The sequence below is a fragment of the Pan troglodytes genome, chromosome X (assembly GCF_028858775.2).
Source record: "Pan troglodytes isolate AG18354 chromosome X, NHGRI_mPanTro3-v2.0_pri, whole genome shotgun sequence".
In the NCBI taxonomy this organism is placed as follows: Eukaryota; Metazoa; Chordata; class Mammalia; order Primates; family Hominidae; genus Pan; species Pan troglodytes.
The window spans coordinates 153,641,903-153,699,584 of NC_072421.2; the positions used below are offsets into that span (position 1 = coordinate 153,641,903).

Consider the following 57,682-nt stretch of genomic DNA (forward strand, 5'->3'; position numbering starts at 1 on the left):
CCCCGTGATGCTGCAGGGACCCCAGCTGTGGGAAAAGCCACGCTACTGTGCCCCAGAGCAGAGGACCAAGTGCTCAGCTGCACAGCCCGGCCGGGGGTGCTCGGCCGCCGTGTCTGCAAAGGCCTGGAGCAGATGTACCCAGGCCCCGGGGAGGAGCCGGAGGTGCCCAGGCCCCGGGGAGGAGCCGGAGGTGCCCAGGCCCCGGGGAGGAGCCGGAGGTGCCCAGGCCCCGGGGAGGAGCCGGAGGTGCCCAGGCCCCGGGGAGGAGCCGGAGGTGCCCAGGCCGCGGGGAGGAGCCGGAGGTGCCCAGGCCGCGGGGAGGAGCCGGAGGTGCCCAGGCCCCGGGGAGGAGCCGGAGGTGCCCAGGCCCCGGGGGGAGGAGCCGGAGGTGCCCAGGCCCCGGGGGGAGGAGCCGGATGTGCCCAGGCCCCGGGGAGGAGCCGGAGGTGCCCAGGCCCCGGGGAGGAGCCGGAGGTGCCCAGGCCGCGGGGAGGAGCCGGAGGTGCCCAGGCCGCGGGGAGGAGCCGGAGGTGCCCAGGCCGCGGGGAGGAGCCGGAGGTGCCCAGGCCCCGGGGAGGAGCCGGAGGTGCCCAGGCCCCGGGGGGAGGAGCCGGATGTGCCCAGGCCCCGGGGGGAGGAGCCGGATGTGCCCAGGCCCCGGGGAGGAGCCGGAGGTGCCCAGGCCGCGGGGAGGAGCCGGAGGTGCCCAGGCCGCGGGGAGGAGCCGGAGGTGCCCAGGCCCCGGGGAGGAGCCGGAGGTGCCCAGGCCGCGGGGAGGAGCCGGATGTGCCCAGGCCCCGGGGAGGAGCCGGAGGTGCCCAGGCCGCGGGGAGGAGCCGGAGGTGCCCAGGCCGCGGGGAGGAGCCGGAGGTGCCCAGGCCGCGGGGAGGAGCCGGAGGTGCCCAGGCCGCGGGGAGGAGCTGGAGGTGCCCAGGCCGCGGGGAGGAGCCGGAGGTGCCCAGGCCGTGGCTGTCCTGAGGTCTCCGCTGGCCCGTCGCTGTCCTCTCTCTCCTGTGCCGGGGTGGCTGCCCTGCAGGCTCCAGTGAATATAATTTTCTCTTGGCTTAGCTGCATCCTGCAGTTTTGATGTGTCTTTTCTTCATCACCATTTATTCAACACATATCCAAATTCTGCTATGATTTCTTTTGGCCACTGGATTATTTAGAAGCATATTCTTTAATTTCCAGGAAGTTTAGCATTTTTTAGTATTTTTTTTCACTTCTAAGTTTACTGAGGTCAGAAAATATGCTCTGAATTTTAAATTTAGATCCTTTGAAATTATTTGAGGCTTTTCCTATGTCCCAACATATGGACATTTTGGTGAATGTTATGTGTACACTTAAGAAGAAGAGGAAGCAAGCCATTTTGGATACAAGGTCTGAGGCAGAACAATTGGGCCGCTCTAGTTGATTATGTTGCTCAGGTCTTCCTTATCCTGCCTAATTTTATGTTATCCCAGTTACCGAGAAAGGCACGTGACAATTCCCCTATGCTTGTGGATTTTTCTCTTTGTATTTGGCTCTCATTACTCTTAGTAGGGTGCTCCAAGGTGGGATTTACATGTACCCCCCTTGGGATTTGCTGATCTTCATGAATCTGTGGATTAACGTCTTCCAACAGTTTTCAAAGATTCCCACCCATTATCGTTTCAAATATTTCGTCTGTCCCATTAACTCTGATCTCTCTCTGGGATTATGTATATCTCAGACCTATTGACTATGTCTCATCTGTTATTTTTTTCCTTTCTGGATTTTCTATTTATTTTTTCCCATTCCTTTCATTTGAGTATTTTCTATTACTTCTGTTGAGGTAGTTTCTAATGACTTGCATTTATGTTTACAAATTCTATCTTCTGCTGTGTTCAATTTTTATTAAACCCACCAATTTCATTCTTAATTTCAGATATCATACTTTTCAATTCAAGAACGTCCGTGTTATTATTTTAACGTTTCCATTTCTTTGTCGGAATCCCTCATTTTCCCATCTCTTGTGACTGAGCTCATTCATCACAGCTGTCTTTAAGGTCCTTCTCTGGCAACACCATTTTGGATCATCCGTGGGTCCCTTTCTGCTCTTTCTTTCCCTCTTTGTTATCAGTCACATGGTCTTTATTCTTGACACACTCTGGTCATGTGTACCGAATGCTGAAGCTGGTGAATTATCATAACAGCAGTGCCCTGGTGGTTCCAAGCCATATTGTCTTTAAGCATAAAGTGCTCACCGTTTCCTCTTCTGAGGAATGGATTGAGGCCTGATCATTCTTGGTGGAGGATGGAGCCTGGTGAGAGTGAACTGCACTTTCTGTTGCACTGAGGCTCACCCAATCTTGTCTTGCCCCTCAGGGTGGCTTCCCAGGGCTCCCAATCCAGAGCCTGGTGGCCCCCTGTCTCCCCAGTACTGGAACAAGCAGGACAGAGAGGCAGGCCCTCAAGGGAGGGAGACATGGGCATTCAAGGGGGAGAGACATGGGGGTGTGGAGGAGAGAGGTGTGAGTGTGAGATGTGGTCATCCACAGGAGGAGGCTGCCCTGCTGCAGGACAGGCATCCACCTCCTCTTGATCCTCCCCTTTCCAGGGAAGAATGGGATCGACGTGTCCCCTTTCCAGGGATAGGAGGGGGTGGAAATCTTTTTGACGCTGCAGGAAGCTTAGAGTGGCCATCCCTTTGTCCGCCTGGGGTGAGGGTTTTTGCGGAAAGGAGACATCAAGTGTCTTGGTGTCCGATTGATTGGACACGCTATTTGCCTGTTATTTACAGTACTTCTTTACATCCACCCCTTAGGATCATTTTTCTCCTCCCCATGGGTACGTGTCCTCAACCTTGGAAAAATAAACTTTCTAAAGTAACTGAGACAGGTCTCACAGCCTCAGGAGGCCCTGATGACATGCTGAAGGCAGTCGGAGCACGGTTTGGTTTTATACATCGTAGACACGAGACATCAGTCAGCATATGTAAGATGAACATTGGTTTGGTCTGGAAAGACGGGAAGACTGGAAGCAGGGAGGGGGCTTCCAGGTCATAGGTAGATAAGAGACAAATGGTTGCATTATTTGGAGTTTCTGATGAGCCTCTCCAAAGGAGGCAGTCAGATATGCATTTATCTCAGTGAGCAGATGGGAGACTTTGAAGAGAATGGCAGGCAGGTTGGCCCTAAGCAGTTCCCAGCTAGACTTTTCCCTTTAGCTTAGGGATTTGGGGGCCCAAGGTTTGTTTTCCTTTCACACCTGTTAGGCATTTGGGCTGTTTCTACCTTTCGTCGGCTGTGAATAATGCTGCCATGAACATATGTGTACCTTCTGCCATGAACATATGTGTACCTGCTGCCATGAACATACGTGTATCTGCTGCCATGAACATATGTGTATCTGCTGCCATGAACATATGTGTACCTGCTGCCATGAACATACGTGTACCTTCTGCTGTGAACATACATGTATCTGCCACCATGAACATATGTGTACCTGCTGCCATGAACATACGTGTATCTGCTGCCATGAACATGTGTACCTGCTGCCATGAACATGTGTACACACTTTGAGGCATGAGGACGAGCAATGAGCAAACTGCTGAACCGTCTGCCTTCAGGGGCCACACATGACAAGCCTGACCCTAGACACCACCAACAGTGCACACGTGAGGATGATGGGCAGACATGGCAGGGTCAGGGCGAGAGTGGCACTGGAGGGCAGGGAGAGTGGCAGGGAGGCCTGTGAGGGGCAGATGTGGAGAAGGAAGGCAGGGGTCTGCAGCTCTTGGGGGGTGCCTAGGGGCACTCGATGTGAGGGGCAGCTAGGACGGGAGGTGGAGAGTGTCGAGGGAGCTGGCCCAGGCAGTGGATGTCATCAAAGACCCCCAGGAGCACAGGTAGGGCTCACCCAGGGCTGGCTGGGCAAGGGCCTGGCCACATTGTTTGTGTTGGACAGTGACTTGAAGGCAGCTGGGCTGGGGAGCTTCACAGTGGAACAGATAGCCCTGGCGCACCCTGGTGGAGGCTGTGGCTGGGGGGAGCGGGGGTGGCCTACGGGCTTGGTAATGGAGCACGTGTGGCTTTCCCAGCTTGGTCTTGAGTTGAAATGCGATGAGGAGTCCAACTCAGGAAGCCACAGTCATTGACCAAGTCCTGGCTGTCTGGGATACGGTAATGTGGCCCACAGCTTAGCGTCACTGCACTCCAGCCTGGGCGACAGGGTGAGATCCTGCATGTGAGTCTGTTCTTGCATTGCTATAAAGAAATACTGAGGCTGGGTAATTCATAAAGGAAAGAGATTTAATTGGCTCATGGTTCTACAGGCTGTACAGGAAGCATAGTGCCAGCCTTTGCTTCTGGGGAGGCCTCAGGGAACTTCCAGTCATGGTGGAAGGCAGTGGGGAGGCAGGATTACGTGGTGAGAGCAGGAGGGTGGGTGGGGGCAGACTCTTAAACAACCAAAGCAGTGAGGAGGCAGGATTACATGGTGAGAGCCAGATGGTGGGTGGGGGCAGACTCTTAAACAACCGAAGCAGTGGGGAGGCAGGATTACATGGTGAGAGCCGGATGGTGGGTGGGGGCAGACTCTTAAACAACCGAAGCAGTGGGGAGGCAGGATTACATGGTGAGAGCCGGAAGGTGGAGGGAGCAGACTCTTAAACAACCAGCTCTCCCGAGAACCAACCGAGCAGGAACTCACTCATCACCCAGGGCATGGTGCTAAGCCATTCACGAGGGATCTGCCCCCATGATCCCACACTTCCCACCAGGCCTCACCTCCAGCACTGGGGAGCAGATTTCAACGTGAGATGTGGAGGGCACACATCTAAACCGTATCACTCCGTCTAAAAAACAACAGGAGTTTATTCTCGCTTTTGGAGACCAGAAATCTGAGACCAAAGTGTTGGTGGCCTCACTCCCTTCCCAGGCTTGAGGAGGGAAGCCTTCCTGCCTTTCTTAACTCCTGGTGTCCCAAGGTGTCCCTGGGCCTGTGTTTTTGTGCCTGCATTGCTCCCATCTCTGCCTCTGTTCATGTGGCCTCTCCACTTTCCTCTCTCTTCTCCTGTTCTGTCTGTGCCAATCTCCCTCTTCCTTTCTCTTATAAGGACACCACTCAGTAGATTTAGGGTCCACCAGGGCAACCCAGTGTGATCTCATCTCAACATCCTTCACTTAATTACATCTGCAATGACCTGATTTCCAAATAAGGTCACATTCACAAGTACTGAGGTGTATTAGCGCGTTCTCATGGTGCTATGAAGAAATACCCAAAACTGGGTAATTTATAAGGAAAAGAGGTTTAATTGACTCACAGTTCTGCATGGCTGGAGAGGCCTCAGGAAACTTACAATCATGGCAGAAGAGGAAGCAAGCATGTCCTTCTTCATATGGCGGCAGGAAGGAGAAGTGCCCAGCAAAAGGAGGAAAAGCCCCTTATAAAATCATCAGATCCATTAGGCATGGTGGCTCAGGCCTGTAATCCCAGCACTTTGTGAGGCTGAGGTGGGCAGATCACAAGGTCAGGAGTTTGAGACCAGCCTGGCCAACAAGGTGACACCCTGTCTCTGCTAAGAGTACAAAAATTAGCCAGGCATGGTGGCATGCACCTGTAATCCCAGCTACTTGGGAGGCTGAGGCAGAAGAGTCACTTGAACCCAGGAGGTGGAGGTTGCAGTGAGCCGAGATTGTGCCACTGCACTCCAGCCTGGGTGACAGAGCGAGACTCCGTCTCAAAAAAACAAAAACAAAACAAAAAAGACCCATCAGATCTCATGAGAACTCACTCACTATCATGAGAACAGCATGGGGGGAACCACCCCATGATTCAATCACTTCTCATGACAGATGAGGATTATGGGAACTACAGTTCAAGATGAGATTTGGGTGGGGACCTAGCCAAGCCATATAGGGTTAGGACTTAGACATATTTTTGGAAGACATAATTCAACTCACTACTCCAGTCTTCCCTAACTCGGCTATATATCAGACCCTCTTGGGGATCTTATAAAAGTTACATGTTATTATAATTTCTGTTCCAGAATCCCAGTAGGTTGCTCAGTGCCTGGTTCTGACGCTATCCCTCAGAGCCTGTGGAAGTTGCTGATGCCAGGATGCAGTTGCTCTCCTAAAGCAGAGTGGGAGATCCTGAGGAAGGGAGCCTCCTGCTTGTGCGTCTGCGGTAAGAGCGGCTGCACCGACGCACGGGAGATATGAGGAAGGGAGCCTCGTGCTTGTGTGTCTGTGGTAAGAACGGCTACGCAGACGCTCTGAAAGTCCTTATGCCTCTGTGCTGTCATAAGAACTGTTATGAAGACTCAGCACAAAAAATCCAGACAAGTGGCTTCTAGGCTGATGCCTCCCCAGCAGCAATCAGCATTTTCAATGAGTCATCAGCAGGTCCTGCAATCAGCCTCTGCAATCTATAAACTTTGTTTCAAAAAAGCTCACAGGAACTTTTCCCTTTTGCCTTTAAAAGCCTCCCCAGCGATGCCTGGGGTCTGCCATGGCTCACATGTGCAGGATTACAATCTGTTGCCACTTCCAAATAAACTCACTTATCCTGAGAGCCGCTCCCTTTGCTGCTCAGGATGGCACAATCTGGTGCCAGAAATAGGACCAGAAGCAAGATGGCCTTCAGAAGGAAGTGACAATTCTTGGAACTGCTGTGTAGTGCCCGCCTGAGGCCTCTGAGCTCTTCCTTTCCGCGGCCCACCTCTTCTGCCACGTGCGTCTTCTCCCAGGCTGAGAGCCCTCCTTCCGGCAGAAGCTTGACTTCGCTCGGGATCTGCCTTGGACCAGGCCACCTTAATATAGGACCTTGCATCCGTCCTGGGACCCTGTGAGGCCGGGTTGTCCTTTCTGGTCCTGGGGAGTGCTCTGGTTTGTTTGTTTCTGTGCGTCCATAAGTGATTAAGTGATTTGGCTTTTTTTACTTCTGCTCTCCCTGCTTGTTTCAAAACATCTTTAAAGAGCAAATATCACATACAGCGGTTATATGAATTTCTTTTTGCTCTCAAAAGTGCAGTAGGAGACAGAATGGGATTCTCAAAGTGTAAGGCACACCCGGCTTTCAGGGGCTCAGCTGGTCGTACGTTCAAACATTGTGGCCCTTTGTGCACATTTTAAGCTCATGGACAGATGACACCAAGGGTGATTTGGAATTCCAGTGGCCATTTGAGAATCATTCCAACTCCCCAGACTGGTTTCCTAGAACTATATTAGAAAATTGCAGCTATTGGGTTAAACAGTCTGAATGAGGCACGTATTTTTAATTGCCATCTTGAGGCTTCAAAGTGCATTCAGGACTTTAAAAAGGCCTCGCTGCAAAATACTGTCTCCACACCAGCCAAGGCGCCTCCTTCCCAGAGCCCTTCCTTCCCCTTCCCACGCACATCCTCCTCCTCCTTCTCTGGCTGACCTCCCCACCCCCTTTATTCAGAGCTCCCCAGCTTTTCTCCACAAACACCAATTCATCTTTTAACACATGGAACCTCTAGGGAAGTTCTAGATGAAGGAGATAAAGTAGTTAAATATGCTCTTCTGGCATATTGACAATTTAGTTAGAATCACTTGAAAAACAGCAGGCTTGCTTCTTTTTCAAAGCTACCCATGCTGATTGCAGACATAAAAAAATGTTTTCTCCCCACTATTCCTTAATGGGCTCTACCCTGAAGTTAGCAATCTAATCAAGAAACAAGCAAAGTTGAAAAGACTGTCTATCAAACTAAACACTTTCTGGCATTTAGCTGGCTATTTTGAAACTGTTTTGTAAAAACTCACGTCTATAAAGGAAAACAGCTTTTGGCTTCCAGAGGCAAAAACTATGAGAATAAATGAGTGAAGTAAGATGTAATTAGGATTCCCCTGCTGCCATCTCTGTGCTGGTAAGAGTTGTGTCCAGTTAAGAAAATTAATATCCTTCTTCAGATGGAAGGAAAAATAGAGCCCTTCCTCTGCTACTTCTTCATTGCTTTTAGCAGAAAAGAATATTTGTGTTAAAGAAGCATCATCTGGAATGGTCCTTCCTAACTCCTTCAATGGCCAATTTTGATTAAGAAGGAATTAAAGCATAATTGTAGGTGAATGTAAATGACTTTAAAGTTCATCAACTTTTCAATGATAGTTGTTTTATAAACTGTGTCTACTTAAAATGAAGTCCAAACATATTTTGGGGGAAACTTGAAGCCTTAAAATGAACTTAAATAATAGATATTCATAAAATGAGTCATTTTCAAATAAGATAAAACCCAGTGCTACAACTATAATTAAAACAAAACCAAAAAACACACTGATTTCAAAGCTGCCTGGAGGTTTTTTATTCTCACCAGCCCTAGCTGAAATGTAAACATCCAAGAAATTAACTTCTACACCCATTGGAGACCATAAATAGGGGTGAAGGAAGCAAGGAAGGACGGAAGGAAGGAAGAAAAGGCAGCCTTCTTATCTTCAAGGATGAGAAGCTGAAGCAGACAGAACATTGTACAGACCTTGTTAGATAACTCGTATGTTTTAAGCCCCCTGGAATAATTTAGTGAATTGATAACGGCCTCTCTGGGGTCTTCATTTCCATACGGGGGCTCCCATGCTACGTAAAACCTGTATGATGCTTCTCTCCTGCTAGTCTATCTAGCGTCCAACTGGGACGCTAAAGGCTGGGACATCCCACTTTGTCCTCTCCCCGGAACCTGCAGGTGGAATTCCAGGACACCTGACACAGGGCAGAGGCAGGAATTCTTCCCAAAGTCAGCTCTCTCACGCCACTACCTGGAATGCCTGGTTGAGAAGGTAAAAGGTTTTCTTGTCCCTTTTTAAATTTGGATCGAAAGGAGAACTTTGTAAGAAGTGGTTCTTTAAATGGTGACTCTTGTGAATTTGGTGCTGGGTGCCCGTTGCTTTTTGGCCACAGCTTCCCAGAAATAGCCGCTGTTTTCTTTGTCTCTGCCTTTTGTGGGGTTTGTCCTAAGGCCTGTTTTCTGTCTTGAGAACTTGGTCATAACCAGTGAGGATGCTGTCTCTGGTCTCTGCCCACTGAGAGATCCGTGTTGCCAGGCATGCTTCTGATGGCGGTCACCGGCCAGGACCGAAACATGAAGTGTCTCTGTTCGACCACATCAGCTCTCAGGAACTTACCTTAACTGCCTTGCCATGGTTACCTTGTTACCAGTGAGCATCTTTACTTCCTTAGCCTATCTTCAGGAGAAATTTTGGATCCTGAAGGGGGCTACATCCTTTGCATCCTTTCTGGGGACCTCTTGCATCCATGGTTAAGCCATACAGGGCTTACTAGTTTTGAATCACAGCGGAAGTAGGTTTACCTTTGGTTTGCAAGTTGGTTAATATTTGGAGCATTATAGGAACTCTTGGTTTGTTTGATCTTCTGTCCTAAGCTAAAATGGAACTAGAAGGGAGGAAAGAAAGACTTCAATACCACTGGGAATGTTTACTGTTGTCCTGGTTAAAAGCTGATAATAACATATTTGAAAAGGGACTTTCTTTAGAGCTCCCTGATGAGAAGTCAGGCTAACTGGAAGCTGATGCTCAGGCTATAACTCTTGGTGGCTCTGTGTTTTCTCTGCCAGACTCTGCTTCTCCCCCTGGGAACTTCTCAGCCAGCCGAGCCATCCTTTCCCAGCACTGCTGACTGTGTGCTGTGCACATTTTTTGATTGGCGTGATTCTTGACTGTTTACAAATGGAGCAAATAAAATATCTTTAAGGTCTTTCCTACTTAGTAAGAGGCATTGTTTAAATTGACTTAGAAATAAATGAGCATACCTACAACTGTAAAAAAAAAATAGGAACTAACCCAAATGTTTTTAAAGTTCACTTGACCTGGGGTAAACTTTGGTGAATAAAGGTGAGTTTAGATTTGCCGGTTTGATAAAAGCAGGTGTCTTCAGAGTCCTCAGCGTTAAAGATGATGCAGACACACAACTTTCATCTCTGCTAAATGTTTAATTGTAAAGCATGAGTCTGACCTAAAAACAAGTGTGCCCGCAGAAGTGAGGCGGCCTGCCCGTTACTCCTCACGTGGGAAGCGCAGCAATGAAACAAAACGCCATGCGTTTAACGCTTCGGTCTCTTGATTTTGAGATGACCGCCTGACAGTCACATGCTGTAAAAATGGTTAATAGGAAAACACCTCAAGATGATGGATGCTTAATATCTCAGGAAGTTTCTCAGGAGTAACACAGACAAGTTAAAATACTAAAACATTAATCGCTGAACATAAGTGTAAGCTTATTCCTGGCTTCGAAAGTTCTGTGGAAAGATAAAATTTGTTTGGGTCTATTAGAAAACATTGTGTCTTGTTCTACATTGAGAAATTGTTCTATGAGGAAGCACGTTTCTGAAAAATTATAAAATATGTATTCATAAAATGTTATCATATAACAGTTCAAAATTGCTTACTTCCTAGGTTCCACTAAAAATTAAGGGCACCAAGATTTAAAAATTCTAATTAATGTGTGTAACTCTATACACAAAGTATGAAAAATAATGATACAATTTTTGGTATTTTTGGTAAAAAAATTACAAAAGACATGAGGGTTTTTTTTAGAAGAAGAATAATTTTGTCTAATTTGGAGGTTATTTAAAGGTTGCTTGAAAATGCAAATTTTGAAAGGAAATAGAAACAAGGCAGAAAGGAACCAGTAAATGGGACAAAAAATAAGCAAAGAAAGTTATATCTTTGGTAGGGAAAGTTGAAAAGAAAAAGAGAATAAAAAATTTTTTTATATGAGAAAATCTTGTGTGTCCAAAATTATAAGGGAAAAAAGAGTAAATTTTTATCCTAAGTTAGAATGATTGGTTGTTCCAGTATAAAAAAGAGGAAGTATAGAACGAAACTGAAGGTTTGAACAAATTCTAGAAGGTTTGAGAAAATTGCAAAAGGTTTATGGAAGATGAATTTTATGAAATACATTTTGTATGTGATCAAGTTGACTAAAAATAGAAGGAAATAATTTATAAGTCTTTCTAAAATAGAACATTAAGATCTAGGCTGGGCGTGGTGGCTCATGCCTGTAATCCCAGCACTTTGGGAGGCTGAAGAGGGCAGATCACTTGAGGTCAGGAGTTCAAGACCAGCCTGGCCAACATGGTGAAACTCCTTCTCTACTAAACATACAAAAATTAGCTGGGTGTGGTGGTGCATGCCTGTAGTCCCAGCTACTAGGGAGGGTGAGGCAGGAGAATCGCTTGAACCTGGGAGGCGGAAGTTGCAGTGAGCTGAGATTGCGCCACTGCACTCAAGCCTGGGCAACAGAGTGAGACTCTGTCTCAAAAAAAAAAAAAAAAAAGAAGAAGAAGAAGAAAAAAGATCTAAAGTTTGCCAACATGAAACTAGAATTTGGTCCTCTCTGTTAATACGACAAGATTTTCTTGTAATATTGATCTACCCCTGATTAAAAAATAATCAGGGTGTTCCTTGCCTTTTTGGTAACTGTTGCAGGTGAGTGGTGACCCTCTGGGGCTGGTGGTGTGGTGAGAAGAAGAATTTACCAAGACAGTTGCAGATAAAGAAAAGCAGATTTATTAAAGAAAGTATGAAAATACATTGTGAGAGTGCAATGGGCAAGTTAGCAGAGAGGAGCTGACTGCAAGGAGGCACAGGCTTGGTGGGGGTTTTATAAGACAGTCTTTGTGCTGTGAGCTGAAGAGGCTTTGACAGTGCTGAGAACGCCAAGGCTGCCGTGAGCTAACTTGTAATTTTTCTATCAGTCAAGGGTCTGGTGATAGCTGGAAGACTGAGTTATTTGTGCAGGAGGGTTATGTGTTCTGGACCATGAGAAAGGCAGACTTAAGGCTTATGTGCCTTCTCTTTTTGCTTCCTTCAGTCCCGCCAGCCCCACTCCCCCTCCGTAATGAGGCCTCCACTGTAACTGGCCTAGAAAAATTTATCAAGATAATGTTGTGTACTTTGCGCTGTCTTTATTAGGTTTTTGATTGCTTGGAAAAATTCTTCCTTTAAAGAGTTAGGGTTTTTTTTTTTTTTGTCTGTGTAACTTTATTTGCTTTTAAAGTATTTTAATTATCACTATAGTTAAATGGATGACTATTATTTCACAGTGACCTATTATCCTGTTTTAATTAAGTGTTTTAAACCTTTGACATTTTTGACAAGCTTTCCCAAGATCAAATTCTAAATTAAATCTTTTTATTCTTACCTTGTAAAAGAGATATATTAATTAAGTTTATTTGACATGCTAAATTATTAAATATGTGGGAAGCATTGTAAACAAGAAATGATGTTTAACCTTTTTTTTTTTTTTTTTTTCTGAGACGGAGTCTGGCTCTGTCACCCAGGCTGGAGTGCAGTGGCGCGATCTTGGCTCAGGGCAAGCTCCACCTCCTGGGTTCACGCCATTCTCCTGCCTCAGCCTCTCAAGTAGCTGGGACTACAGGCGCCCACCACCACACCCAGCTAATTTTTTTGTATTTTTAGTAGAGACGGGGTTTCACCTTGTTAGCCAGGATGGTCTCGATCTCCTGACCTCGTGATCGGCTTGCCTCGGCCTCCCAAAGTGCTGGGATTACAGGAGTGAGCCACCGCGCCCGGCCTTAACCTTTCTTTAAGTTATATTTGTATGGATACAGTATTAGTGTATTCCAAAAGTTATATAAAATTCTTAAATATCTGATATATCTTGGTATAATGTTATCAGTGGTAGTTCTAATTATTGTGTTAAAATGTTCTATGCTATGGAAATAACCAAAGTTCCTTGTCAATTTCTCATTATAATGAACTCTCATCAGACTTTTAACCATGACCCGTCTATGTTTTTGTCATCCATGTAAAGATTCAAATCCAAATTATTGTTTTGATGTTTCTCTAAAAGCTTTTGCAATCAACTACAGTCCAAATTGCTTCTAATGAAATGACTTTGGCAGTCCTCTTGAACTCTGATTGCTGATACCTTTAAGATCATACCGTTGGACAGAGTCGATATTTTTGGGACTCTGTTGAAGAAACTGATGGGTTCATAAATCTGCTAACCTAGATCAAGCAGAATGAGAATTAATTACATGGGACTGAATGAATTGACGAAAAGGAATTATGGGTTTTTACAGTTTTAATTTAAAATATTTTTGGTTCTCTATTTTAATGTTTTGTTTTCCAGGTTTAAGGAAAATAGTTTTCTTAAGCTATCTATAATTTACACCAATTTGGTAAAGTATAACTTTGTGAACAAAAATTGAAACATAGGCTTCTTTCCCTACCTTATCTCTCCAAAATTTGTGAACTATTTGTGAGTATGATTATGTTTTTGGCAATACAGTCATTTGTGTAAGTTCAATAAGAGCCCGTTCTCTTCACAGCAGCATACAATGGAAAATATTGGTTATATTACCAGGTTTTGACTGGAATGCCAGGCTTAACGTTGCTCAGAAGTTGCTTCTATGAGGACGTCTCCCAGCAGCTGTCAGTGTTTCCAATGAGTCATCGCCGGCCCCTGCAATGAGCCTCTCAGGCTGGTAAGTTTTGTTTCAGAACCGCTTCCTCAAGCTTCTTTTGCCTTTAAAAGCTTCCTCTTGCCCCAGCCTCCCAGGGAATGCCTGTGGTCTGTCATGGCTCACACATCCTGGTTGATAATCCACTGCTGTTCTCCACGGAATGCCTTCATTTTGAGAGCTGCTCGCTGCCTGTTGTGGTTTCAGTTGACAGCCCACCGCTGTGTGCAGAGTTCACCAGCCGCTGTGGTGTGCAGTGCAGCAGCTGACCTGCCTGCCTTGTGGTTTTCTAATCCCATGGAGGGGACGTCTTAGGTGTTCTCACCAAGAATGCACAGCAACAGTGCTGGGTGGGCCACATCCTCCCTCATGTTTGGTGCCACCAGTTTTATAGATTTTGGCTACTGTGGGTGTGTGTGGTGGTTTTTGTTGGTGTTTACGATGCAGCTTCCTGGTGCTCGAGTCTGTCGAGCACTTTTTCTTGTGTTTATTTGCCATCATTTGGCAAAGTGTTCAAATCCTTTGACCGTTGTTTCACCAAGTTGTTTTATTATGAAATTTTAGGGGTTACTTATTCTGGATGTCAGCACTTGGATCAATATTTGAGAATATTTTTTGCGGTAAGTGACATCGTTTTATGTGGATGAACAGAAGATTTTAATTTTGATAAAGTCTAATGGATATATGTGATGTTAGTGTATTTTGAATGCATACATATGTATATTTAATGCATTCTTTTATGATGATTGTGCACTTCATATGAAATGCGGCAACCTTGCCTTGCCATCCCGGAGGCCTCTGCTTCTCTGATCTGTGGGTGTCACAGGCACTTCGCTTACTCACACCTTACGGCACGGTTTCTTTTGCTCTAAGCCTGCACGTGTGTTTTAAAGGTAATTTCTTCCGTTAGAGAAGTCGCGTATGCTCACCCTGCTATTTGCCATTTCTGGAGCTCTTTATCTCCTTCTTCATATCTGCATTTCCCTCTGGAATCCTTTCCATTCAGCCTGAAGAACTCTTCTGCCTGGGACTCCACCTTCTTTTCTAGCAGCTGGTCTCATTGGGAGCTCTGTCCTCTGGTGGGTCTGGCCAGGGGACGCTGGGTTTTCTCTTAGGGTTTCAGTTGGCCCGTGTGGTGCCAATGTCAACGTGTCTGTAGGCCGGAGCCAGCAATGAGCACCCCCTTGGTCTGGCCCTGAGCTCCAAGGCCCCACTCCCACGGGATCTTGCTGCCAGGACCCCACTCTCTGCATCTTGTCCAGAGTGTCGAGGAGGGCAGGGTCCAGCAGGATCTCTCGGCCCTCCCAGGGCTGAGTCTGTGCTCTGACCTTTCCTGGGAGGCGCTCAGGGCCAACAGAGCAACAAGGGGCCTTTCCCTGTGGCTCCCTCCCCTCTGGAGAAAATGGGTCAGACCTGGGTTTCTCCATAGTCACTGTCCCTAAAATGAAGCTGGGCTGCCAGAGGCGGTTGCATCTCCCGGCACCAAGACCCCAGAGTCCCTGTGAGAAAGAGGACCAATGACGATGGAAGCCTTTCTCTAATGTGCACACAGCCAGGCCGCTCCTCTCAAGGCGCTGAGCCGCCTCTAATCACAGCGCCACACTGGCCGCAGGTCGCTGGGTATAGGATGAACCCAGCTGTGAAGAGGCTGCATTTCCTGGGAGGTTTCTGTGAAGTTACTGAACTGCCAAAAGGTAAGCAGTTTTAATTGATTTGTGAGTCTTCAATTAAGCACAGCAGAATGCTAATTAAATATTCTCTGTTCTTTAAATAGAGAATGCTTTAAATACTTCAGCACAATCTTTGCATAAATCACACCTTTCAGCTGAGGTGCCTGTCAGCAGCCAAGTGATTGAGAGCACAAACTGTCCCAAAGACACAGCCCCCTTCCCTCTGGGGACGCGCACAGCCTGCAGAAGAAATGTCACCTGATGCAGTGTTGTGGTTTAAAAACTCATTATGGGAAGCATGAGGCTGGACCCAGGGGACCCTGGAGGCGATGCAGGGGCTTTGGCAGCCTGGAAGCTGTTGGAGGAGGGGCCCTTGGTGGAAGTGGGGCCAGTTTGAGCCTCCGGCCTCCAATTCCCTCCCGCTGGCTTCTGGGCCGCACCTCCAGGAATCCAGCTAGACCCGCAGGGCTCTGACTCCAGACTTTATTAAATGTTTCCTCTAACGGTTCTGGCCATTCTGCTGGGCCATTAAAGGCTACCCCAGGGCCTCAGATATGAGCGTGGTGTCTGTATGTGGTCCTTTCATGGAGGGCAGGAAGCATCATAATTACTTTTTTTTTAACGGTTTTCAATTTGTGTTGACAAAGAGCCTTAGTGAATCTGTTGGAAGAAGAGTGACTTGAAAATGAACCTGACTCCCTGTATCTTAGGAGTCCATATTCTCTGATACAGTTAACGTTTTCCTTCCAACCTCTTCACTGTTCAAGCAAAGTGGTATTTTAGCTATTCACTGTTTGACACTTTAATAGGAGTTTTGATGAGCAATTTCAGGATGTGGAATTGCTACACTGCACCAGGTTCCTGCAGGAGCAGCAGCCTCAGCCTGTGGATGGGACGTGAGATCTTGGTGTTTCTCCTGGAGGAAACGCTGTGCTGCTGTGTTGATGACGGGGCGTGTGTGGGGTTGATGATGGGTGATGGAGTGTGGGGTTGACGACGGGTGATGGAGTGTGGGGATGATGATGGGTGATGGAGCGTGGGGATGATGATGGAGTATGGGGTTGATGACAGGGTGTGGAGTTGATGATGGGGTGTGGGGTTGATGACGGGGCCTGGGGTTGATGAAGGGGTATGGGGTTGATGATGGGGTGTGGGGTTGATGACGGGGTGTGGGGTTGATGACGGGGTGTGGGGTTGATGATGGGGTGTGGGGTTGATGACGGGGCATGGGGTTTATGACAGCTTGTGTCAGATGAAGCCACATCAACTCATTCTGAGCACCCCGTTCCTCAAAACATAAGGATGAGCATGATCAAAATCTCAAGACATTTTTCCTAAGTCCTTAAGATGGATGAACTTCTACAGGTAAGTAGGTAGATTAATAAACAGAGGTAAGGAATGTTGGCATGAAGAAGCTCCCTAGGCCGCTGTGTGGCTGAAGCTCTGACTGGTCATGCTGGTTAAGGATGCGTCTAAGCAAGATCGGTCGCTGACAGGTAGGTGTGTAGAAAATAACCTATATGTGGTGGTCCATTTTCAATTCTAAGTGCCTTCATATAGGTTTAAGCAGGCTATGTGGAAATAGAGAAATAAAGAAGCAGAAATGTACTGAGTCCCCACCCTGCCCTCCTTCCTGCTTTCCCTTTCACGCAGCGGCCACGTGCCTATCAGTAGGAGCCCCCTCAACTACCCTCTCCTCACCCCACCAAAGAATTTAGTTTAGGCTAGCTTGCAACATAAATAATTATACCCTTTCTTATCAGCTACGTGCAGCCACCAGGGCCATAGTCAAATGTTTGAAGACTCCTGAGACAGTTGCAATGCATGGTGGGCTGCAATAAAATGCAGCAGAAAGATCCTAAAGAACATACTTGAAATCTTAATCCAACGACCAATAGGTGATGTCCAGGAAGACTGTAACCCCATTTACTCAGTCAATGAGGAACTGGGGGAGGGACCTGCGCACTAGGGGATAAATTGCTTGTTGAAACTCTGCTGGGGGTGGCTGCATGCCAGCCAGACACCCAATCTTGCAAGACTGTCATTGAAAATCTCCGTTTTGCTGTTCTCCGGGTCTCTGCGTCCAGTCTTTGGGTTTGGACGGGTGAGTTTGTCTCTCACAGGTGCGACTCTGTCTCTATTTGCATCAGGTTCAGTTTCTTCCTGGTTGACCTTGTGGGTGTGAATGTTGTCACAGACCTGCCTGGCCATCTTTCTGCAAGAAGATAAAGGAAGACCAGGAGTGCCTGCCGAACTCCTATGGAGGAAGTCTAGGAGAGGAAGGGGTAGGACCAAGGGCACTGCTGTGGGCTGAAGGTTTGCGTCCCCCCAAATCCTTACATTGAAATCCTAAACCCCAGTGGGATGGTGTTTGGAGATGGGACCTTTGGGATGTGATTAGATCATGGGGTGGAGCCCCATGAGGGGATTAGTGCCCTTGTAAGAAGAAACACCAGAACCAGCCTCTTCTCTCTCTACTCACCACCCTTCCTCTCTGCTAAGGACAGGGAGGAAGATGGTGTCTGCAAACCAGGAAGCAGCCTTGCCAGACACAGGATTGGCCACAACCTTGACCCCAGACTTCCAGCCTCCAGAACTGTGAGAAATAAATGTCCATATTGACTAGGGGCACAGGGCATGGGGGAACTGGTTCCAGACCTGCCTCCTGGGAAGTTGGGAGGGGGCATTTCAACCTGTTAATTTCTCAAATTATGTAGTCATTCAAAAAGAAATAGAAACACTTCATTAACTTTGTGATTGCCAAATTATTGATCAATTCTCATAGAAAGTTATAACATTTCCCCTTTTGGTACATTTCTGTTAAAAAGAAGGTTGTCTTTCCAGCCTTATGTTTTGTAGTTTAATTTGCTCACATTCATTATAATCCATTATTTAATACATTTTTCTTCCATTTGATCATATTACTTGCTGATAGGAAGGACTGAGTTCATTTTCAGCGTGTCTGGCTTTTCCATTTCTGTGGCCTGGGAAGGTGGGTGGCTACATCATCATCCATGGTCTCTGAAATATCCTGTGTTACCAAGGCCTGCTTGTTCCACCAAACTGCTCCATAGGCAGTTGTGACACCCAGAAAGATGCTGATATGGTTTGGCTGTGTCCCCACCCAAATCTCATCTTGAATTGTAGTTCCCATAATCCCCAGGTGTCTGGGAGGGACCCAGTGGGAGGTAATTGAGACATGGGGGTGGGTTTTCCCATGCTGTTCTTGTGATAGTGAATAAGTCCCAAGAGATTCTGATGGTTTTATAAACAGGAATTTCCCTGCACAGGCTCTCTTGCCTGCCACCATGTAAGACCTGCCTCTGCTCCTCCTTCACCTTCCGCCATGATTGTGAGGCCACCCCAGCCATGTGGAACTGTGAGTCTATTAAACCTCTTTTTCTTTATACATTACTCAGTCTCAGGTATTTCTTCACAGCATTATGAAAATGGACTAATACAGATGCAGCTAGCATGAGGGAACTGTCCTTGCCAACTTGGAGTTGTTCTCAGAAACTGCAGTAACTCAATATTGGGAACAGAAATGCACTACCCTAAGGTCAGGGATTTTAGGATACAGTCCCGAAGCTTCTGTTGCCTTCAATGCCTTCACTGACGTGGGATTTAGGGATTCAGAGTCCTGAAGCTTCTGTTGCCCGGGTAAGCCCTCAGTGCCTTCACTGACATGCACAGAGCTGCTCTTTCTGTGAATGGATGCTATCCCAACCAGGAGGCCTGGAAACTGCAGCTTTGCGATTTTGAATTTACGGAAGGAGTCCTTGGTGACCCTCACAATCTGGAGGCCGAGAGTCCAAGGTCAAGCAGCTGGTTCCTCTGGAGGCTCCATGGAAGAAGCCCTTCCATGCTGGTTTTCTTCCTCTGGTGTTCCTGGCAACCCTTGGTGTTCCTTGCCAGGTGAATGAATCACCCACCTTTGCCTCCGTCTGTCCATGGTGTTATCCCTGTGTCTCTGCCCAAATCTCTCTCTCCTTATGAGGACACCGAATGGATGAGCTCATTTCAACTTGATCACATGTGCAAAGACCCTATTTCCAAATGAGGTCACATTTTCAGGTGTGAGGGTTAGAACTTCAACTATCTTTTTGGGGGACACAGCACCATCCACAGCCGTGAGGACATTGGACAAAGCCCAACTTGGACCTGACTCGGGTCGGGGGGGGAGGGGCACAGGGAGATTTGCCTTTTTCCTGTTTTGCCATTTTCCACGTAACTCGTATTTGCTACTTTAGAGGAACCATTTATGGAAAACTACAGGATAAAGGAAAAACAAATGGTGGAGGAAAGGAAATCTGTCAGCAATCAGAGAGATTGTTAATTTCCTTGATGAGGAGCCAATTGGTTGAAGGGTGCCTGTAATTTACAACTTCAGTCTTGGGGAAAATGTGCACAGTTATTTTTTGGTCTCCATGAAGGAAACGTTTAGACGGGCACTCATGGGGCTGATTACCGATTCAGAGGAACATGCAGGGGGCATCCACCCTCCAGGCGTGGGAAGAGAGAAGCACATGCTTCCGGGAGGCCGAGGCTGAGCCGGGCTTAGGAGTGTCCTCTCCAGGTACTAAGTTAATTTTATGGGAGCTGAAGCCTCACTGCTTCTCGGAGCCTGGGGAGTTGGGAGCACTGGCCCCGGGCTCTGTGTGGCCTGGAACTGCCACTGCAGCTTGGAATTCTCGGGCTCAGCTATGGCAGCCTGTGCCCTTCTCCAGGCATGGTTTGGGCCGTGTCCCTGGAACAGCAGCTGAGGTCCTAGTGCCAGCCCCATCACAGACGGCAGGGGACCTGAGACAGACATGGCCCCCTCTGCCCAGGCCCCCTTGCTGGAAAGGCAGAGGCACATCTGACCTCTGGGGACCTCACTCTCACCTCGGAGGATGTTTTAGGCCATGCTGTGTGTTGCCATCTTTGGGAAAAACTAGTTTAATGAAGGAGTCATGAATTTGGCGAGGGGCCGCCTCTGCTGATGGTGTTTCCTGAGTCCCTGCCCTTCACTGGGGCACGAGGGCTGATCCCCCTCCTGCCGTCATTTATGGACTGAATAACCACAGAGAGTGTGAGGCCGGCGGAAACTTGGCAGTGCCTGTTTGTCATTGTCAGTTTCAAATACTTTTTAATTTTGAATAGTTGTAGATTTTCAGAAGGGTTATGAAGATCGTGCAGGCAGTTTCTGCAAGCTGCTGCTAATTTCCCTCGGCTTCCACGTCTTTGCTGCCATGGTCCACCTGCAGCAGCCAAGAGAGCCGCGTTGCATCGCCACGAGCTAAACTCCAGCCTTCGGATTTCAGAGCTTCCATCCGTGTCCTCTCTCTGCTGTGACCCCACCTGGGGTGCCACGTCGTGTCTGATCCTCCTGTGTCCTTGGCTTCTCTGGTCTGTGACATTTCCGTCTCTCCTTTGCCACGACCCTGGCAGTGTGGAGGAGCCTGTTGGGCACCCTGTGGATGCCCCTCAGTCTGGGTTCATCTGTCCTTTTCCTCATGGTTAGCCTGAGGTGGTGGGCTTCCGCAAATAATACCAAGGAGGTGAAATGTTCTTCTCCTCACGGCCTCTCAGGGGCATAGAACATCCTCTTGACTTCACAGGTGGCGTTAACCCAATCGCTTGTGTGAAAATAACGCATTGGGAGGCACTAGGCTGAGGGCTTCAGTACCTCAGAAGCAAACCCGGTTCCTGCACACAGAAACCCCATTCAGGGTAAGGGGTCCTGTCCTAGGAAAGAAAATTCAAGTTTAAACAGAAACTGCCAGCTAACCTCAAAACAGAGGCTTTACGACTGCTGTTTCACTTTAATCAATCCTTTTTTTGTTCTTCCTTCCAAGAACACTTGAGAAAGGTTTTTTCCCTCGTGCTCCTTGGTAGAGCCCAAACTGCTGTAGTTCGGTGCTGCCCAGCTCATGGATTCCTGTCTCCTCAAATAACTCTTTACACTTTCACGTGCCTACGTTTATCTTTCAACACTTGGATCAGGTGGCGTCCACCAGGTGTCTTCGCTGTAAAGTCACTGTCTTCCCTTCCACCGCTCCACTCTTTGGGATGAGTCACGAAGCCTGTGCTACCTTCAGGGGAGGGCTGGGGAAGAGTTAAACTCCATCTCCTGGAGGGGCTGCTACATATGATCATATGATGTTATTTGGAGTAAGAAAGATTTGCCTCTTCTCCACATTTACTTGTTTATTCAATTATTTATACCAGTATGGGCTCATGAATATTTACTTTATATTTTTTATTATAATTCAATCATCCAATATATTATTTCTTTTGTTGTTCAAATTTTTCCATCTTTGGCCATTGGCAGCCCTTTCACGTTGGCATCTGTGTCCGTTGGACAATCCCCCATCCTTTTGTTTTTTTGAAAATTTCCTTACTTTTTGATATCATGAGATACTCCAGGCTCATCTTGTCTTCTCTCTGATCCACCCTAGAATCAGCCGTGGTTCCCCTCATTGGAGAATGATATTTAGAAACAAAAACCTGGGTGCTGGGTGTGCTCAGTGGGACGAGGGTGTCACTGCCTCCAGCCCTGTCAGTGAAGAGAGCTGCGTAATGTGCATGCAGATAATACCCTATGTGTGAACACATACTTCAGATTATCTCTGGATCTGTCCATCCTTATATCGATGCAAAGCTAAACATGAGTTCACACTGATGTCTCTGATTCTGATCTAGTACCACAGGGTTCAGTCTAAACTTCCTCTTATTTACAAATAACCTTCCCCTCCGACACAAGAAGCCTGCCTCCCATGGTTTGCCATCCGTTGACTTATCTGTTCAATCCCAGTGTATGTGAATTGTTAACTTGTACCCCTGTGGGAAATTTACCAACAAAGGAATGATATTAATGTCCTTTTGTCTTTAGCTTTACAATTTCCACTCAAAACATCATATTCTGAAGTTACTCAGGTCAGCTTCCTGTTTCTTTAAGTTCGCCCTCATTACTGTCCGCGCTTTGTGATGTGCAGTCATGTGTTACCACCCCAGTGCCAGAAAGAAGAGCTCCTCGTGTGTCCGCCGATGACCAAGCACTCCTCTCCCCAGCCCCTGGCAACTGCTAGTCCAAGCATGTGCAACCCACAGCCCGTGGGCTGCATGCGGCCCAGGATGGCTTTGAATGTGGCCCAACACAAATTCGTAAACTTTCTTAACACCTTATGAGATTTTATGCATGGACTTTTTTTGCTCAAGAGCTATTGTTAGTGTTAGTATATTTTATGTGTGGCCCAAGGCACAATTCTTCTTCCAGTGTGGCCCAGGGAAGCCAAAAGATTGGACACCCCGGCCCTAGTCTGTTCATTCCTATAGTTTTAATTTTTCCAAAGTATCATATGAATGGAATCATGTGATATGTAGCCCATGAATCATGTATATGGGTTTTTCACTTAGTAGAGCACATTTAAGATTCATCATTGTTGCTATGTGAATCAATAGCTGGTTCCTTTTATCTCTCCACAGCTCCCACTGCACTGAGAAGCACGTGTTCTCCATTTCCCTGGGGGAGACCATTGTATTGGGCAGTTTGGAACAAAACACCATGGACTGGGAGGCTTACACAACAGAAATTTATTTCTTGCTGTTCTAGAGGCTGGGAAGCTCAAGGTGCTGGCTGCATATTCATTCTGAGGCCTCTTCTGATGTGCAGACAGCTGCCTTCTGACTTGTGCTCACATTGGAGAGAGGGAGTCAGCTTTGGTGTCTCTTCTTGTAAGGACACTAACCCCATTCACAAGGGCCCCACCCTCATGACCTAATCACCCCCAAAGGTCCTGTCTCCAGACATATCACATGGGGCAGAGCTTCAACGTACCAATTCTGGGGCGTCACAAACCCTCCGTCCATAGCAGACATCTTGGTTGCTCCCAGTTTTTAGAGATTAAGAATAAAACAACTGTAAATATTTACATGCAGGTTTTTGTGTGAACAAGTTTTCATGCCAGCTGGGTAAATAGCTAGGGCTGTGATGGCCAGATCCTGTGGTAAGATTCTGTTCCACATTCTAAGAAACTGCCCAACTGTCTTCCACAGTGGCTGTGCCATTTTGCAGTTCTGACAGCAATTCTGTAGCTCCACAACCTCATCAGCACTGGGTGGTGGTGCTTGAATTTTGCATTTTAGCCATTCTAATTGGTGTGGGTAGTAGTTCTCATTTGGGGTTCAATTTGCTTTTTCCTTTTTTTTTTTTTTTTGGCAGGCTGGACATCTCCTAGAGGGCAATAGATTCTGGTTTTGTTTTTTTTTTTTAGACAGAGTCTCATGCTGTCACCCAGGCTGGAGTACAATGGCATGATCTCTGCTCACTGCAACTTCTGCCTCCCAGGCTCAAGCAATTCTCCTGCCTCAGCCTCCCAAATAGCTGGGGTTACAGATGCTCACCACCATGCCTGGCTAATTTTTGTATTTTTAGTAGGGATGGAGTTTCACCATGCCAGCCAGGCTGGTTTTGAGCTCCTGAACTCAAATGATCCACCCGCCTTAGCCTCCCAAAGTGCTGGGATTACAGGCGTGAGCCACCGCACCTGGCTGAGGGCAATCGATTCTGAATAAATAGGTTGTGAATTGGAGATTTGCATTAACCCTGCCCAGGGCCGGGCTGTGTTTGCTGTAGCTGTGTGTGTGTATAACTTCAGATTCCTCTGTGACCTCCTTTTGTCTCCCTTTGTGGTTTTGGGCTTTCCCTTGCTGTTCCTCGGACAGCCTGTGTCTCTCAGGTCTCTTAGCTATAATCCAGTTATCCCAGAGCTTGTCAGTTAGAGGGGAGGGAAGGGTTGGGGAGGGGCAGTTCCCTGGTCTCTGTCTTTGGACTTCATGGGGCCTGTGCCCCCATCCTGCCATGGCCTTCACAAGGGTTTCTGTCCTCGCTCCAGAGTGAGGCGCCACCCATCCCCCATACCCCACCCATCCCCTCCCCACCCCATCCCATCCCCTCCCCATCCCCCACCCATCCCCTCCCCATCCCCCACCCATCCCCTCCCTATCCCCCACCCATCCCCTCCCCATCCCCCACCCACCCCCATCCCCCACCCCTTCCCTCCCCACCCCATCCCCCATCCCCCATCCCTTCCTCATCCCCTCCCCATCCCCTCCCCATCCCCCATCCCCCCATCCCCCACCCATCCCCTCCCCATCCCCCACTCCCAGCCTCGGCAGGGATGCCTCTGTTCCTTGTCTGTGTCCTGGAGTCCAGCATGAAGACCTTTGCTTGTGAATACCCTTCCCTGGGACCAGGACCCTTGGGGAAATGCCTGATCCCACATCTGGAGTAGGAGAAGCACAGGTTGACCTTGGGAGCTGTTGCCCTGTATTGCAGCTGCTGTGTGCAGGGGGCATGTAGGCCATGCATGGGTGTGGTGCTTCCATCCAGCTCAAAGTGCGTTCTCTGCTCTTAAGTGTTCTTGGCAACACGTGATCCCCAGTTCAAGGCTGGTGTGTATTAAGTTCTCATTTCTTTGGAGAGACAAAAAAGATGGAAAGTGGCATTGCTTGCTGAGCCCAGGGAATACAAAGGAAAGGCAGGCCGAGGGGGAAACCAGTGTCAACAGTGGAGGTGGCTCTCTGATAACCTCGTGGAGCTGGAGTTTGGAGTGCAAGTACTCAGACGTCCAGAAACCCTCTTTCTATGTAACTCAGCTATCCATGGACGAAACCAAAGGAATGGCCTACATTTGCAACCCACTCCTGATTTCTCCCTTTTGCAATGCCAGGGAGCTGTGTCGGTCTGCTCAGCGAAATACCGCAGCCTGGGTGGCTTGAACAACAGAAGTGTATTTTCTCAGCACTCTGAAGGGAAGAAGACTGAGATCCGGGTCTCGGCAGGGCTGGGCTCTGTGGAGGCCACTCTCCGTGGCTTGCAGATGGAGCTTCTTTGCTGTGTCCTCACAGCATCGTCCCTCTGTGGGTGTCTGTGTCCGCATCTCCTCTTATATAGGACACCAGGCAGGTTGGATTAGAGCCCACACTGGTCACCTCATTTTAACTTTATCACCCTTTTTAAAAGGTCCTATGTCCCAAAACAGTCACATTCTTTGGGGCTTGGGGTTAGAGCTTCAACACATGAATTCGGGAGGAGCACAACTCTGCCTGTAACACCAGCAATGGATTTGGGCCTGTGGACTTCAGCAGCGCTGCCCTTTGTGTGGAAGTGACGGAGTCAGCCTGCCCCATAGGTTCCTGGGTGTGAGCTTCGGCCGCACGCGAATGGTCTATTTGGCGACTCTGGCCACGCTCTTAGGACAAAGCACATGGATTGACAAGTGGCGGGCACGGACAGAGGTGCAGATGATGTCCACGGAAATGACAAGTCCATGAGGCCTGCGAGGGCCCCGGCCACCCTGGTCTCACGTTCCCTGAGTCTCTCCTGTAAGCCCAGCTTCCCACCCTTCAGGGTGTAGATGCCCATGTTAAAATCCAGATTCCAGCCCGGGAGGCCTGAGGTGGGCCTGAGACTCTGCATTTCCAGCAAACACCCAAGTGACGTGCCAGCATCCCTGTTCTCACGCCATCTCTGTGTGCGAAACTCTAACTCACTCATGGCCGGTGCTCCTACCTCCTTGTCACTCTGCAGAGAATGCAGTGATGTCAAGTTCAGTTGAAGGCTCGTGGCCAACATGCTCACGTGGACACCCACAAAGGGACCACCCAGACTGTGGTATTTTATTGAGCGACTAATATAGCTCCCTGGCATTGCAAATGGGAGAAATCAAGAGTGAGTTGCAAATACAGGCCATTCTTTTGGTTTTGTCCACAGATAGCTGAGTTACAGAGTAACTGTGTAGTCTGTGTGGTGCAGGAGGTGGCAGAGGGGAAGGGGCAGGTGAGGCTTGGCATGAGGGGCTTCTCATTGCAGGCGTCCGAGGGAGTTCAGTGGAGGAGTAAGACCCAGGGAGAGGCCAGCTGGGCTGAGGCTTGTTTTCTGCACATGGGTTGCTCCACCGTTAATAGTTAATGAACTAAGTGTCATTTTCACTAAATCTTTCCTTTGCACCAAACTCACTACCATTCTTCATGGAGTCTTTCTGGGGCTTCTGTTTGCAATGACTCATCTGGGGAGAGGACGGAAGGACAGTCAGTGTCCAGCTTGGTTGGTAGATGGGTAGGTCAGATGGAGATGAGAAAGACCTTTTCCCCTCGTCACTCTCACGCAGTTAATCCAGAGCCCCTTAGAGAGGTTTACAACTGGAGCTGCTATTTAAAGGCCTAAATGAGAATGTAATAGTAATAATGATCCTCATTTTTATTCTCAGCTGACAGAGCAAGGGAATGTGTGTGAATGCTAATCCATGCACATACATGTCTATAAATATTCTGCATGGAACCGTCTGTGTCTATGTCAAGCTAAACTGGGGTTCATACCAGGGTCTCCAACCATAGCCCATCCCCACTGGGGTCCTTCCAGCTCACTCGGCTTCTGGATGTACGACTCCCACAGGTGGAGGAAGGCCCCCAGAGAAGTCTGCTGAAAATTGTTATTCATGAATGGAGGTTGGACTTCTTCAGATACGCTTCCTGAGTCTGTTAACATGGTGATGTGACGTTTGCCCTTCATGTTACTCATAGGGACTATTCTGTTAGCTACCAATTCTGCTGCTTTAAATAAAAACACCATTAAAAAACAAAAAGAAACAAATTATAATAAAATATTTGCATACATATAAAATCTGAAAGACATATATCAAAATATAAAGGTCCTTCCTTTACAAATCAATAAATATACCTTTTTAAAAAAACAGACAAGACAGACATTAGACAAAAGGTGATACAAGAATGACCAATAAGCAAATTGAAAGCACTCAGTGTCCTCGGCCATCAGGAAATGCACATTCATCATAATGGGATGCTGCGTGACGCACGTTGAAATAACTGGATGTGAAGATCCTGGCCCCGCCCTGTGCCGGGAGGGTCTGGAACATCTGGAATATTCACGTCACCGGCGGGGAGGAGGTGCACAGGCACAGGCACTTTGACCATAGCGTGGCAGGTCCCCCACAACCATATGTACACCTGCCCTGTGCCCAGCAAAATGTAAATGTCTTCCACAAATAGTCCTGGACAGGGTCTCTCAAAGGGGCTTTAACTGTAACAGCCCACACCTGGAATTGTCCATCGTCCTGGGCGGGGTCACTCACAGTAACAGCCCACACCTGGAATTGTCCATCGTCCTGGGCGGGGTCACTCACAGTAACAGGCCACACCTGGAATTGTCCACAGTCCTGGGCGGGATCACTCACAGTAACAGCCCACACCTGGAATTGTCCACAGTCCTGGGCGGGGTCGCTCACAGTAACAGCCCACACCTGGAATTGTCCACAGTCCTGGGCGGGATCACTCACAGTAACAGCCCACACCTGGAATTGTCCAGCATTCCTCAACAGGAAACAGTTAAAGAAAGTGTGTCTAACCACACATGGAAGGCCACTGGGCAATGAAAATGCATGAACTTCTGGCGTCCACAATCTAGTGGATGAATCTCAAAAGACACTTCGAGCAAAAACACCGGACAGAAGCGTCCGTGCCGGCCCCGCAGGCTGCCTGTGTGCCAGGCTATCCCCTGCCATCTGATCCGGGAGAAGCAGGACTTTCTTGCACAGGTACTCAGCGCTGTGGCTGTGGGAGGAGCCGGGAGGGCCCTGGCGTGGGTGGGCTTGGGGAAACTGTAGGAGCTGGAAATAGTTCATATCTTATTTATTTGGGGTGTTGTTTACGGGGGAACTTGACAAACTCATCTAATGGTACAATCGAGACATCTGTGTAAATAAAGTGTCAAAAATCATCCTGCTGACATCCATGCTCCCCGCCCCACGGTGCTTCCGGGCCCTCAGCCCTCCCGTGCGGCTCCTGCCCCCTGGCCAGGGCATCTCCCAGACCAGCGCTAGGCAGCAGGCACTGTCCTAACCCCAGAGCCTGTGGGCCTGGGGCATCAGTGAGGAGGAGGCTGAGGACTGATGGTTTGCAGGTTGCTCCGGGAGACCAGAAACCTGGTGAGGAGAGGCATTAGGAGGTGAGGTAGGAGGCGTTACGAAGGCCCCCGAAAGCTGCCTGTTTGTTTGGTTTTAGTGGGGAGATAGTTTTCCAGTACAGAATTTCTACCAGAATGCCCCATACATAAAACATAACAATGACATGAGATGCTTTGGGGCAGCCTTGGGGTGGATGGGACCTGTGTCCCCCTCTGCAGTCCTCACAGGTGCCCCCTGTGTGGGTCTCACGCTGAGATGCACCGAGCCAGCTGGAAAATGCCGGGTCAGGGGGCTACTCAGGGGCGGCTTCTCTTTAGGTAAAGTCAGTGAATCCCGATGGCCAAGTGCAAGGCATCGGGGAGATCGCAGAAAGGGTCGAGGGACTCAGGCCCAAGCCCGGGGTGACAAAATCTTATAAGTGGAATCATAGAGTATGTAAGATGGCGTGTGTGTGTGTGTGTGAGAGAGAGAGAGACAGAGAGAGAGACAGAGAGGAGAGTGGGGGTCTTGGTAACCTTTAGGTCACATTTGGCAGTTTAAACATAAACCTGCTTCCAAATTAACTGGCTTTGGAGACGACTGTGACTCATGGGCACACCCTGCCCCTGAGTGGAGAATCTCACCATCAGCTTCTCCGGCTGTTGATGCACTGATCGGCACCCACTGACACTGAAAGGATGCTGATTTGTTTCTGAACCATGAAATGTTAATCTGATTCTGTGTCATGACATTCTGCTGACTTGCTTCTGAATCACGAAGCTTTGCTGGTTTGTTTCGGAATCATGAAGCTTTCTGATTGCCTTGCATGGAGATGTTTTAGCCCTCACGGTATGATCTGTGTGCACTGGCTGTGCCCTCCAACCTGTCCCCCCATGAGAAGGATGCCTGTGTTGTGAGGAGTCCCCTCCCTTCTCCTAAACTTTTCCGGAAAGTCTTCCACCTAGTAGCCAACCCCAGAACATGCTCAGTTCTGTGGGCGTCTTCCCAAGTGGATCCCCGTGTTCAGCTTCCAGTAAAACTTTATCCAGTTACTTCTGCCTGCACAGCCTTAATTTCCATCAGAAGTCTACACCTGTGTATGTGTATAGACACACACACACACACACACGTGCACATGCACACACATGCACGTTTTGTGTCTGGCTATTTTCACTTACAATTTTTTTTTTTTTGTCAGCCTAACAGGTGAATCTGATTTTGATTCTTTAGATGCTGCCTAAGGAAGTTGAAGAAAAAAATTCCTTTTTTTGTAGTAGCTGGATCTGTATCCAAAATTTAACGTATTGTAGCTCTCCTGCTGTGCCAGGCTCAGTTTGTTTTAAAGATTTCCCGGAGGGGACGACTCAGAAAGAGGCTCTGCGGGTGTGGCATCCTCTGCACACTTTGGGTGCCACCAGCTGACGTGTGACTGTGACTTCACGGGTGGTGCCCTGGCCTCACATGCTTCGTGGTTCTCTGTCTCACTCCTGCTCACGGGTGGTGCCCCGGCCTCATATGCTTCGTGGTTCTCTGTCTCACTCCTGCTCACGGGCGATGCCCCGGCCTCACGTGCCCCGTGGTTCTCTGTCTCTCTCCTGCTCACGGGCGGTGCCCTGGCCTCACGTGCCCCGTGGTTCTCTGTCTCTCTCCTGCTCATGGGCGGTGCCCCGGCCTCACGTGCCCCGTGGTTCTCTGTCTCTCTCCTGCTCACGGGTGGTGCCCTGGCCTCACATGCCTCGTGGTTCTCTGTCTCGCTCCTGCTCACCTGCGGGGCTTTCGTCTCTGCCCAGGGATGAAACCATCATGTGGCTTAATTGATATTTTGTGAAAGCTGCAAATTATGTGTGCAGTCCTGTCAATAGTTCCTATTGGCTGACTTTCTCTTTTCTCCAATATTCTACAACCATATGTACAGTCAAAGCTGTCCACCTTTTACATTCATGATTGATGCTCCATAAATATGCTGGCTAGATAAAGCCGCAGCTGTTAGGCAAAGGAAAGAAAGACACATTTATCCGAGACCTGAGGCAGCTGTCAAGCAGTGGGAATGGCCCTGAAGGCCATAAAGAACCCAGAATGACCGACCGGGATCCAGGTGGACAGGAGCGGGGAGGTGGACTCTGACCCCACCCACGCCCACACCTCTTATCCTTGCACTGTTCCGGGGATGAAGTGGATTTTGGGAGCTGGGCACGGGGCACAAACTCTCTCTAACAGCTATGGTGGAACCAGGGCTCACTGCAAACCCCCTTTCCTGTTGGGACGCCTCATGGGCTGGACCCCGTGAGGGCTCTTCAGAAAGGTGAGAACACGCAGGAATACCTTTCTCCAAAGTTACTGAAGATGACAGCAACCCACGGTTAGCACAATTTTATAAAGACTGAAAACTTGCTGAGCCTGTGTAGTTAATAAGTGGAGACACAAGGCAAAATCCCATGATAAGCAAGTGAAGATCCATCGTTATGCGATTAACATTATTTCCATGAAGTTCTGCTTAGTGAGAATAGAGATCACATGCTCCATTCCATTTCTCAAACATTATTTCTTGTTCTTGCGGTCTGGAAGAAAATGACTGAAAGATTACTTTGTTTCTCTTTGATTCACTTTAAAAGATGTGGGAAAGGGAACGCGAGCTGCCCAGCTGTCCGGGAGACCAGGTTACCTTCCTTTACCCCGGAAGGCAGCCTGCCCTGCTACAGCATTGCCTCATGCTCCGATCACCACACACATCAATGGCAGGAGGAGAGGGTCAGGATAACTCGGGACGGACTCCTCCCAGGAGCTCCCTGGGCAAAGGCGGTCCCATCGGGGAAGCGGGATTCCGTCCTCCAGTAGGGAAGAAGCGCCCTCAGCAAGGAGACTGCCGAGGCGTGGTGACGCTCTGCTCTGCGTTTGTGGAAACCAGGTACTCGCCTGGCACAGGGTCTCACACCCCGGTCTCGGTGCAGCCTTGTGTGGGTCTGGTGCTTGGGAGGGCGCGTTCCCCACGTGCCTACTGAGGAGCTGCTCCCTGGCTCAGGGCTCCTCCTCCACCCAACACCAGCATCTCCACATGGTCAGGTGCGGTTTTAAAAGCCACTTTCTCAAGATATTCTTCACATATCATGACATGTGCACAGGCAGAGTGCCAATCAAGTCCTTTCAGAGTACTCGGAGATCCAGTCACTGCGTTGGGTGTACTCGGAGATCCAGTCGATGGCATTGGGTGTACTCGGAGATCCAGTTGATGGTGTTGGGTGTACTCAGAGATCCTGTCGGTGGCGTTCGGTGTACTCGGAGATCCAGTTGATGGCATTCAGTGTACTCGGAGATCCAGTCGGTGGCGTTGGGTGTACTCGGAGATCCGGATTGATGCTGAATATAGGGGGTCAGGAAGATGCAGTTCCTGACCGCTGGGTGTGGTCCCTGGAACAGCCAGACTGCGCTGGGTGCTGAGGCCACTGCTGTCAATGAGGAGACACCTGCTTTTGCAGGTGGATGAGAGAGTTCTGAACTCCTCTGTCATTTCATTAGGAAACAGGTTTTCAGGCCCTGGGCTGCAGCTCCTAGTGCTGAGAACTTTGCAGAATTGGTGGCTCCTGTTCTACGCCTTGTCAGGGAAGATGTGGGTTCGCCCCAGGTGCTCCAGAAAGGTCGTGTTCTCTATGGAGTGAAGATGGGTGGGCATAAGCGTGGGTCCGGGGCCACCCTCTGTCGTCTGCCAGCGTGTTTCTCATCCAGCCACGTCTCGGAAGGTCTGTGACTGCTGAAAACATTGTGTGCATGAACGTTGGGGAAGGAAACCCACCCAGAGGAGGGGCAGGTGCCACCCCAGGCGTCAGAGCACCAAGCTGCAGAGAACGGAGGCAGCAGGTGCCCAGGACACACGGGGGAGACTGCAGGAGCAGCCCGTGTCCTCTGCGGCTCAGTCCCGCGAGAAACTGGAGGCCAGCGCTTCACAGCTCCCATTTGCAGAGACCAGCTCCCGTGAATGAAGCAAACAACCTGATGTTTGCATTTGCAAGAGGAACTGTGATTGTACCAGGGACGGGGTCTTCAGGTTGTGCATGAGAGTCTGGGGTCCATGCGTGGAGAGGGAGTGGTGTCAGAGGGTCAGAGCCCATGGGCGGTTCTGGGACATGGAAGCTGGTGTCGAGTCAGTCGGGGACGTGGCCTCCCCAGCACAGCCAGGGTGAGTGTCCTCTCTCTCTAAGGCGAGGCAGGAGGGGCCTCTTGTTTCTCAGCCCCCGCAGCTCTGGCCACCCCAGGCTTACGGCACACGGTAATGGATATTTCTGAATGTCTCTTTGGCCAAATGAGTCTGGAAAATGATGTGCTAAGGTGCTCTTGGGATTGTTTTCATGGATCCCAGGTTCGTCGTGTGTATAATGTGGCAATCTGCACCGTAAACCCCGAGCTGCGCAGCCTGGCGCGGCGTGCGTCCGTAACGCATTTAACCACCATTTATTGTTGTTATTATCATTTTTATTATTGTCATTATTTGGGTAATAGTAAAGAAGTGTGCTTTATGTGGCTTTTCATCATTTTTTAAGCCAAGTTGGCAGTTTTTTGTTTTATGCATGTTTCTCTTATTTTTAATTTCTTGAAATGTTCCTCCCTGGGTCCTCGAGGCAGATGATAAAATAAATGTTATGCGTTTTTCACATTTCCAAAGAAAGAGTAGGGAAGTCCTGGAAAGATTTGCTAAATGTAGGAGCCAAGGATTTCAGAAAAAGCAATTTCCATTTTTGCAGAAAGAAATCAGGCATTTCAAGTGAGTTACTATTTATTTAAGTTAATCATTTATTAAGCTATTTTCATATGGTGCCAATGTAATCACTGGACATACATGTTAAGTCTAGGAAAAAACTATCATTTTTATTAATTTAATTAATTATCAGAAATGCTGAATTGTGGCCAAGGTATGTGGCGTTAACTCAAATCCCTAAATTTAGGCCCAGATGGGGCTGGCGGCAGGACACTGACACTCCCGGGGCATGGGACCAAGGGCCACAAAAGAGCAGGTCCCCTGAAACCCTGAGAGCTTAGCAGAGGCTGGGCCTTTGTTGAGAAACTGGTTCCCTTCACAGAAGAGCAGCCCTGGACACACCCTTTCCTCTCCACAGGCTCCGCTGCACCCACCTGGTGAACCTGACACCAGCTGGCACAGAGGGAGGTGAGACCTATGTCCGACTCAGCTCTGCTGCAGTGGAGAAAGCTCCATACCTTGTGACCTAGTTCACCATTTCTCACCTCTGAATTTGTCTAAACTTACTTCTCCATCTATTCATCTGTCCTTCTCTCCACTCACCTCTCTCTATATTAAACTACCCATCCATCCATCCATCCATCCATCCACCATCCATTCATCCATCCATCCATCATCCACCATCCATCCATCCATCCACCATCCATCCATCCACCATCCATCCATCCATCCATGCATCCATCCATCCACCACCATCCATCCATCCACCATCCATCCATCCATCCATCCACCATCCATCCATCCATCCACCATCCATCCATCCACCATCCATCCATCCATCCATCCATCCATCCATCCATCCATCCACCACCATCCATCCATCCATCCGCCATCCATCCATCCATCCATCCACCATCCATTCATCCATCCATCCATCATCCACCATCCATCCATCCATCCATCCATCCACCATCCACCATCCATCCATGCATCTATCCATCCACCATCCATCCATCCATCCATCCATCCATCCATCCACCATCCATCCATCCATCCATCCACCACCATCCATCCATCCATCCATCATCCACCATCTACCATCCTCCATCCATTCATCCATCCATCCATCATCCACCATCCACCATCCTCCATCCACCATCCATCCATGCATCCATCCATCCACCATCCATGCATCCATTCACCATCCATCCACCATCCATGCATCCATGCATCCATCCATCCATCCATCCATCCAACATCCACCATCCATCCATCCACCATCCATCCATCCACCATCCATCCATCATCCATCCATCCACCATCCACCATCCATCCATCCATCCATCCATCCATCCATCCATCCACCATCCATCCATCATCCATCATCCATCCATCCATCCATCCATCCATCATCCATCCATCCACCCATCCATCCATCATCCATCCATCCATCCATCATCCACCATCCATGCATGCATTCACCATCCATGCATCCATCCACCATCCATCCACCATCCATGCATCCATCCATCCATCCACCATCCACCATCCATCCACCATCCATGCATCCATCCACCATCCACCACCATCCATCCACCATCCATCCATCCATCCACCATCCATCCCCATCCATCCACCATCCATCCATACACCCATCCATCCATCCATCCACCATCCATCCATGATCCATCCACCATCCATCCATTCATCCATCCACCCACCCATGATCCATCCACCATCCATCCATCCATCCATCCATCCACCATCTATCCATGATCCATCCACCACCATCCATCCATCCATCCATCCATCCATCCACCCACCATCTATCCACCATCCATCCATCCACCATCCATCCATCCATCCATCCATCCATCCATCCATGATCCCTCCACCATCCATCCATCCATCCACTCATCCATCCATCCATCCATCCACCATCCATCCACCATCCATCCATCCATCCACCCACCCATCCATCCACCATCCATCCATCCATCCATCCATCCATGATCCATCCACCATCCATCTATCCATCCACCCATCCATCCATCCATCCATCCATGCATCTATCACTCTGTTCTTCTACCCACCCATTTAGCCACCCACCTCTGTCCATCTGTCATCCCTGTGTAGCTATTTATACACATCAAGACGTAATCTGGCACTGCTGGGCAAGGTTAGTGAATAAACTCTGAAATGTTTTCCACAGAGGCAACCTTGGCACTCAAGTGACCAGAGTCGCCCTGTATTAGCTTCAGATGCTGTAACAAAATCCCCTAGACTGTGGCTTATCTGACAGGAATTCATCCCTCAGAGTCCGGAGGCTGGAAGGGCCAGGGCTGGCAGGTGCTGCGTTTGGTTTCTCTCTGTGGCTTGAGGATGGCCCCCTTCTCCGTGTGTCCTCACATGGCAGGGAGAGAGACAGCTCCGGCCTCTTTCTCATCCTATAATCACCCCACAGAGGCTCCACTCCTAATCCCATCACGTTGGGGTTAGGGCTTCAACACGTGGGTTTTGAGGGGACACATTCCGTCCCCCCTGTATTCAGCATCAATCAGGGGAAGGAAGATGAAGTATGAAATCGCCAAGCTGTAAAACCCTAAAAGGGAAAGTGAACGCTCCTCTGCCAGTGGCTTTGGGCTTTAGTTTGACGTTTTGAAATTCAGACCTAAACCAGGTCTTTGACATTTGATACGGTTTGGATCGTATCCCTGCCCACGTCCCACGTGGACGTGGAATCTCCAGCGTTGAAGGCGGGGCCTGGTGGGAGGTGATTGGATCACGGCCGGCGTTCCCACGAATGGTTTCGCACCGTCGCCTCCGTGACGCCCTCGTGACACTGAGTGAGCAAGTTATTGTGAGACCTGGTTGTTTGAAACTGAGTTGGAGGGGCCCAGCTCAGCGGGCACGACCCTGCTCTGGGCCACGCTTAGGCGCTTGTTCCTAACGCAGCCTGTCTCTCCCTCCCGAAGAGCCTGCTTCCCTCACCTTCGCCAGGACTGAAAGTTCCCTGAACTCCCCAGAGGCCGAGCAGAAGCACGAGGCTTCCTGTACAGCCTGCAGAACCGTGAGCCAATTAAACCTCTTTCCTTGATAAATGACCCATCTCAGGCATTTCTTTATAGCAGGGTGAGAACAAATGAATACACCATTCTAAGTATTAATATCATAACTTGTCCGCTGGTCTCACAAAACCTACCCTTGCTGTATATTAACTTTGTGATACTGCGTATTAATTTATAAGTACATTTTAAATTCTTTGGCAATTTTTATTTTTATAAATTAGATATGTCCTTAGTTCTTTTTACATTTGATGAAAACATTGAGTCTTCCAATGAGTGTCATAACAAAATAGGTTTTTTAAACTTTGTATACAAATGTTATATACAATATTATAGAGAGATATTTTATAGAATGTGCCCAATGTTGAGAAGTTAAAATATTTTTATTTTGTATTGGGTAGAAAAAAAGGAAATGGGATAGATGCAACCGTGATGTGTAACCAGCAGTGCAGGGGTCACGACCTTCCTTCACACATGCAAAGGGTAAGGAAGACCCCGGCCAGCAAGACACCCGGCCAGCAAGACACTTCTTGAGTGGGGGATTTTTAACATTGCGCTGAAATGGAAATGCCAGCTCTGTAGAAGGCATCATATTTTTAATTTTTAATGTAATGTAATTTATTTTAAAGACAGGATCTCGCTCTGTCACCCAGGCTGGAGTGTAGTGGCACGGTCAGTCACGGCGCACTGCAGCCTGGACCTCCTGGCCTTAGGGCTCCTCCTACCTCAGCCTCCTGAGTAGCTGGGACTCCAAGCACATGCCACCATGCCTGGCATATCATTAAAAAAACCTACACTTTCTTTTATCTGTTTTAAATAATATTTTAATTATGCATTAGATATTTTAGTATTTTTGTGCATGGAAGTGGCTTTTGAACGTGTACTAGGAATTGCCTAATGGTTTCAAAATGCACATTTTTAAAAGCATCTTTGCTCTTTATCTAAGAAATGCGGTATATCATTTTACAAGGTTAATTATTTGATATATTTGGATTATTATAAGTGTTTTAGTTATCCTATGTATACTGAAAACACATTGCTGTAGTATCACGTAGCTGTGTAACAATTACTTAAATGATTTGTGTTGTCCATTTGTATTTGAACTTTCTGGATGGAAATGTTTATACTTGGCTTACCTGAGATGGAAAACACTTCTGTCTGGGGTTTGAAGAGGGCAGGGTGTTTGGCGCTGGTGACGTTTGCACCCAGGATGCTGGGTCTCCCCAGGACCCGTGGGTGGATTCAGCCTCTCCCAGCCTCCGCCCCTGCTGCCCCAGCTGGGACCAGTTCCCAACTCAAGGCTTAGTCCCAAGCCTGGTTAGCAGAAGGTCAGCTTATTCCCTTGAGTCCCCTAGTGTGAAATGAGAGGCCCTTCCTCCTCTCATCACGGAGATCGAGATTGCGCTCCCTGTACTCGACGGCCAGCCACTGCATGAACCACTGACGGAGCAGCTCAGATGACAGACACCCCCGTCCCCAGCTCCTGAGGCAGCTCAGACCACAGACACCCCGTCCCCCAGCTCCCGAGGCAGCTCAGGCCACAGACACCCCGTCCCCAGCTCCCAAGGGGGCTGAGACCACAGACACCCCGTCCCCAGCTCCCGAGGTGGCTCAGACCACAGACACCCCCGTCCCCAGCTCCCAAGGGGGCTGAGATGACAGACACCCCCATCTCCCAGCTCCTGAGGCTGGACATCCAAGGCCAAGATACCCAAGGGCTTGTTCCTTCCAAGGCTGCGAGGGAGGCCTGTGCTTGGCTGTCTTCCCCCGTGTCCTCACCTTGTCTTTCCCTTGTGCGTGTCTTTGTGCCCAAATTTCCCCTTTCCATGAAGACCCCATTTGCACTGGATCAGGGTGCACCCTAATGAACTCACTGTAATTTGAACTCTGTGAAGACCCCATCTTCAAACAGTCACAGTCTGAGGTCCAGGAGGTTCAATCTCCAGCATGTCTTTTTGGAGGGGCCCAGCTCAGCCGGCACGACCCTGCTCTGGGCCACGCTTATGGCGTCTGTCCCTTACGGGGCACCACAGTCACCCCACCGCCACGCCATGCACTGACACATCCCCCTCGGGGCTGGGACTCTGCTGGACATTTCCCAAGTTATCCAATTGGTTTCTGAGTCTCTCAAGGATTCTTGAGAACAATGAATATCTCCTTTCAGGACAGAACTCCTGGCAGCTTCTGCTGGGTCCACTCCTTCACCTGGAGCCGACCCTGCCTGCTGGGCTCTTGGCCACTGGCAGTTGCAGAAGGAGATGGGGTGGGGAGGGGCCCACCATTCTCCTCACATTCTGATTCTTGCTGAGGTGGTGACTAAGGCTTCACTCGGTACCTCTGCGATAGGGGAGAAGGTCACACTCAACTCTGAATAGAGCAAAGGCGGCTGACTTGTGCCGATGAGCACAGTTGGGGGACAGAAAATGACCAGGAGGAGATGTCGAGGCACAGGTTTCTTGTTGAGGGCAGGGCAGCGGGATCAGACAGGAAGAGTGAGGTTGGGGAATTTGGTCAGACACCAGGAGTGGAGTGTTCTGGATGAATGGATGTCACAGGATTCTTGCTAAGGCTGGGCAGGCCCAGCAAGCTCAGCGTGGACACAGAAGGTCAAGGTCCAGGCGTGTCGGAGAGGCTCAGAGGAGCCCGAAGGAAGGAAGGCTGGTCCAGGAGGGACCTTTGCCACCACCGAGGTCCTCTGACGCCACCTCATCTGCTCGACCTGACAACATTTCCCCCCGGGGAGGCGGTGCTGCAAGTGTGGAAGTGTCTCCTGGACTGACCGCCCGCCCTCATCATTGGATTCCATCTGCAGGTGCTGAAGGTGCCCTGCACAATGGGAAACGGTTGGAATTGGAACTTTAACCAGAGTGATAACCGTGAGAGTTACCTTGCAAAGTGCCTCCACCTGTTCCTTTTATTTCAGAGTCGGCTGCTCCCACACTCTGTGTCCAAGACTCTCGGACGTGAGGCTGAGAGTGGGAGTGGCAGAGCCTTCTTTAGCTTCACCTGCAGCTGCCGGCCATGTGCTCTGACACCTCTGAGGCCTACATCTCCAGATCGCACCTTCCATGGGTCCTTGCTTTGTATTTTCCCGCAACTGGACTCATGCCTTCTTTCTCATTCTGCAAACCTGCCAAGGCCATGCAGGCGCTCTGGCTCTCAAAACCAGCTGGGATGCCAGGACTGAGGCTCACTCTGAACCACCTGCGTGCCCAGGGCTGGGCAAAGACGTGGTGCAGCCAAACCTCAGAGGAGGAAAGGCAACGTTGTGAGCAAATTAGAAAGGGGTCGGGGGAGAAATTCATACACACATACACATATACATGCATACACACATGTATACACACACATGCACATACATATATACACACATATACATGCATACACACACATATACACACGTATACACACATGCACATACACACACGTATACACACATGTATACACACATACACACATGTACACACATACATACATACACATACACACAGGCACATTGGTATATACAAGTATACATAGCGCTGATCTCAGTTTACACAAAGCAGTCTTTTCAAATGTTTGCCTTGGAATAAACAGTCTTTCTCTAGTATTTTTAAAAAATAAAACCAATGACACTGACAAGTCTGATGCAAAGAACGAAGCTACTGCTGATCCGCCTGCTTCTACATGGGCAAGATTGACTCTGGGTAAAAACAAGAGAAAGCAGGGAAAAGTTGAAAATAGGGACAGAGCCAGCCTACAGACACTACCTTCCTATCCTTCCCTTCTCCCCTGCCTGCCTGAGGAGCAAAAAGCCTTGTCTAAGGGAGGCTGGACAGAATCTAAACAGATAAGCCAGCAGTGAAACCGCTTCCCGGGGCACGCGCAGCAGGTGCAGTTGCTGGGTCAGCATCCCCTCCTCCCGGCCCACAGCTTTACTGGAGGAGAGCAGCAGGACAAAGCCAGGCTTACCTGGGCCACACGGGGCCTAAGTTATGCTGTGTGGGAAGGGCGGGTGCTGGAGAGGGGTCCCTGTGTGCAGGGCATGGGTCTCACCTTGGCTTCTGTCAAAGCTCAGCCTGCACGGCGTTCCCAGGATGCAGCTGGTGATCGCATCTGTCCTAGGAGGACACAGTAACTGGTATCCAGGGCACTCCTAATGTGGCGTCTGATGCCTGGGGGTCTCTATGGTAATCTCGGCTCACTGCAACCTCTGCCTCCCGGGTTCAAGCGATTCTCCTGCCTCAGCCTCCCGAGTGGCTGGGATTACAGGCATGCTCCACCATATCCAGCTAATTTTTCTAGTTTTAGCAGAGACGGGGTTTCACCATGTTGGCCAGGCTGGTCTTGAACTCCTGACCTCAAGTGATCCACCCACCCTGGCCTCCCACAGTGCTGGGATTGCAGGTGTGAGCCACTGCGCCCAGCCCACCAGCCTCCTTCTCAATGTGCTTTGTAAAACTTGCTCACAAGCATTTTTTGAATCTTGTCTAACAATTGACACACTGGTCATAAGCAGAATTTGCTTCTCAGAGGAATTCACACTGTATTTCTTGACAATATTCTTTTGCAGGATCCCCAGGGTTCCCATGGCACAGCTGCGGTGGACACTGTGAGACCTCCCTTGTCCTGGGGAGTGGGTGGTGGCCTTCGTCGCAGGCAGAGCTGGTCGGAGGAGACGCCTGTCCTGGCCTGCTTGTCACAGCCAGGTAGGCACCAGGCCAGAAGCTGCAGAGCCCAGGCAGTATTGCTCACCTGTCCAGCGCGTTGTCCGTATTTATGGGAAGTTTTCATACACGCATGCAATGTGTGATGTTCAAATCAGGGTCGCTGGGATGCCCACCGCTTCAGACATGATTTCTTTGTGTTGGGAACATGACTTTCTCTTCCAGCTCTCTGAAATACACAATAAGTTACTGTGAACTCTACTCACCCTACCGTGCTCCTGAAGGCTGCAACGTATTCCTTCTATCTCACCATACGTTTGCACCCATTCACCTGCTCCTGAAGGCTGGAACATATTCCTTCCATCTCACCATACGTTTGCGTCCGTTCACCTGCTCCTGAAGGCTGGAACGTATTATTCCTTCCATCTCACTGTACATTTGCGCCTGTTCACTGACCGCTCAGCTTTTTCCTGCTTCTGCCTGTGAGTTTGGAAGTGACAGAGGATACGCTGTTTATGCGTTGGAGCTAACACTAGAATTGCTAATTATTTTTATCATTACATTTTACTTTATTTTGTAACTTACTAGCTAAACTCATTGCTGCGTTAATTTTGTGGTTGCTTTGGGTTTCTGATACACATGGTTAACATACCACAGTCTTCCTCCGAGCAACCCTGTGCCATTTCACGGCAGTGAAAGGCCCGGGAAGGATCCCCTTCCATTGTCTGCCCGCAGCCACAGTGCTATTACCAACGTACGTGTTATTCTATGCATACTATAAACCCAACGATGCGCTGATACTAAACTTGTTTTAGGAGGTCAAGTATCTTTTAAGTAGATGAAAATAATGAGAAGTATTTTCTGCGAAGCATGCAGGAGCCATTTCTCATATTCTCTTCCCTTGCTGGAGGGCCAGCTCCTTACCCGGCGCCCTTGACTTCACTCGGTGCATGTCCCCCGTAAGTGCGTGCCGCCAACACTGGCCATGGATGTTGTCATCTTTTCTGCTTGTGAAAATGTCTTCGTAGCACCCTCATTTTGGAAAGATAAACCTGCTGAAAAAATATTCCAATTTGACCATGTATTCTCTCGTTAGTTAAGACCTCCCACTCTGCCCGTTTGCTGGGTTTCTTGGCTGTTTCTCTCTGCAGTGTGCCCTTTTTCTGGGTCTGCGAAGCAGGAGATTTTGCCATTTCATTAGAATGTTCCCTGATGTGCTTTTCTTCATGTTTCTTGTGCTTGGGGTTGCTGGAGCTTCCTGGATCTGTGTTGATAGTTTTTATGAAATTTTGATGTTTTGGCTAGTTTTTTCCTACACATTTTCTTATTTTTCCCCAAATCCACTCTCCTTTGTGGACATCAACTTTGAGTATATGAGGCTTTGTGAAGCTTGCCACAGCTCACAGGTCCTCTGTCTCCGTTTGAGGGGTCTCTGTGGCCGTCTTCAAGTGAACCGATTTCTTCTTTTGCAATGTTCACTCACCCTCCACCCCACCAGATTTGTTGTGTTTTTATTTCTGACACTGATGTTGTTATCTTCAAACTTGGATTTTGGCCTTTCTGATTTTCCCTGGCTCTATTTAATGCGTCCTGTCTTCCCTCTTCCTTCCCGAACATCCGGAACACTATCCATATGGCTGTTTTAAAGTCTGTATCTTCTATTTCTATTGTCTGTTCTGTTTCTGGGTCTGTTTCCATAGATTGATTGATTCTCCTCTTCTTGGAGTCTATCGACCAGGGGCTCGGGGTGGGTGGCTGTCCAGACACCCTGTGCTCCTCTCCAGAAGGAAGTCTTATGAGACCACTGCTCTCCCAGAGGGCAGAGGAAGCTGCTCAGCTCTCACAGCATCCACAGGACCCCCCAAAACCCCTGCCCAATCCTGAGTCTGAGTCCCTCCTCTGAATGCACAAGGCCTCAAGACACAGTGTCACAGCCTCCGCAGGACCCCCCCAAGACCCCTGCCCGATCCCGGGACTGAGCCCCTCCTGTGAATACACAAGGCCTGAAGACACAGCGTTCAGAGGAAGGAGCTCAGACCTCCCCGATCAAATGGTATCTTCTTTGAAAGAATATGGCGCCATGTTTGGGGTTGTCAACTGCGGCCAGATCAGTACGTCTTCACTTTGATCAATTGCGGCCAGATCAATACGTCTGCACTCTGATTCCCTTGTGTCTGTGCCTCTCTGCTCCTCAATGCAGGGCCCCGGATGAAAGGAGTGAGTGCTGAGTTTTGTCTAAATCCAATCCTTGCAAGAGTCACTGAAAGTAGCATTATAAATTGTTTGCAAGAGGCCTTTGACACTGAAAACTTGGCCATGTGACTGTTGTCCAAAAATCCTGCTTTCACATCTATGAGTTGCTTATTTCTAAACTTTTTTGGTGAGAATAAAGTTATCTAATACTCAATGACTCAATGCTGTGTCATTTTTCTTTTATGGCACTTTGCATCAATCAGAGGAAATTTCCTCAGTTTTATTTAACAAGCACTCTGCTTTCATCAAAAATCACAGCTCTTGAATCGCGCTCAACACCCAAACTTAAACTTTACAAATGCGTTAAAAATTATGTAGTATCCTCCATGTGACTGTATCCATAACTGCCTTGAAACTCTTGCACAAAATAATATTATGAGTACTTTTTTTTCAATCAATGAGAATGCTTTCAGATCATTAAATCATATATGAAACGAACAGGCAGAAAGGTGTTAAGAAAGCAAAAGGAACCCTCTTTCTCCAATCTGTCCTGAATATTACAAACAATATTACAAATGATAGCATGTATAAATCTACACTCAGCCATCAGAAATAACCCAGAAATAACGGCTGGTGCACACTCACCACCCGAGTCCTGTTCCTGAGGCTGTGCTGCCTCCTCCTGAGTGACGGGCAGTGCACACTCAGCTCTCAGGGCTTTCTTCCTGGGTTGTCGATAGGAAGCAGCATTCAGGAAGCCGGAGCCCAGTTCATGACACTGGGGTTTGCTCAACATTGCTCAGTGTCTGCTGTTTTCCCCCGGGAGACCTGGGTGGGACCAGAATCAGGGCTCCCAGGGGTCAGGTCAGCGCTTGGCCCCTGACCCATCCCCTTGTGGACTTTCTGGGCAGGCTGGCGATCTCGGCGTGGTGAGAACACAGCTGCATGGGGTCTGTCCTGCTCTGTGGTCCAGGTGTGGTCCAGGTGAGCCCGCTCGCCAGCTGCAGACAGGATGAGAAGCTCATGAAAGAGGCTTCTGCAGGTGTGGTGGCCACAACATTCTCTGACTCTGGGAGCTGATCCTAGTCTTGTAGCCGCTGGGCACAGACCCTTGGGCTGGATGTGAAGACCCCAGTCTTCTGCCGCCTTGTTCCATGGTCCCCCCCGCCGAGTCCCAGATGGTGGATCTTCTTGTGTGTTACCAGAGGGTGGCAGGAGGGGACGCTGAGCCTGTCCCCAGACCCCTGACTCTGTGTAGTAGCACATCCCGTATGCAGACTTGTGTTAGAATAGTCTATGTTGATATCTTAATGTGGTAAATTCTAGACTCAGGATAAATTAACTTAACATCTCTACCAGGGTGTAATGTAATATTGAACACGTGGAACGTGCTTTAAAGGTGAGTCCACACTCCAGATCCAGCTCTTGTTCTTCCTACACGCTGATTACCTATACATTGTACCTAAATTGGCATATAACCCAAATAAACACCAAAGTATCATCCTTAGATACATTTTGGGTGGAAAACCTCATAATTATCAGTCTTCTAAAGGCAAGTATTTACGTGCTTGGGCTCATAATTATTATCCTAATTGTGTCATTTTTTTAAGTCAAAAAATGCTAAACACAGAGCATGTAGAATCAGAAATTGCATAGATTTGCCTCAGAGAAAGACGCCCCTTTTTATAACAAACATAAAATATAAGACATCTGAAAAAAGCTGACCCTGAAAAATTATCTTATGGTCACATTTAGTTTCCTTTTTTCTAAAAAACTGTATTTTATGACTGTTTTAATGGAAACATTAAAATTTCTATTACATTATGGAGTAAAAGTGGTAGCTCATGCTAGTGTAATTATATGTAAATTATTCAACCTTTAAAGACAACAGTGTCTCCTGAGTTTCAAAAAATACAATTTTTTATTTTAGCCTTTTCTCCAATATTAGGAGTATATTTTACTCTACCAAATTAAATAATTTAAGCTTAAAGTTGGATTTCCTTATGTAGCACTTTAAATATAAGAATCTCTCATAAGTCTAGCTACCTTCAAAAACAGTTGTGATAAAACAACTGTTTATGCCTCAGAAACATTTTTGAGATTTATATTCTGCTCCTTATGTTAATATTCCGAGGATTATATTCATCCCATTTTTAGTGGACCTCAAATTCATTTCATGAGAAGTAAAGACGCACTCAGCAGCAAAGTCAGACAGCTTGACATGTCATTAAAAACCTCATTCTCTTCCTCTGTTTCCCCTTCCATGGTGAATTTCTATGTGATATCTTATCACCTCCAGGGTGGAGAGATGAAATCAGCTTTTTGAATCATTCCTGAGAAAAGAGGTGTGTGAGAAAACACAACTGTGAAATGTTGTACCAGCCAAACCGAGGCACTGACAATCCCCTGGCCACTTCCCTCGGCCGATCGTCTTCTCGTTAATGCTTCTTAGTGAAATGCATTAATAGAATTTTAAAAAGTGTGCTCCATTTACTTTAGACTTGGGAAGAATAAATTCTCATCAACTCTTCTTTACCCAAAATACAAATGGCCGCTTTTTAATCTTCTCAAGGCCTATTTTCCTATTAGTTTAGCTTTTTGGTAAGCCTCATTCCCGAGCTGTGCAATTCATCCTTCTTGGTCTCCCTGCAAAAATTGTAGAAAAGGATAGAAATTTTCTCAGAAACACAACAAAACCTACTGGAGTTTTGAAAGGAGTTGCATTGAGTTACTGGTCAGCTTGAGGTGGACAGACTAAAGTGGAGTCTTTCAATGTAAAAACAGTATAGCTCTCGCGTGTTTAGGATTGACTTAATTTCTGTCAAAAACATCTCACGATTTTCTGTGTAAGGCTCTTACATATCCTGCTTAGATTTTTTCCTACCTATTTATAGTTTTCCAATTTCATTTTCTGTTTGTTTCTGATGTAAAATTGTGTTTTTGTTTCATTACCTTGTATCTAACACACTTACTCAACATATTAATTAATTCTCATAATCTTTCCATAAGTTCCTTGTGGTTTTCTATAAACACAATCATGTCATCTTTGAACAAAATGAGTTTATGTCTCATTTTCTAATATTTTAATTTTATATATGATGTGAGGTTATGATCAAAGTTTCCTTTCAGAATTCAAGTTTTCAACTGTTCCAGTGCAAATTATTAAAAAGATTATTCATTCCCCACTGAATTTCCTTGGGACCTTTGTTCAAAATCCATTGACCATATGTACCTGGGTTTACTTCTGAACTCCTGTCCTGCTCTGGGGACCCCTGTGTCCAGGCCACCCTCCAAGGCCATGGGGACCCCTGTGTCCAGGCCACCCTCCAATGCCATGGGGACCTCTGTGTCCAGGCCACCCTCCAATGCCATGGGGACCTCTGTGTCCAGGCCACCCTCCAATGCCAGGCTGCCCCAATGACGGTGGTCATAGTTGGTCCATCTGAGCTACACTGGATCTACTTAAACTGTTCATTTCTTTTATTCTAAGGAGATTCTGCTGATATCTTCCTTCCTCCTGGGTATCTGATTATCATCAATTAAGTGTCAACCATTTTAGTAGAAAAATCGAAGAGGTAATTTTTCTTACTAAAGTGAGATAAGAAGAAAGAAAGAAGTAACATTTGCTCTGTAGGGCATCTGCACATTCTACTAAAACTTTGGGGTAATCTTGGCCCAGTTCCAGAGACTTAGTTGGCTTATGGGGAGCTGTGTTCACGGGGCGGACCAGCCTGGGGTCATGTGGATCTGGGCTCGGCCCCAAGCCCCTCACCAACCCTCAGCCTCTGCGGCTCTACCGTTGGGAAACAGCCCCAGGGGAGGCTTGTCCCTGAGTGAGCACTCCCCAGCGGGGCCCTGTTCTACAGCATATTCTGACTCAGCAGCCCCTTCCTTACTATCAGCCCTCTCGCATCTTCAAGGATGTTTTCTTACATTTCTTTCCAGACTTTCGGTTGTTTTCTGTTGGAGGGTGGTATGGGGTTACTTGGTAGAGCAACACTCAAAGCCTTCCTTTTTAAACGAGTACAGACAGGTAGCAGTCAAGATAAAAACCAAAATAAAGAAATCAAAAAAGCCCAGAGGAAACAAATAATCAGAGAATACGGATAATTTCCAAAAAATATAATGACTACCCTCCAAGAGATGATGGGACTATGCATTCATGGAACAAGAACAGATTGCTGAGAATAATTATCCAAGTATTAAGTGTGGGAGCTTGATAAGGCTTGGCTCCGTGTCCCCACAAAATCTCCTGTTGACTCTTAGTCCCCAGCGTTGGAGGTGGGGCCTGGCGGGAGGTGCTTGGATCTCAGGATGGATTCTCATGAATGAGCTAGCACCATCCCTTGGCACTGTCCTCGAGACAGTGAGTGCGTTCTCATGAGATCTGGTCATTTAAAAGTGTGTGGCAGCTCCCACCTCGCTCTTGCTCCTGCTCTGACCCTGTGAGACGCCTGTTCCTGCTTTGCCTTCCACCATGATCGGAAGCTTCCCGAGGCCTCCCCAGAAGCAGAAGCTGCCATGCTTCCTGTGAAGTCTGCAAAACTGTGAGCCAACTAAACCTCTTTTCTCTATAAATTACCCAGTCTGGGGTATTTCTTTATAGCAATGTGAGACTGGATTCATACAGAGCTCTTCCTGAGAGAAAAAAGAATGCGAAACACAGTGAGTGATCAAAGAATCAGGCAGGAAGTTCTAACATTTGAGAAGGGCCTGGGAAGGCGGAGGTGGCAGACAGCATGGGAGACAGTCAGCAAGAAGGCGGAAGACACGTCCCAGGCCCCGGCAACGGAGGGTCCCACCGTGAGAGGACCCCCAAGGCTGGAGCTGGGTGAGAGGGGAAGAGAACCCGTTGAGGCATCCTGGTGACTCCTTAGGGGAGGAGACCCTGTGTACTTCCAGAGAGAGAGAGGGGATTTCCCAGCCCTCACACATCTGAGGGCCTGGGGCGAGGGGGTGCTGCAGCAGTGGCACCGTTCCCCTCAGACTCGCTCATCAGGACTTCAGCACTGCCCGTCCATGAGGACGTCTGCACACACAGTGTCCTCGGCACTGCCCTCCGTGGGGACGTCTGCACACACAGTGTCCTCGGCACTGCCCTCCGTGGGGACGTCTGCACACACAGTGTCCTCGGCACTGCCCTCCATGGGGACGTCTGCACACACAGTGTCCTCGGCACTGCCCTCCGTGGGGACGTCTGCACTCACAGTGTCCTCGGCACTGCCCTCCGTGGGGACGTCTGCACACACAGTGTCCTCGGCACTGCCCTCCGTGGGGACGTCTGCACTCACAGAATGTCCTCGGCACTGCCCTCCGTGGGGACGTCTGCACACACAGTGTCCTCGGCACTGCCCTCCGTGGGGACGTCTGCACTCACAGTGTCCTCGGCACTGCCCTCCGTGGGGACGTCTGCACTCACAGAATGTCCTTGGCACTGCCCTCCATGGGGACGTCTGCACACACAGTGTCCTCGGCACTGCCCTCCATGGGGACGTCTGCACACACAGTGTCCTCGGCACTGCCCTCCATGGGGACATCTGCACACACAGTGTCCTCGGCACTGCCCTCCGTGGGGACGTCTGCACTCACAGAATGTCCTCGGCACTGCCCTCCGTGGGGACGTCTGCACTCACAGAATGTCCTCGGCACTGCCCTCCGTGGGGACGTCTGCACACACAGTGTCCTCGGCACTGCACTCCGTGGGGACGTCTGTACTCACAGAATGTCCTCGGCACTGCCCTCCAGGACGTCTGCACACAGTGTCTTTGGCCCAGCTCGGGTTAGGAGCACTCGCTCTGGAGGCCTGACTGTGCTTTTGTAAATTTTCACAAACAGTCACTCAATAGGTTTTATTTTTTGTTTCTAATGATTCAATGACCAATTCTGCTAAATTTCACAGAGCTGAAACACTTGAGAAAATTGGTAGTAAAGAACATTTGGAATCCCTGAGGATTTTCAGAGTTGAGCGTGTGTGGTGGTTAGCTGTATTCCTCCACTGGGCTGGGCCACGGTGCCCAGGTCTGATGGGACATTACTCTAGAGGCCTCTGGAAGGCGTTGGATGGGTGGGCTGTGAGGAAAGAAGATGAGCCTGCATAGCGTGGGTGGGTCTCCTCCGATCCGTTGAAGGCCTGAGTAGAACAGAGATAACGCCCTGCACCAGGAAGGAACTCTGCGTCCGATGGCTTCAGACTAGACTGGCAGTGCTGGCTCTTCCCCGGGTCTCCAGCCGAGGGTCCACCCTGCAGACCTTGGACCTGCCGGCTTCCACGGTCACACGAGCCAATTCCGTAAAGATAAATCTCTCTCTGTGTCTCCCTCTTTAACAAAAGGCCACCTTTAACCTTTAACAAAAGGCGACCTGCTGAGAAGTCCTTGTGCTCTGTGCTTTGAACTGGACATCAACAAACAAAATGGCACTTAGTGTTTTTAAACTGACCAAGGGACAAGCCTGGAGCAGCCTCTTCCGGGGCCTCGATTAACCAGGAGGAGGTGGCTGCTGTGCCTCAACCCAGGTGACAGATTGGGGTGCCGGCACCTCCCCTGAGTCTCAGAGTCCAGGGAGTCACAATTCTACAGGGACGACAGAAACACACAAAAGTGGGCATAAAATAATCATCCATAGAAGGTTTGTCACTTTGATGTCTCTGTGAACTGATTTAATGTGGTATAGAAAGATGGTCCCGTTACTTTAGAGGTGGTTAGATATCTCTGTATAATGCCTGTATATAATAACTCTTACGTGATATAGAAAGATGGTCCCATTACTTTAGGGGTAGTTAGATATCTCTGTATAACACCTATATATAATAACTCCCATATGATACAGAAAAATGTTCTCATTACTTTAGAGGTAGTTAGATATCTCCATATAATGCCTGTATATAATAACTCTTACATGATATAGAAAGATGGTCCCATTACTTTAGAGGTAGTTAGATATCTCCGTATAATGCCTGTATATAATAACTCTTATGTGATATAGAAAGATGGTCTCATTACTTTGGGAGTAGTTATAAATCTCCCTATAATGCCTGTATATAATACTCATATGTGATATAAAATGATGGTCCCATTACTTTAGGGGTACTTGGAAATCTCTGTATAATGCCGACATATAATGCTCATGTGTGATGTAGAAAGATGGTCCCGTTACTTTAGGGGTAGTTACAGATCTCTGTAGAGCTCCTGTGTGTAATACCCATATACTATGCCTCTGTTGATTCAGATAGATCAATTACTTCATAGAATGAATCTGCGTGTCTATTTTTAGGTGGATGAGTTGCTATGTTTTACCATTACTATTCTTGCTACATTAGTTCAGCTTCTACAGGTAACCAAATGATTTTCATTATCATATATTTATAATGTCTAATCCAGTTATTTTCTGGAATGAGAATACAAATAAATGCATTTCTCAAGCTGAAAACATACTTGTTTCTCAGACAAAGTCCACTGAGTTTGCACTTGCCATTAGTGAAAAATGCAGTAAAAACCCATACCCCTGCTGAGGCCTCGGAACCTGAGAGGTGTGGCCTGTCTCCTCTAAGCCGTTTATCATCCGTGGTCCACGTACACATCAGAGAGTCTCCAAACACTTTCCTGATTGCTTCTCCCAAGTACCCCGGGCAGGCACTGTTGTTGGCACCAGGGAACACCCCTGGGAACAGAGCAGATCCAACACCAGGCCCAGGAGAGTCACCTCCCGGTGACGCCTGAGATGTCTGTGGACTCCAGGCAATACTTGTGCAAGAGGCCGTGGGGGCCAATGGGGCATGATAGTGTGATCTTCAAATTACCAGTGTGCACGGCACATGGAAGGAACACACAGTGTGACTGCGTGATTGCCAGTGCACACAGGGGGAACACACAGTGTGACTGTCAAATTACCAGTGTGCACGGCACATGGAAGGAACACACAGTGTGGCTGTGTGATTGCCAGTGCACACGGGGGGGGACACACAGTGTGACCGCATGTTTGCCTGTGCATACGGGGGGAACACAGAGTGTGACTACGTGATTGCCAGTGCACACGGGGACGGGGGACACACAGTGTGACCACGTGATTGCCAGTGCGCACGGGGAGGGGGACACACAGTGCGAACACGTGATTGCCAGTGTGTACGGGGGGAACACACAGTGTGACCATGAGATTACCAGTGTGCATGGAGGGAACACACAGCGTGACTGCATGATTGACAGTGCACACAGGGGGGACACACAGTGTGACTGTGTGATTGACAGTGCACACAGGGGGAATGCACAGTGTGACCACGTGATTGCCAGTGCGTACAGGGGAACGCACAGTGTGGCTGCGTGATTGCCAGTGCACACGGGGGGAAAACACAGTGTGGCTGTGTGATTGCCAGTGCACACGGGGGGACACAGTGTGGCTGTGTGATTGACAGTGCACACGGGGGGAACACACAGTGTGACTGCGTGATTGCCAGTGCACACGGGGGGAACACACAACTGCGCTTTGGGAAGGACCGACTGGTCGAGGGGAGGAACCATGAATGGTCATTTAAAACCATTTTAAACCTTTTTATTAAACAAAAAAAGCAGAAATCACAAAAAAAGGAAAAGCAAAAGTCAAAGTTATACAACACAAAGTTGAAGTTTTCAAAACCTGAAAATGGAGTGTGTGTATTGAAGGGAGTTTCATATCTTTCATAAATGATCACTAATGCAGAAAATTTCACCTTCAATTACTATCAGTGTATTCATCAGGTGTTTTGGAATTTGGTTTATCTTAAATGCCTTCTATGTTTGTAGGTTTTTTTCTTTGAATTAGAACATTTTAAGGTGTGTATACCTGTATGAAAATAGACGCGTGACAAACACGTCATAAATGGAAGATGTCTTCACTCTAAAGATGCACACAGGTTTTTAAGTTACTATAAGTTTTTACTAGTTACCTACTCAGGTAGCAAGTTAATAGGACCACAATCAAGACTGTCTACTTTTGAAAATATCAACCAGGTAGACAATTATGGGACAAAACGACGTCCCCAAAGGACTTGGGGCTGTGGTGTGGTAAGACTCATCGGAGATGCTGGACACCAGTGCTGATGCCAATGGAAAGAAAGGGCGTGGGGGGCTGTGGGTTTCCTCATGTTATGACCACGGTTTCCTGGGGGTGCAGCGCGTTCTCTGATGCTCTGACCACGGGTTCCTACGTGGGGTGTGTTTTCTTCATCATCGTGGGCCCTGTGTTTTAAGTTCTATAACCAACATTTCCATGGAGTCTCTTTCATACTCAAAACCCATGTTTACATTTGTAAAAGAAAATTTACAGTTATCTATTTAAACCTTCCAGTGGATAATAATGAAACTCTTTAAAACACAAGCTACTAGGCAGAAAGTCCACACCGAGGTGCTGGGGTCGCCTCAGAAGCTGACAATGCCAGGAGCTCCGTCCAGCCCAGCAAACTGAGGCAGGAGGCTGGGTTTCAGGTCCTGACCGGCTCAGAGAGAGGGCGGCTTCCAGTCTGGGTTCGTTTCTTGCTGAGAATGTACTGTGGATGCAAGGTTGGTACGGGGTGAACAGATGCTTAATTCACTGGGGCCCCTTCCCTGGGCAGGAGGCCCATGAGGCTGAGGAAGTCAATGAATAAGGACAACCACCTAGCGAACAAAACCCAGCCCAAACCAAAGCAAATGAAAGCAGCCTTCCGTGTCGCTGGTGCTCTAGTGGGTGGAAATTACTAGCAGCTTCTTGCATATGGTTGACTTTTGTGCTTAATATCTGGTGTTTTCTACTTTTGGGATTTTGTCCTTGGATGCCATGCAGAGGTCGTGCTGGAGTGGATAATCCCAGCTCCACGCCCGTGCCCCACATCGAGGTGACTTTGGGTGTGAACGAGGCAATGGAATGCTAGACTGACGTCTTCATGCTGTTGACTGACAGCTTCCCAGCGATGGCAATGGTGGGACAGGGGTCATTCCGTGGAGAGTCGGGCGGGTGCTGTGTTTTCAGAGGTCAACAGCTTCCCAGCGATGGCAATGGCGGGACAGGGGTCATTCTGTGGAGAGTCGGGGCGGGTGCTGAGAGGTCACAGCCGCCACCGCCCTGCTCCGAGCTCCAGGTTTGGGATGGTGTCACCAAAGAGAACTCGGCCTCTGCGAAGGGCTGTGCGGGGAGATTCGGTGGAGAGGAAGAGCCGCCGGGGTGTTGAGACACGATGATTTCAAAAACTTCTGCTGAAAGTGAGGAATGCATAAGAAGTGGGTGGTTTTCAGTTCTGCTCTTCATGGCTCCCACACTGCTGGTTACGGCCCATTTCCATCTTTCTTTTTTATTTATTTATTTATTTATTTGAGACGGAGTCTCGCACTGTCGCCCAGGCTGGAGTGCAGTGCCGCGATCTCAGCTCACTGCAAGCTCGGCCTCCCGGGTTCAAGCCATTCTCCCGCCTCAGCCTCCCGAGTAGCCACGGTTACAGCTGCACACCACCACGCCCGGCTAAGTTTTTGTATTTTTAGTAGAAACGGGGTTTCACCGTGTTAGCCAGGATGGACTTGATCCCTGACCTCGTGATCCGCCCGCCTCAGCCTCCCAAAGTGCTGAGATTAATAGGCGTGAGCCACTGCGCCCCGCCCTTCCATTTCCATGTTTCTTACACTGAGCCCTTGGTGAAATATTTTTCATTTATGTAGCTTTCTCATCTAAATCATTCCAACTCTCCTGCCAACATTGCATTAGCGTGACCTTCCCCTTCTGAGATCGTCGTGGGGCAGTAGAACGTTTTATACCTAATTTTAACCTCAGAATCGAAGTGTTGGGGGGAGTTTTGGGGGGACTGAAAAGCCGTCTTAGTCTCAGTCAGGCTCTGCTTCTAACACGTCTACAACATTCCCGTCAGTAGTTGGACTAAGATTGATTAAAGCAAAACAAACAGAAAACCGTTTTGAAACAGGGATGACGGCTGCATGTCGGGGGACCCTCCCTCACCGCCTCGGGCTGGGCCACGCAGACCCCGGCCAGGCCCCAGCCAGGACTGCCCGACCTGGTCCCCGGGGCGATGGATGGAGAGAGGACTCTACACTGCTAGGTGAGTAGATCTCAGAGGCTCCACAGAGAAGGGAGAGCCGGGGCCTGTGCAGCGAGTGGAGTCCCAGGGATCCCGCCTGGAGCCTGCGGTGGGGTCGGGCAGGCCTGGGGGGTCTTCGTGGCCCAGCCCCAGGTGGCCGGGGAGGCTCTCCAGGGATGCAGCCATCGTCCCTGTTTCACTGCAGTTTTCTGTTTGTTTTGATCAAATCCTGGACCAGCAACCGACAGGAGAGCATCGGGGGGTGCGCGTGGGACGTGCCTAGCCCCTGCCAGCCCGGGCAGACTCCGCACATCTGCAGGACACACTGCGTGTTGTTACAGGCAGCTGCAGGCCTCTCTGGGGGGCGTGGGGTTCCCTGCACCCCTCCATCCTTCTGCGGGGCTCCCCTCCTTCCATGCCCTGGGCTTCATGCCCCGTCAGGGGACACCCATGGGTCCCACCCAGAGCTCCGCCTTTCGCATCCCCAGAGACGGCTAGTGTCTTGCTCCTCTCGAACCCAGCAGTGCTGCGTCCTGCCTTCCAGCCCGCCTGGAGCGGATGAGCTGAGACAAGGGGCCGGATGCGAATCACAGCTGAAAAGGCCGCTCCGGCCTGGTGGGCAGGATGTCTGCACTTTCACAAGACTTTTCAGCCACCTTGAAAAGGGATCCTGAGAATATTAGATCCTATTGCAGGGTTACGGGTGGGAAATTGTTTTAGGAACTCCCGATTCCCTGATTCTCAGAAAGTCAAGCTGAACCTCCTGCCGACAGGAAAGTTTGTGCGCAGCTGAGCTTGGCGAGGCTGCCAGGCCCCGCGTTCCAGAGAGAGGCAGGTCAGGGCCTGGCTGCCCTGCAGCTGCCCCAGAAAATCCGCAATGGAAATTTGCCTCTCAGTACTGAGGACATTGCTCTCACATGTGGTGAGTTTGTTTTCTGAAGAATCCATCCACTTTATCTGAGTGTTGAGTTCATGTGTGTGGAGTTGTCATGTTATTCCCTGTTTATCCTTTAGTGCCTGCAGTGTCTGCAACAATGACCCATCTTTCTTTTCCAATGTTGGTAAACTGTGTCTCCCTCCCCTCCTTTTTTTATTCAATGGTAGTGTTAGAAGTTCATCAATTTTATTCAAATTTATTCAAAGAATTGGGTTTGGTGTCATTCATTTCTCTATTGTATTTTAAAATAATTTTGTTGTTTTTGATCTTACCTTTATTATTTCCCTACTCCTGCTTGGTTTTGATTCATTTTGGTTTCCTTTTTCTACCTTTTAAAAAGTGGAAACCTACATTATTGAGAACTTTCTATCTTTTTAGTATAATCTCTGTTAATAGAACAGTGTTAGCATTCCTGACTGTGGACTTTTGTCCATTTCTATTTTGGGTTTTTAAAATTTTTGTTTCAAGTGTTTTAGAGTTCTGGCACTTGGTGAATTCACATGTAGGACTGTTGTTTTCTTGACCCTTTTGTCATTATTTATTTCTTCTCTTTATCCCTGGTGATTTTGTTTGCTGCAAAGCCTACTTTGCCTGATACTAACGTGGCTTATCCTGCTGTCTTCAATGAGGGTTTGCATGGTGTTTGCTTCACTTTTCATCTTTTGATTTTCATTCTATCTCTATCATTCTATTTGGGGTGATTTAATTTTACACAGTGCATCGCTGTCCAGGAAATAAAATGTACATCGTTAACTTTTCACACTTTGCCTGGAACCCATATTTGCTAGTTGGAATTTGTGAATCCATCTTCATGTAGGTCTCCTTCACCTGCCCCTCCGGTGACAGGAGAGTTATGAGCTAGGTCTGCTCACTGAGTCTCCACGAGAAAATATTCTCATTTAAAACATTCCTTTCTCATATTTTTCTCTGTTGTTAAGATTGGATAATTTCCGTTTAGCTATATTCAAATCCACAGACTCTTTGTTCCATTCTGATATTTCTTTACCTTCTGCTGTAAGTCCCATCCAGTGAGGATCTTTTTTTTAATATTGCCCCTCCATTCTAAGATGTCCATTTGTTTTGTATTTACATCTTCTAGTTCCTTCGTGAGATTTTCTCTGTTCCCAATGGATTCAAGAGTGTTTGTGACTATGGGTGGAGTGATTTTCATGTTTCTGTCAGCAGATCACACAGCTCAGTCATCTTGCCACGGGCATGGGCTGGCTGGCTCCTGTGTGAGTTATTTTCCTGGTTCTTCATATCCTAGTAAGGTTGAATTGCATTCTTGACACCATGAATATTATGTCAGGAGACTCTGCATCTTATTTCATTCAGTGAAGAATGTTGATTTAGTGTTTGTTTGTTTTAATGAGCATTAACCTGATTAAATTCAGGCTGCGAGTTTCAATAACATTTTGTGGTCTAGGCTTCCACAGCCAGTTCCTTTCTGAAAGCCTTCAGTACTGTTTGCAACTGCCCTGAGTGTGCACCACCAGGGTCTAGGCTGAGGTCTGTTCATGAGCTCAAATACATGTGAGCAACTCAGGGCAGCCCAGGAGGCCACACGCCACTTACCAAGACTCTCCCTCTCTCGAATCTCCCTCAAATGTCCTCTCTCCCTGGGACCCCTCATTTTTGTTCTTGAGCTAGAAAGCCGGGGATTTAGTTACCTCCTGAGCTGTGCACTCCCACAGCTGAGCCAGGCCTGGGCCAAGTGCTGGGCAGACAGAGGGAGAAAGAAGCAGTGGGTCTGGCCCCATCTTGCTGGAGCCCCACATGGAGAGGAGGTTCCCCTGTGGGGCTGGGTCCTGCCCTCTGCCATTGTTGGCACAGTTGCTGCCACAGACCCAGGTGATTGCCGAGGGCAGGGGGCAGAGGGAAGGGTGTGGGGAGGGTGGGGTGTCTGCCCTTCCCCTTAGGTCCTCTCTCTGTGGCCCCAAGCTCAGACTGTGTGGTCCTTCCTGGAGTGTCCTGCACGTGGCCCCTGAGCGCTTTTGGACCCTGCTGCCTCAATGCGGGCAGGGGATGCAGGAGGGATGCAGGAGGGGACGCAGGTGCACCCTCTGCCTGGTCACTGCTTCTTGTGTTCTGCACCATTGTTCTTTCCGGAGTCTGTGGTCAGGGACTACCTGGGAGAAGTGGGTGGCATGTCTCCCCTCCTCAACCAGGAATAGAAGCTCCCTGAGCAGGGCCTTTGCAGCGAGGACTCCATAGGGCTCTGGCCGCAGACCTGCCTCAGCTTGCTTGTATGTTCGGTCCTAATGCTCAGGAACGAAACTCGCTTGGATATTTATGCAAACTTTTGTCCCTAGAGTCGTGCAGCTTCAACCACTGCGTACTTTTCATGGAGTCCTTGTTCACATGCATTAGTTTCCTTTTCTAATATTTATACTTTCATGGTACATTAAAATTTGTTCTGTAATGTTTCTGTCCCCTAAAAATGTCTTTAAAAAATGAAATTAGATACATATAAAATACCGACGCTTCTTCAGTTATGTCTTAGCCCATCCGCATGATCACGAGCTGGGATGGGTCAGCTCATGCGGTGCTGAGGAACCACATGGCTTAAGAGTTGTGACGATCTTCAGGACTTTGTTATGTAGAAGATGGTTTCTGTTTCTACTTTGAATATGAATGTACATTGGTAGGAACAGGACGGGAACGCCACCTCGTGGCATGTCACTATGTGTTAAGAATTCTAAGATGTATTGTCCCGTGAAGAACTTCCAAAGGGATGGCTCACTGACTGACGGTTCCTGACCGCGTTTCACTGCTTCAGGGATGGTTCTGCTGCACTGGTCTTTCCTCGTGGATGATGGCCAGGATTTCACCCCAGTGCAACCTACTGAAGCCCCACTCCTCTGACTTCAGAGCTGTCCAGGGTCCAGCCAATGAGGCAGCTGCCAACAGGTACCACATACAGGTTGAAAGCACCTTTTTTCAAGGAACTTATAGGACAGCTCCGGGAACTGAGGCCTACACAACAATGGAGAATTCAGGCTTTATTTCACTTTCTTAAAAAAGAAGTCCAATTAGATGTATGAGTATGACCATGACCATGCATAAATATAACTAATTTCTGAAAGTG

The 57,682-nt window shown here is 48.5% G+C and overlaps 2 long non-coding RNA genes and 1 pseudogene across 7 annotated transcripts; all 3 read left to right on the forward strand.

The window, feature by feature from the left end:
* The first annotated feature begins 11,256 nt into the window (after positions 1-11,256).
* LOC129138589 (uncharacterized) lies at positions 11,257-16,202 on the forward strand. Its single transcript, XR_008541897.2, has 3 exons — positions 11,257-13,444; positions 13,985-14,040; positions 14,977-16,202. It is a non-coding gene; the product is annotated as an uncharacterized LOC129138589 (long non-coding RNA).
* A 122-nt stretch (positions 16,203-16,324) lies between these two features.
* On the forward strand, positions 16,325-42,787 carry LOC129138590 (uncharacterized). Of its 6 annotated transcripts, XR_008541904.1 has the most exons (4): positions 16,325-17,375; positions 17,593-17,688; positions 18,026-18,082; positions 18,365-23,269. It is a non-coding gene; the product is annotated as an uncharacterized LOC129138590 (long non-coding RNA). The 6 variants fall into 6 exon arrangements; XR_008541902.1 differs by adding an exon at positions 40,339-42,787 and having other exon boundaries at positions 17,593-18,469; XR_008541900.1 differs by having other exon boundaries at positions 17,593-20,802; positions 22,558-23,269.
* A 4,857-nt stretch (positions 42,788-47,644) lies between these two features.
* On the forward strand, positions 47,645-48,447 carry LOC129138591 (uncharacterized; annotated as a pseudogene).
* Positions 48,448-57,682: the final 9,235 nt, after the last annotated feature.